This window comes from Enoplosus armatus, chromosome 7, assembly GCF_043641665.1.
Source record: "Enoplosus armatus isolate fEnoArm2 chromosome 7, fEnoArm2.hap1, whole genome shotgun sequence".
Lineage (NCBI taxonomy): Eukaryota > Metazoa > Chordata > Actinopteri > Centrarchiformes > Enoplosidae > Enoplosus > Enoplosus armatus.
This window is the reverse complement of record NC_092186.1, coordinates 22,815,288-22,886,098: the sequence shown is the minus strand read 5'-3', so window position 1 is coordinate 22,886,098 and position 70,811 is coordinate 22,815,288. Positions and strand designations below refer to the sequence as shown.

The 70,811-nt window shown below is 43.0% G+C and overlaps 4 protein-coding genes across 5 annotated transcripts; 3 read left to right on the top strand and 1 right to left on the bottom strand.

Moving 5' to 3' along the window:
• The first annotated feature begins 16,645 nt into the window (after positions 1-16,645).
• On the top strand, positions 16,646-21,770 carry LOC139288295 (alpha-2-HS-glycoprotein). The gene is made up of 7 exons (XM_070909577.1): positions 16,646-16,879; positions 17,974-18,084; positions 18,454-18,541; positions 19,200-19,366; positions 19,855-19,962; positions 20,513-20,599; positions 21,309-21,770. Exons 1-7 carry the CDS (start codon positions 16,646-16,648, stop codon positions 21,768-21,770), a joined length of 1,257 nt encoding a protein of 418 aa, XP_070765678.1.
• A 2,590-nt stretch (positions 21,771-24,360) lies between these two features.
• LOC139287304 (G-protein-signaling modulator 2-like) lies at positions 24,361-40,944 on the top strand. Of its 2 annotated transcripts, XM_070908275.1 has the most exons (15): positions 24,361-24,496; positions 31,404-31,625; positions 31,964-32,099; positions 32,431-32,570; positions 33,716-33,839; positions 34,108-34,223; positions 35,157-35,312; positions 36,181-36,289; positions 36,546-36,705; positions 36,811-36,908; positions 37,400-37,585; positions 38,041-38,203; positions 38,919-39,104; positions 39,193-39,302; positions 39,898-40,944. In XM_070908275.1, exons 2-15 carry the CDS (start codon positions 31,405-31,407, stop codon positions 40,063-40,065), a joined length of 2,073 nt encoding a protein of 690 aa, XP_070764376.1. In that variant the 5' UTR covers positions 24,361-24,496; position 31,404; the 3' UTR covers positions 40,066-40,944. The 2 variants fall into 2 exon arrangements, with proteins under 2 accessions (XP_070764376.1, XP_070764378.1); XM_070908277.1 differs by lacking the exon at positions 24,361-24,496 and having other exon boundaries at positions 31,398-31,625.
• On the bottom strand, positions 40,925-46,713 carry mcoln3b (mucolipin TRP cation channel 3b). The gene is made up of 14 exons (XM_070908278.1): positions 46,653-46,713; positions 45,801-46,024; positions 45,534-45,701; positions 44,969-45,122; positions 44,775-44,850; positions 44,576-44,672; positions 44,145-44,244; positions 43,859-43,971; positions 43,369-43,518; positions 43,126-43,227; positions 42,758-42,880; positions 42,385-42,591; positions 41,638-41,768; positions 40,925-41,381 (listed from the first exon to the last, which is right to left on the bottom strand). Exons 1-14 carry the CDS (start codon positions 46,711-46,713, stop codon positions 41,342-41,344), a joined length of 1,746 nt encoding a protein of 581 aa, XP_070764379.1. The 3' UTR covers positions 40,925-41,341.
• A 1,907-nt stretch (positions 46,714-48,620) lies between these two features.
• On the top strand, positions 48,621-67,239 carry dnai3 (dynein axonemal intermediate chain 3). Its single transcript, XM_070909474.1, has 22 exons — positions 48,621-48,675; positions 48,799-48,837; positions 51,151-51,335; positions 51,837-51,941; positions 52,431-52,559; positions 52,663-52,862; positions 53,173-53,289; positions 53,734-53,930; positions 54,618-54,736; positions 55,450-55,539; positions 55,757-55,846; positions 57,417-57,536; positions 58,673-58,746; positions 59,950-60,103; positions 60,735-60,834; positions 63,154-63,278; positions 63,734-63,794; positions 64,123-64,253; positions 64,626-64,833; positions 65,322-65,413; positions 65,860-65,976; positions 67,099-67,239. Exons 1-22 carry the CDS (start codon positions 48,621-48,623, stop codon positions 67,237-67,239), a joined length of 2,649 nt encoding a protein of 882 aa, XP_070765575.1.
• The last annotated feature ends 3,572 nt before the right edge of the window (positions 67,240-70,811 follow it).

The following is a 70,811-nucleotide window of genomic DNA, read 5'->3' as shown; positions in this document are numbered from 1 at the left end:
AGTCAGCAGACGAGAGTGGAACTGAATGTTAAAATGACTAAATGCTAAATGCCAGCTCAGTAATGAGAAACTGTCTGAAGCCGTCAGCGGCAGCCCGAGACCAAATGCTCCAGTTTGATTAAGACACCTATCGTCTGTGTCCCACAAACAGAAAACAAGACTGCGCTCCTAAAAAGGTCGAGCTTTCAGAAAGTGAGAAACATTTGTTCATTTACCCAGTGACACCTCCTGCATTTCACGCAAGCACCTTGATGTGTTTGCCAAGTTTGTGAAAGTTAGCCTGTGTGTGAGTTAAGCTGCCTCATTATGCAGAGGACATGAGGGCTTCTAAGCAGGTTTTTAAAACTGATCTTAACCGGTGGTAACAGCTAGCGTGGTTTCCTACAGCAAACACTCTTTGGGCAGCTACTTCTGTTTTGTAGCAGAGCGGCTGTATCCGTTTGCAGTGCAGCCAAACAAACTGGCGCTGGTTTAATAAAGAAGTCAGTCGATAATCGCAGCATGGGCCTGATTTTATGCTCTTGCAAATAGTTTTGCACACGACAGCTCGCTGTCTGGTCTGGTTCCCTAACCTTAACCACACGTTTATTATTGTAACCATGATAACGAAGGTCCCCCAACCTAAACAAAGTACTTGTTCAAGGCTAACCAGGCTGTGTTTCATATCTTTGTCTCACCAAAAGATATTGTGTTGTGAAGGTCTAACAAACGTGTTGAATGATTCCTTTACTCGTAACACAATTTACAAAAAAGGAGGTTGCCTTTGGTGGCGCATTGCTGCATTACTGTGTTACGTAGCTCTACTAGTGGCCCAAGCCTCTAAAACATAGGTCACTAACAGGCGGACCGCGGTCCGAGTCCGGACCCAGACGCCGTCCTATACAGACCCGGACCTATAATCAATAAATTATTAAGGGATTTTAAATTATGACGGGGTGCTTCTTTTTTAAACGGCGCAGCTTCTCTAGTCTTTGCGGCACTGGTTTTAGCGGATCAGGAAACTCACAGACCAGTTGCATACGAGTTACGCCAGCCCGCGTGATGCTACTAAGCCAATCAAATCTGTGCAATACAGGCGGACGAGAGAGGCGAGAGGAACGACACAGGGGGAGAAGACGGAGGGACGAGTGAGCGGGAGGGAGAGAAGACACATTATTTATTGTGAAATTGGTTGAGACTGTTAAGTCAAGATGTGAAACAGTTAACAGAGAAAAAGGGGAACTCGAGCTGCTGCTACACTTTATTTTGTTTTTCTAAAATTAAGCACTATATTTTAAGATGTACATTTTTTTCAAAAGCTATTTTATTTATTTTCTCTATTCCCTTATTTTTAAATGCAGCCCTTCTTTTTCTTAATGAGAGAGAAACATTATACACATCTACAGTATTATATATCTGTGTAGTTCAAAGTGACAATAAATATTGTCGAAATGTTTTTGAATTCTTTATTTGATTTGACAGTCAGTTGTTGATTACATGCAGACGTTGGCCACTTCAATACATATCACACTAAATCACAACGCAAGTTGGACGTTATGATGTACGGGACCTTCGCTTGAGGACGTTTTCTCCAACTGGACCGTCAACCTGCCGATGGAGGCATCAGATCACATGGACCAGCAACAGTTGTTGTTGTTTAATTTGGAGGGATGTCTCTTCCACGTACCATATTCTTTGTCTTGTGCTTTGTTTTGCCCCCCCCCCCATGCTGGTTTTGCACACTGTATTGCAACGTTTTGTTCTGTGATTGCCTATTGGTTACTTAGATGTACAAAAGCTCTTTCTCGCCACTGCGTTGCGATGACGGTCTTCATGAATAAATGATACTGAACTTGAACTGATTATGTTCAGTTCAGTTACGCTCCGCAGCCATATTTTATTCGGTTTGATAGTTTTGTACAGTACATTTCCAATCTTATTGTATTCTGTTTGATATCGCTTTGTTTCTCATCTGGCTTCCACCGGCAGTTCAGACCAGCTCTGCCATTTCTACATTTTTGCCCTTTCTTGTTTAATTTCAGTCGGACCAGAAAACAGACACGTCTTGGTTTATCATTAGACGATTCTCATCTGGGCAACCCAGCGGCAAAGTCCCACCCTGGTCGGCACCAGGCCCTTTTATCAAGGCCGGGGGAAGCTACTTTGATTTAGCAGACGACGCGCAGTCGGTAATGATGTTCTCAGTGGAGCAGACCCCTCCAGAGTGATTGCGGGCCATGTTTGTTGGTGTTGTTCAGATGCATCAGTCTCACCGCTGAATGGAGTGGACTCCTGCTGCCACCGTTCAGCATTCAGATGATCTTCCAGTCAATTAGTCACCAAGTTGAGAAAGAAAAACCGCAACTTTCCCCCTCCAGAATGACCCAAATCTGTTATTTCAAAGAAGTGACACGTAGTCTGTGACCAAAATGGCAGAAAGTCACGACCAGAGCAGACAGAGATCAAACTCCCCCCGCTGTCTTGCTAGGAATTGGAGTTTACTTTTCATTTCAGATGTGTGTGTGTGTGTGTGTGTGTGTGTGTGTGTGTTGGGGGGGTTATTTTTAGGGACTTAAAGAAAGTATGAACACACACGCACATGTACACGCTCTCTCACATATATACACATCCCCTCACCCACTGAAGAGTGTAGAAAAACCTCATTAAGATCAAAGACTTGTTTTGCTTAATTACTCTGTCACTGCAGCCCCATCCTGCCCTCACACACACACACACACACACACACACACACACACACACACACACAAAGCAAAGCAAAGCAGAAAACTAATTAGACTGTGATTATTTTTAAACAAGGATCGCTGTTTCTGAGAGAGTGTTTTCTGTGTGTGTGTGTGTGTGTGTGTGTGTGTGCGTGTGTGTTCAGGATTGGGCTACCCTTTAACCTTATATCACCATCATACAAGTCATCACTAGTCATATGTGTCATGTCTCGTCATTTACGTTAAGTTCAGTTACCGTTTTTGTCTTGTTTAGTCATGTTGTCTTGTCATTTCCTGTTTTATTTTGTAGTAACTGGGTTCCCTCTTTCAGACCCCTTGACTTCCTGCCCTCGTGTTTCCCGCCTTTGTGATTGTCAGCCCCGCCCTGACTGTTTCCACCTGTGTTCACTCACCTCATGTTTAAATAGTCTGCGTCTCCCTTTGTCTTGTGCCAGTTCGTCTTGTCCTCAGTGTCATGACAACCAGCCGTGATTCCACGTCAAGATTTCCTGTTAGTCCCTGTGTGAGTTGTTTCAGTGTTTTTGTTATTTTGTTCACTTTGCTGTCTTGGTTTTCCCAGTTTTGTTCCTCCACTTTTCAGGAGTGATTTTCTGTTAACTTTGTTAGTTTGGCTCCTTTTTGTTTTCTTGCATTTTCATGTTAGTGTTTTTTCCTCCGTTCCTTAGGAGTGATTTTGATTTGTTACTTTATAGGTATCTCTTCCCTTGTCAAGCATCATATTTATTTATAAATAAATAAATACTCTTAATTTGTACTTTGAGTTGTGCGTGTGGGTTTTTGCCTTGCCCAGTCGTGACAGTATGTCCTAAATGTGATTTGTGGACCTCTGCGCTGTGTTGAGAAGACGCTGTGACACCGGGATCTCCTTATGGTTGACCTCCTTTTATTCTGACGGGGGGGAAATGTACAAAAAGGGGCAGCATGGCAAAATATTTACCATGGAATTAAACCAAATATACGGTATGACAAACAAATAGGGGAAACAGAACCTCTGTTATCTGCTACGACCTGCTCCAGCTTCTATACAAGTAAAATAGATATACAATAAATGGGCAAAAGGAAATGACTCCCACCTCTCCCACAGGGGAACTGCACAAAAAGGAGAGGAGGGGAAGGGGCAAAAGGAATCTATGGTTACAGAAACATACTGTAACCAGATAGCTTTTGTGTCATAACAAAGAGAACAACAGAGAAGGTTAATAAAGGTGGATCATGCACAGTGGCAGAAAGTAACTCATTTCCTTGAGTACTGGACTTCATTTCCAAATGTATTTGCCAAAAAACGAGCGTGATTAGGACTCAGTAAGTTCAGTGACCTCCCATGGCTGAAAGTTAAAGTGAGGTTAAGATGTCTGGTAACGCTGTTGAAGAACATAATACTTCGAGCCCCCCTGGATGGAGACCAGCACCTTGCGTGGCAGCTCGGTCGCCATCGGTGTGTGAATGCATGCGTGAGTGAATGGGTGAATGTGACCCTGATCTGTGAAGCGCTTTGGGCACCGCGAAGGCTGAAAAACGCAATATAAGTGAAGACCATTTTCCATTTAATAATGTGGTTATTTTCTGAAATACACACATATATTAAAACCCGCAGGAGAGGAGGGGTCACATTACGCTACCCCCAACCAAAGGCCAATGCTATGAAGAAGACAGTAATGTGTAGAGCCATATCTCTGCCTTGTAACTCAAGAATCTACAAAAAAAAAGTTTTAAGAAGCAGCTAAAGCCCCCAAACAATTAGCAAAGTAGGTTTTCCTTTGATGTCCTTGCGATATGGATGTTTAAATGAACTGAGATTATGTTAATGTTGTTTTGGATGTAACTTGATTGTTGGATGCAATGGTAATGTTGTCACTAGGCTGGCTTAGTTGGCTGTTAACTATTGATTACTGTATAGTAGTGTGCAAGTGCAGACCTTGTAGATATGTATTTCATTTGAATATGGGCCCCCGGAAAGAGTAGTGGGGTAGCAGTGGCAGTGGAGTGATGGGAATCCCAATGAACAATTGTACTCCACTAGCTTTCAGAGGGAAATATTGCACTTTTTACTCCAATACATCTATTTTACAGCTGTAGTTACTTTTCAGATCAAGATCTTACATTAGAGGAAAAGCACACACACATGTGACCTCTTACCAAAGAGACATTTCCCCTCTAAACGGCCCAGATTGTCTCATGTCAATAACCAAAGAGGTAAAACTCAAAAGAAGGCAAAAAACCCCAAAAACAAATACGGATTTGTTTCGCCGCACCTTTTTTTTGTTCTTTAATTAACTCATGACCCCTCAGATTCCCCCTTGGAGGGGGTCTAACTGTCCTGTAGATAGACTTTTAAATGCAGGGGTGTTTTTACTTTGTGCTATTGTACTTTTACGTACTCATATAACAAACAAAAATGATTTCGGATGAAGATGTTGTTTTGCTCTGTTGTGTTATTTTGCTTCTCCGTGTCCCTGCGGCGCAAAATAAACTGGGGGTTAAAACACAACACACGCCGCTGGGGGGAAAAATCGCCATATTTTTAACAGCTTTTGGGGGGGTGGATCACATTTCTGCGTCCCAAAGAGAAGGAGAAAATACTTGTTTTGCCCGGTGGTTTCGTCAAACTTCTTGGCTCGCCGCGGCCTCTGAAAAACGAGAGCCCATGTGGAATAGCGACGCCAGACAACTGACAGTGACTTCTCTGCAATTCTTTGACTTCCTCTCTACCGCGGCTCGGGCTCACCGGCATCATCATCATTTCAAGGCACTTTTGCACGCGTGTGGGTGTGCGCCCGTGTGTGTGAAATACAATGAGAGAGACTCAAGTCAAGTCAACGCTCATCCCGGGTGACTTACGCCTGACAGCCATGTGGGTTTTAAGCCTGTTTTCTTTTGTTCATTAAAGCCTCGGTAACCTAAGATGTGTGAATCTGATTATGCTGTATCAAAAACAGTCCCTGAACACCAAAACGACAATGTGTATGTTCTTTGTACTTGCCAGCAAAGGGCTATGTCTCTCCCTCATATGTGTGTGTGTGTGTGTGTGTGTGTGTGTGTGTGTGTGTCGCATGTAGATGGCACACCTGCCACTTCAAAGCTCTAGCCAGATGTGAAAGCTCAGGGACTGGCTGCACAGGGACCCACAGTGGGAGGTACCCACGCAGTTCAGTAGCATTATCCACACATGCTAATTGCACATGCAGAAACATGATGTCTGGAGCTCGTTGCAGTGCTGTAAATCCTGCACCAGCCCCGTGTCTTCACCTGTGGTCACACTTTGACGGTCCAGCCCGCAGCAGCCATTCTGCGTCTCTCTCCAAAACAGCGATCGTTTTACAACGAGACTCCAAGCGGTGTCTTTTTAGCACTGCTGTCACAAATCGGTGTGTCTGGTTTGAATACTCGCTGAAGTACGTGAGACGTGCGCTCAGTTGAAGTGCTCAGGCTGGCGGATGAAAGATCAGTGTGTAATGCCTGAGTCTCTTTCTTGCTGCCTTGGGGGGGAAATATAAAGAAATTAAAATCATATTTCACTTTGCTAGACTACTTCGTACAGGAGGTCAATACCTGGCCTCTTGCACTTGAGTCCATTCGTTTTTACGACAAGGACCAAACATTGAATTTCACAGTTTCTTCTGAAGAGGAAAGTCCATTTTATACTGTTTTCTTCATAGATTTGTGAAGTACCATAGGTTTGTCCCGTAGACAATGTTATGTGACTCACAGTTGAGGCACTTGTACAGTTTGAATGGGCAGGAAACTCTCACAGTTGTATCATCAGTGCAAAAAAAAAAAAAAATAACATCAGAAGATATTTGGTTCTTCCGTAAGAGGTCGAAGGTACAAGCCTTTGCAGATAAAAATGTCGGGGGAGAAGTTAATCATGACTCACTCATGGTGCATTATGGTAAGAAACATCCAAACATGGAGCTTAAAATCCTGCCAATTTTGGATTAATCCAGCAACAATGGTACTTCGTTCCCAAATTCAACAACGAAGCGTTCTGAATTAACTTCTGATTCGCACCCCTGACCGGCTTCTTCTCCATGGCAACCCTGGCCCAGTCTCACGGGTATTGTGGAATTTCGAGCCGTCTGCCAAACATAACGTACAAAACATAATTTCTCAGGATAATCAAAACTGGTCGTCACAACGTAAACCTTTATGGGCAAGAGTCCCGGGGGAGTCCTGCACTTCTGTGGTTAGTGACATATTGTTTAAAGAAAAAAAGTGAAATGGAAAGGGAATGGGGTAGGGGGAGAACTTCCAGAACCAGCTGCACCTCCCGCTGTCCCCACACAGCTCCATTGTCATTGTTTGCACTGATTAAGATAGAGGAGCAAAACGGAGTTGTTTCAGGTGTCCAGGGGCTCCAGAGGTAAAAGCCTCCCTTTTGGAGCTCTTCAAAGACTTGAAATGGTATGAAATATATGTATAGGGGGGAAAAAAAGGTGAAAGGTACAAGGCAGTGTACATTAAAATGTAGGAGGAGAAGTTAACTACACATCCCAAGAAGCATTTTGGCATAAGACATCCTATTCCCAAGTTTAAAATGAATACAGTGCAGCTGAAGCTTTGTCGAAATCTGACTCACTGCTTTATTCAGCAGTTCATATCGGTTCGCTTGCAGCTTCAGTATCAGATGAATTCAGCCCCTGTGTTTCGTCCCCCAACTGCGACAATGTCGCTGTTCTTCCGAATTTGCCGCAGCTCTGATTAGAGCCTCCGACTGGCTTCCTCTCCATAGCAACGGCAGCTGAGACTCATGGCGTTGCGCAGTATTTAGAGCCGTCCACCAAACAGAAAAACCTGGACTGTGTCCGAAATCACTCTCCATGAACTACAGTATATAGTGCACCATATTCACTCTACGGGTTTTTAGATGTCACTTAACTGCTCCACTACAGTATAATCTAGTGTCTATTGCAATATAAAAAAAATGGACGCCGAGATGTCGACTTCAGCAGCATTTTTATTATTTGGCTGACGTGAGGTACCTGATTTATGCAGCAAATTAAATGTACATTGAAACAGTCTCCTGGTTTGCTCGTGTGCATTTTGCTCATTGCGTGTCACAATTTATATTTCCTCTTATACATTCCAGCGAGCCCGCTCCTTTCCTCATCTCTGGACCAGGATCCTGTTACACGGGAGGGGTTAATTAGGATTACAGGGACCCCGTTTGACCGTTTATTGGACCATCCTGTCCTCTCTCGTCCTCCTGACCAACACACTACCCACCTCCGCTTGCTTGCCACAGTCACGTATTCCTTTTTAATACCACAAACCACTTCCCATTTCAGGGTTGATAAAGCCGCAGAACTGTTCCTCTCAGGAGCCACTGAAGTGTGTGCATGTGTGTGTGTGTGTGTGTGTGTGTGTGTGGAGTGTTTTTCTTATCCATTAATGCTTAATATCATTCACAGAGGGCACAGCTCTCCATTTCGTCTCCTACAGCATTTAAGTGTTGAAACATCTATGATTAAAGTGTTGAAATGACTACATCCTCATGTTCCCTGCATGCCGCTCATGTGCATCCCGACTTGGGACAACCACTTCAGTGATATCATGCTAGGTGCGCACACACCGCCTTAAAATGGATTTCGTGTTTGGCTCTGAGACGTCGCGTGCAACACTTAAATGTAAATGTGCTCTATATTTGGAGGGCGTGAGCTCGTGCATTTTGATGGGGGTTGTTGCATATTTATGGAAGTCCCACTTTGGCTAAAACAACAAGGTTTTGATATTCGGAAGTTCATGGCATGCATTATAACACTGTCAGGCCGGCCGTCTTATCCATTCAGGTGAAGAGAATCAGACAGGCAGAAAACTGGGGAGAGACGGGAATGACACGTAACACACGTGCACATAGGCAACTGCACACAAACAACTGTGCGCGCGCTCACACACGATCAGTCACACACACACACACACACACACACACACACACTGACGCGCGCTGACACCCTTTCCTTGTTTCAGTCATTCTTAAGCTGGCATTTCCTGGGGTTGCTCTCTCTGCATGAGCTTTTCACACCTCCTCTCTCCTGGGCTGTGAGCAACACTGATCTGATGGGCAGAGAGAGAGACAGAGAGACACAGAGAGACAGAGAGAGAGAGAGAAAGAGAGAGAGAGAGAGAGAGTGTGCAATCAGGCAGATAGTTGGTCAGAGGCAGCCAAGCAAAGAGTGGTAGTCAGACAAAGAGGACAGACTGTGTGGGAGTGATGCCGGGTCCTGAATTTTTATTTCGCCCTAACCAGACGTCTTCATTCAAACATCAAACCAGGACCAATCCGGCCGAAGTGAAGGAAAGGGGAAGTTCAGGCGAAGGGAGCGAGCGTTCTCGATTGCCGCTGACCTGCTCTGACCGGCCATGATCTTTGACTCATCACTTTCCTCCAGTTAGAATGAAATGATATGATTTGAAGAGCAAGTCAACACCAGGGCACTGTCTGAAAACGCATGTACTCGGTGACATCGCTATTAGGCGTAGACCCAAGGATAAGTAGTCCCGATCCAGCCTGACGCTCCGCCCCTTAAAGAACGGCAGCTGTTGGGAATAAAAAGCAGCAGTGTCATATCATAATATTCGTTTGTTTCTCCTGCTCCTCATCACACATTTCGTTCAGCCTCAAACCACGTTTTATTCTCTTGGGATGGTTATGACACGTTACGTGATCAGAGCAGATACCGAGTCGTTCCACTTGAGTATTTCACATATTGGCGCACAGGCCGAAGATGTGCAGGAATACAACTGGACCCCAGCCCGACCCGATTAGCCCGCATCGTTTCCATCCATGTTTGCCAGCTTGCTGTCCTCTTCTTCCCGGCATTTTCGTGGCGCTTTGCTGCTTTTGCTTAGGAGCATCATCCACCACCTGTTGAGTCGGAGAAAAGGTGAGAGCATGAGCCATGTGTGCCGCGTGAGCCACGTGCACATGCACATGCACATGCACATGCACATCCCAAAAATTGAATGGGAACCCAGAAATGAAAACATTGCTCTATAGTGCCACTGGTGGTCATTATTATTCCAGAAAAATGTAAAATATATCACTTGTAAGTAGCAAGAGATTTCATTTCAAGAAGACACCAAGCACTCAGAAGAGAAGATGTGCAGGCTTTCATGAACCCGGTATAAATCGAATCACTGTTGTGTTATATCAATCAGAGATAATAAACAGGAAAATTGATTTTTTTTATTCTTTATTAAAATGTCACAATATTACTGCGGAGCATGCAACAGGCCTCTGCACAGCAGGAGGCCGCTGCAAGACATGCAAACAGAATGAAAACAGAGGGGGAAAAAAAAAGATTTAATATTTGATGGACATTAAAGAGAAAGAGAGAGAGAAAAAAAATTTGCTAAGTGATTTTCAAAGACCGGGCTGAGGCTGAGGTGGATAGCAGTAAGATTAAAAGATTACTCTAGAGAAAGTGAAAGCGAAAGATAATTGAAATGGCGTGCTGCCAAGGACATTCCAAGTCTGTGGTATATAAGGCAGTTTGAGGAATACAATGTAGGCTCGCAGATCAGCGGCTTGTTGACAGAGAAGACACAGGCGCAACACATCCACTCAACAAAAGTACAGCCCAGGTTTGGACTTAGACTAAAGGGAAATTATGCGGGGGGAAAACTTATTAAAACATCTCACCCCAAAACAAAGACTGCACCTCAGACGTTGGGAGCAGATGGACATGAAAGGGATGAGAGGTGTAAAGTCTAGAAATATGAAAGTTTAAAAAAAATGGTTAGTCATCATCAAGCTAAACACGGACGGCGAGCACACACACGCACTCATACATACCCAGACGTACACACACACACACACGCACGCACACACACACACAGGCTGAGACATCCAGAGCATCCTCTGTGTGCCAGGCTCTTCCTCCAGGGTGAGTTAGTGGTGCTTTTAAGTGCCGACATCAAAGAGGCCTGTATGGGTGTATAAATAGGCTTTAGGGCTGGAAAAGTTTTAGTTGTCACGAGTTTGATACCCAGTCGGTTAGACAAGGTCATGCATTGACTCAGTGACTTCTCCCTAACCCCTCTCACACATACAAAAACACATGAGCACACACACACACACACACACAAGAGAAGAGTACATAGATAAATCGGAGGCAGACAACCACCTGCTCAAAGGCTTTTAAACACAGTACGTGCAAATAAACACATGCATCCACACGCATTTGAGCATATTCAGCATGCACGTGTGCGCACGCGGGCGGCAGAAATGTAAATAGCAAACTGAGGTCAAAAGAGCCACAGTATTACCGCCAAATAATTCTTTTTCGTTAGCGTGGCTGGCACTGACGTCCAGCTGGGTAGCGGGTAGCAGGTGACTGGTCGCGATACATCTTAGAGTTGGCCGAGGAGGTAAAACGAGGAGTGGGCAATGCATCACGAGGGCCAGAGTTTGGAGTACCACACATGGCACTTCAATCACATTCAGTGATTGAGCCAGTCTCTCATACTGTGCGTCATCATCCCAGCTCTGGGTTTCTATAATACACCCTGCCATGACTATGCTCCTCTGCATTTTCTCTCCGCGACTCAAACCGCCGCTGCGGTGCAGCTCGTCTGTGTCACATGATGTCTTTAAATCTGTTTTGCCGAGTCTGCTGTTCTCACGCACTCTAATTTGTACCACAGTGAATCAGAGGAATACGTGTGTGGAGGAAGGGAAGAGAACAATCTCCCAGCTCAGTTCTACGGAGCTTTATAGCCTCTTTTAGCTCCTTGTTTTGGTTTCACAGCACATTTATGCCTCACTGCTCCCAACAACCCAATTTCCTTGTTCTCAGCTCAGTATCCATAGCGGTTACTTCCATATTGGATGATTCTAGGTGGATTTAGTGATGGGAAGACCGGTTCTTTGAAGTAACCCGGTTCGTGCCACTCACCCGCCACTAGTGAACGACTCCTTTGGTTCTTCATTTTATTATTTTATGAGTCTGAGTCGCGGCTCTCACTCGTTCTTTGGTTCAGTGGTTCAATAGTTCAGTGCTGGGTCGCGGCTCTCACTCTTTGGTTCTTTGGTTCAGTTCAGCGCTGACTTCTTCGGCTCAAGGGTTGTGTGCAGAACGAACAACTTAACTCAGAGAGGCTCTCAGAGTCAGAAGTTAACCTGGCTCTTGATTCACCCCCGCTTGCGACTCGAGTTCCTCTTTAGAGTCGTTCAAAGAGATTTCAGTTTGTTCGTGAGGGTTAGGGTTATATACTTTAGCACTTTAACCACAGCCTTTCCCGAACCTTGAGCAAACCATAGTATGTTGGGCACAAGAAAGCAAGAATAAAAAATTAAAAAAAACAACATTTGCAGATATTGAACATAATCCAGGGTTTTACGGATTCGTTGTTAGCGTTTTTCTCAGGAGTTGGTGGAGAACAAAACAGTCATAAAACACGAGTAAATATTCACTGACTTTGACATTCATTAGGAGTTTGTCAACACAGTCACGACAGCTTTGTGACGTGATGACAGCATGAATGTTCTTCTGCCTCCTAGTGGCTGGAAATCATTTAATGCTGCTTTAAAATTAGACCCCGTGTCTCTTTAATGCAGGGACGTTTCAAGACAATCAGAGGAAAGAAAACCAGCAGCCTATAGATGTAAAATATGCAAGATTTTGTACATTCATGGGTAGGCATAACATCTGGGCTTCCTATTTACTGTAAGTGTAGAATCACATGTTATATAGCACATATAAAACTATTTACAGTGGGAAAAAGTAGATAAATATCATAATGTGATCAAACACAGGAACAGGATCTTCTATTATGTAAGGTAATATAAGAAACTGTGCTGTATTTTTAACTTGCATATGAAAGTGCCAAAGGTTTACAATTCAAGAGAGTTTTCTTCTTTCTCTCCTCTTAATTAGAGTACAGGCATCTTCCACTCACGGCGGGCATAAAAACATTAAACTTTGCATATTAAATGTTTCAGTTCTGGTGTCCTGCTCTCATTTACTTCCCGTGGCTGCAGAGAGAGGAGGGGAAATGAAGAGACTTGAGTCTGACCGCTTTATCCAAGTCAAATGACAGGGCTTTGTGACCACTGCTGCAGAGGATGCCAATCTGGTGCGAAAGCTTTGTTAACGTGAGCTCATAGCTTGACAAATTACAGTGGAATTTGATGGGTTTAGCGTCAGTGTCCGTGTTTTCTGGCCACAACAGCACAGGAAGCCAGTCTACCAGGCGAGAAAAAAGAAGTTTGAAACCAATTAAATGAGGGAATTATCCGTCTTCCGGGTTCTCTCTCTCTCTCTCTCTCTCTCTCTCTCTCTCTCTCTCTCTCTCTCTCTCTCCACCCTAATGTCTTCCCTCCTCTGTGCAGACTGTGACCAATGAGATAAGAAAAAAAAAATCCCAGCAGCATCTTGTGAAAGACAAAAAAAAAAAAGACAGAGAGAGAGAAGACAAAAGCAAAGATAGTGTGTGCGTGTGTGTGTGTGTGTGTGTGTGTGTGTGTGTGAATGAAAGCACGGGAGATGGAGATAAAGGGGATGATTTGCAAAAGATAACGGCTGGCTGTCATCCTGTAATTTTGTTCTATTCATTCACACGTATCTGTGAGAGACGGACAAAGTCATGATAAAAGACAAAATGTAAATACTCTGTGACTGTGTCACACAAATCCCAGGCAGAATGTGGTTAGAAAGGGAGAGAGGTGAAACAGCACTGGCCTTATTTTTTCTTAAATGTGCTGTGCAGTAAAGAAACCAATTCTTTTCCTCTCCTACTGGCAGGAAATGTGACACAGGAGGAGATCCCCCCCCCCCCCCCAGAAATGTGTTCTTGGCAAGGTGGAACGGTCTGTGAAACAGCATTTAGACCATGCCACGCCGAAATTCTCTGCTGAAAACAACACTAATGAACTTCCCTGAAATGCCATTCATACCATGTCAGAGTAGAACTTTCCACCGCAAGTGACTCCAGTGAAACCTTTCAAAACAGTATTTAGACCGCATCGAACTGAAATTTCCCCTTCTCTTCTCCTCTCCATCTCCCCTTACCCCCGGCCCATCGCTGTACAAAGCGAACAGCAGGAGGCCCGGTGGCAGCAGCCCCATCCTATCTGGGCCTGGGCATCACTACAGCGTGGCATCTCTCCGCAGCCAGCAGAAGGGGAGATTACTCTGTGCTCACATCAAAGGAGGTTTGTCTAACTTGGGTCTGGCGTTGTGCTGGTAGAGCGAGTCCTTGGAGCAGCCTCGCCGTTCTTATCTCTCCCCCACAGACTCTCTCTCTCTCTCTCCCTCTCTCTCTCTGCTTCTTTCTGCTGCAACACAACTAGCTGCCGGTAACACTGGGCGCATGCAATCATGGCTCGGCACGGTCAAATGTGCGCGCGCACACAAACACACGCATACGCCGAGACACACACACAACATTGAGGCAGCTCTTTTTTTTTCTTCTTCTGATATTAGCAGAATTTGTTCTGCTGAGTCTCTCTCTCTCTCTCCACCAGCCTCTGCTGAGAGCTGAACCTGGATCAGTGAATATGTGAAGGGGGTTAAATGATTATCCCTGGACAGATGCTCGCGAAAAAAAGAACCCACTGCACTTGAATTTGATGTTAAATATTTTAACCACTCAAAGTGTACTCATCGCGACAAGTGAACAAAGCACTTTCGTGAGACATATAAGCATAACAACCGTGGCCCTTATGCTAAGTGGCTGCGCAAATGATTTAAACCTGGAAACGAACAGCAATTTGGAACAAGAAAAGTTTAGAGCCATGCCAGCGACTCCGTGAGGCTGGACTTAGGCACAGTGGTGATTTGAGCTAAACGCTAATTGCAGCACGCTAACATGCTGATGTTTGGCAGGTGCAGCGTTTACCATGTTCATCATCTTAGTTTTAGCATGTCAGCATGCTGGCGTGTGGGTGACGTTCCGCCCCGAAGGTGGTGCTATGTGAAAGGTCAGGGGAGCGCCAAAGTTTTCACGATTCATCCCTCAGGGGACATGAAATGTTTGCACCAAATCTCATGGCGGTCCTTCCAACAGTTTTACCCGTGGAGGAAAAGCAGGAATACCACCATTATAAAAACACTCCATTCGAAGTAAAAGTCATGCATTCAAAGTGATGCAATAACAGGTAAGAAGCCTTTGAATGTTGTCACGGTGGAGATTATTTTAACAATTTTTCATACTGTCGGGTAGTTTCCTGTATCAATGCATCATATTTTATGGCTGAGTAACTATGGCTGTAACCATAAAATAAATGCAGTGAAGCAAAAAGTACAATATTTCCCTCTGAACTGTAGTGGAGTAGAAGTGTAAAGTAGCATTAAATCATATTATATCGTCAAGTAAAATACAAGCATTATATATATTATATAGTTAAGTAAAGTACAAGTAGGTCAAATATGAAGTACAGCACTTGAGTATATGCACTTAGTTATATTCCGACAATGCATTTCACACTGAACCAAAAACGTCAACCTGCTGGTGGCGCTAGAGGAAAAGTCAGGGGGAAGTCATTAGGATGCATCATCTGGGAACCATGAATGTGCGCACACAATTTTGTGCCAGTTCATCGAGTGGATACTGAGATATTTCTTATTAAACTCTGACCTGCTGGTGGCGCTACAGGAAAAGTAAGGGGATCACCAAAGTCATCCAAATTCATCCTGCAGGAAACAAAAACATCTGTAGCCATTTTCACGACGAATCCATCCGGCAGACGTTGAGATATGTCAGTCTGGATCAAAGAGGTGGACTGAGCAAGCGAGCGAGCGACCGGCGTCGGAGCCGTCCCTGGAGCCACTGCTGCTAGCGTGGCTGATAAAAAAAATTCAATTTTCTTATTTCCTTCAAGTGTCCACAGACAAGATCTTTGAACCATTCGCGCATTTTGTTTCGCACTCGCAAAAATGCGTGTAAAAACTCTGATAAATCAAATATGTGTTCGGCAGACAGAGATGTAGAGAGTGTGTGTGTGTGTGTGTGTGTGTGCTCGCCTGTGTCCTACTCTGCACACGACTGCAGACATTAATCGGTGTCGTTGTGCACAATGGAACCAATCTGACTGCTCCAAAAGTGTGAACCCCACCCATAACACACAGTGCAGCTCGGTTAAACTGTTTACTGCCCTGAAATAGAAAAAAATAAAAAAATAAATATATATATATATATATATATATATATATATATACTGTACATCCCCTTCATAAGAATACATATGAATGGTTGTAAATGATCTGGAACAGCTGAATTAATAATTACCACTACTCATTTACCATAATGAAGTAAAGTCAGTCAGATTAAGAGTCAGTGGGTTTTTCAGTAAAATCGAGACGGCAAACACAAATATCATGAGTTACGAGGTTTCTAATACAACAGCGTGTCTAATTAACTTGGTATCAGTGAATCATTAACCCAGTTCTGCCTGCTGGACCAACAGTTTAACCAGACTTCCCCTCCAGTACAGTACACCAACTCACAGTGACCCCTCCTGGTGAGGCCTTCATATTACAGCCACATTATGAGACATAACAACGTAGTTCTTTGGTGCAAGTTATAATGGAGACAGGGACTCTTCCATTAAATCAGTCCTCTTGAATGCATGCATCTTTTGATCAGGATAAAACAAACAAACAAACACACCAAAAAAAAGCCTTAAATCTTATTTGTGCACGCACATAAATGTTTGAGTATTATGAACTGAGTGTCATTCACTCTATTTGTCTCATGGGAATGAGTGTTCTGCAGGTTAAACGGATCACTGGGACAGTCATTCACAAATATCAGCCCCCCCACCCCCTTGCCATCGAATAAACTTTGTCCTTGGCATCATTTCAACATCTCCGTCCCTGTTTTGATTCCAAAAGTCACTGCAGAGCCCGAACGCAAACACAAGAGGAACAAACTTCACTTTAAACCAGCTGTGTCTTTTAGCTCCCGCCTGCACCGCTGCTACCATGGGCCAGTCCATCCGCACGTTATTACTGCTGTTATCCCTGCTATCCATCCACACTCTGTGTGCGTACGCCGAGGGTTTTGCACTGGGGCCTATCGAACTTGCTCCCATCCCCTGTAATGACAAAGCAGTGGAGAAGCTGTCTCGTCTGGCGACCACTTACATCAATGAGGATCGCGCCGACGGCTATAAGTTTGCCCTCAACCGCATTGCAAATGTCCACCTGCACGCTCAGGTCAGTACTAAGACAACTGCCCAGTGGGGGGAAAAAAGCTGCCTGGGGTTGTTGCAATACTTTGTCAGTAGGAGATTTGTTCATGTTTAACAAGGGAAAGTGGGGTGGAAAGGTTATTTTTCCCCTGCTGTTGTTGCTGAAACATCAAAACATCCTCTGTGAGAAATGGAAGCCGCACATTGATGGATTTAACCAGCCGTGGCCAATCCTCATGTCAGCGGGATCCCATTTGAGAAGATTTGTGTTTTGTTGTTAGAAACGACAGTGCACATTCAAATACTCACTAATCAGAAATCATCCTCTCGCGTTGTCACAATGTGCTGCCTCTCACTCCCGGGGAAATGATAAAGACATTAAACTCTGTTTCTCAAGGACTTATTGTCGTCCCCGGACCCTAGTTTGGGAACCACTGGACCACATCAAGGACGTGACAAATAGCCGCAATTACATCAGTGTGCAACCGCTAAAGACTAAAAACAACCATAAATATTTGTTGTTTGCACTTTGCTGTGAATGACCGCCATCAGCGCCTGTCGCTTATAATGAATGTAGCATTAAAATAGAAGTGCAGGTTTCTGCGTCATGAAATGAGAAGTCATCCTCCTTTTCACGCCTCATGAAAGAGGACCTTTAGGACTGCAGTGACTGTTCATAAAGTCCAGGTCATTTCAGGTGCAGGACCACTGGGACGAACCTTACACGACAGGCTGTCGTGAGCTCCATGCTGTCAGCCGCCGAGGGCCGTTGCAGGCCGACCGCGGGATAGATCCGGTTTTTAAGAGGCTCAGCTCAACTTCACTGCCGGAAAAGGCTTCCATTACACCTGCCCAGAGTGCTGACGTTTGTTTTCGGTGCAACCGCTCAAATCAATATTGTCCAAAGTGTTATAGGGAGTGTTACACAGAGCACCTCCTAAATGGCTCCTTAAAGATGTGACTGGACAAGCGGAGGTACTTGACAGGAGACCTCTCGTAAATTTGAGCCTCAGGTGCAGGCGAGGATAAACACAAACGCTGGTGCGCGCGACATCATCGTCATCGAGTCATCGTTTGTGCCTCCTCTCTCTCTTAACACTTGTGTTTGCATTGTGTCAGGGCCCAGCGGGCAACGTGTACTACCTGGACCTGGATGTCCTGGAGACCAAGTGTCACATAGGCAGCCCAAAACCATGGAAACGCTGTGACGTCAGACCATTCATGGAAACAGTAGGACACACACACACATACGCACACACACACACACACACATCTACAAATAAACACGTGTTTGCACTTGTGCTATACTTGGGGGGGACTCTCACTGGCATAATGCGCTGCCTGCACTGCAAAAAAAAAAAGAAAAGGGCTGTTTAAGAAAGTCACAGTGTCTTAATTGAAAACACTGCAGCAGCGTGTCACGGCTAGTTTAAGAAATCTTATGATGGCGTTTTTGCTTATGCCAGATTCTCGCAAAATGTCCACATTCTTTATGATATTTGGCTCATTTGCGGAAGAGGAGTCGCTGCAGCGTAGCCCCCAAATCTTAAACGTCCACCCTTACGCTGGCCTAAACATTTTCTATTTTATTCTTTTCAGCAAATCTCTGGCAACTGTAACACCACCATTCTCCACACACCGGACGGATACTCCTACCTGTACAGCTACGACTGCGCTCTTGTCCCAGGTGACATCAACATGTCATTAGATTGGCTGGTTTGGCTGTCCATTACTTCTGTACTACATTGCACAGAATGGCAGCTGAATACACTGGTTTGCTTAAGAAGCTATTCGTGCCCATTTCAGTTTCCTAATGATAATAATTTGTGTAAACTGGAGCACTGAGGGGGTGTAATTTCACCCTCCTGTATCGTACTTCACTACTGCATGTGAGGAGAAAGACAATAAATCCTCCCTAAACCCTGGACCTCGAAAATACCTGAAAAATTCGACAATTCCCACTATGACATATCAAAATGTCGGCCGTGAGCAACGCCTACTGGCCTCACCCTAATCTCAGACTGAGATGTAATTACTTGTTTTGTTTGTATATCTTGTATCTTCATGAGGAATCTTGAAGCCGTGAATTGTTCTTTCCTGACGACCAACAATGTCAATCAAGCGCGGTCAACACACACCAGCATAGCTTGAGAACAAGTGCAATCAGCCAAAAAGTGAATGAAAACACCCGTGTGTCAAATTAACAGGAGGTGTTCCAAAACATATCGCGGATTGCAGACTTTTATGTAACGCCCATTCTGCATGCAGCGTTTCGTTAGTTGCAATTCTCAGTGCAAATGTGTACGTCACCGTCTATATCATCCCCGTCTGGTCCCTGCACATAGATGCCCCAGAGAAGCTGCAGCAGACCTGTCCAACCTGCCCCCTCCTGCTGCATGTGGAAAGCCAGCAGGCCGTGACCGCCGCCCAGGTGACTCTGGCGGCCTACAAGAGACAGTTCACACTGGCTGCAGCGCTCGGAGTGAAGGAGATCACTAGAGCCGCGGCGCAGGTACGACTGGATATATACAGTTATTAACTGTGAATGGGCAAACAACGACCCCCAGGCCTGATGTCTCTGGGTGGGTGCACGTGAGCAGACAGCACAGTGCACCTTTGAGCCTCCGCGTGCCAGATGAGTACCGTTACTGCTCCGCAATAACCATAATGATACAAGAGTCTGGCAAGGTTGCAAAGGATTACGGGAGGCACTTTAGACCGTACTGTCTGGCCAGGCTTTTGTTTGGGGAGCAAATGAGAAATTGAGTAGTTCACTTGGGGGTGGGGGGGGGGGCGGGGGTGAAAGCTCAGTATATTGCACCTCTTTGCATACATTAATTCACCTCAGGTAACACATTTTGTGCTCCTCTAAAAGCAAGATGATAGCAATTACATCGCAGCAACAATGCCACCTCTCTGCATGCCTGTACAATACGCGTCTATTTGTGCAATTTGCAGTTTTCTTTTCTTTTCTTTTTTTGCTCATTTATATATTTTCAGGTTGTGCCGGTGAAAGCCAGCTTTGTGGAGTACACAGTCCAAGAGTGTCCAGAGGGAGTGACAGAAAGAGGCACCTGCCAGCGGCTGACGCTCGGATCTGACACGGAGGTACTCGACAGAGAGTCAACAGAGTCAGAATTAGATGTCACCTCTGCACAATAAACACACCACATCAGACAAGTTTGCATATCAATCTTGATTTTTTTTTAGGACAAAAAAGAAAGAAAGGGATACCTATAATTGAACACCGTCTGAAAATGCTCCATTAATTCCCCAAAAAAAAAGGATTCCTATGTTGACAATCTGACACTGTTATGACGCTAATTAATGTTGTTCAGAGAACTCAAATAAACATCAATCAGCCAGCATGTTGTTTACTATCAGCTGGAGCAGTTCCTGGGAGTGTTACTTGATGACATGACAGATTAATTTCCAGTTTTAAAGCTAACGCCACTAAAAGGCTGCAGCCATTGATTCTTTTATTAAAGAAGCCTGACAGGTCCTCTCCTGCTTTTCATTCGTCATTGCGTTACTTATTATATTTATATGTTTATTTTACCCTCCCTGCTTTCTGTTGCTTTCTTTTCTTTCTTTCTTTCTTGTAGTGACCCAGTATCCTTAAAAGAAATGAATAAAACGTCTCACCTTCTCCTCTCAGACTGCAGGTTTCTGCACGGGATCAGTGCATGGAGACTTGAACGTCCATCCTGATGTTCAGGTGTCCTGTGAGATGTTCAAAGTACAGGTACAGGAAGCGGGCTAATAAACACTCACCAGCAGAATCAGAGACTATTGAATAAGTAGGTTTTTTCGCCCTGGTGCTGTGGCGCATGACGGCCCGAAATATGTTAGGAACAAATACGTACACGTTACAACAAATATATATATACACGTGTGTCTGAAAATGAAGGTAAAACAATCGCAGCTCCATTCTGCAGTTTGCATGTTCTTGTTTTGACAAACATGGGAATTAACCACAACCACTACTACTACAAAATAAAATGCACTCAAAGAACATTTGAGTGCATTAAAAGTAAGTCAGCAGGTGAGCAAAGTGTAATATGAAGTGCCAATCACTTGGCGCTGTGGGACTGCAGCTGCGAGTGTAATAACCCACTGCCTGACGGAGACTTGATGAATGTTTTATGCCCTGTTTTGTTTCAGATTTTACTAAAGCAACCTTTAAAATGATAATTTCACTTTCTGAATGAACGCTACTGGCCATGTAATCATTCTGTCATATCGTGTGTGTTGTGGACGCTTGGTGCTTGTGTGTGTGTGTGTTTTAAACATATGTGTGAGATTTCAAATTGCACGCTTCTGTGCCGTAATTATGTTGTCTTCTCAATCCTTTTTAGAGCCGTGGTGTGTAATGTAATATTGCGTGACTGAGACTCAGTGAGAGTGAGTTTGTGAACCGTCGGTTTGGTGTGATCTTGTCTGTTCGTCTGCAGAACGTGGACATCCTCAGACCGGCGCAGCCTCAGGGTCACGACCTCCCCGAACACCCGGCGATCCCGACCCTGCCACCCCTGATCGACGATCCGCGAAACGATCCGCAGCCCGTTCCCTCGGACCCCACACTTCCCCCTGCTGTTCAACCGGCACCGTTTGACCCCACGCCCATTCACCCTGTGCCCTTTGACCCCTCCAACCCCCTCGCCTCATCTTCCAGTGAGTCCGGCGAAGATCTAGTGAGCCAGCAAGATCCTTTTGATTCATCCTCTGAGGAGATAGGAGGCCCCGTGGCACTGCGACCACCCTTTAACTTCCGCTACCAGAGGCGTGACCGCAAGAAACGGCAGGCCTTGACGGAGACCTCGCCCCCTCACAACGTCGTCTTCCTGTCCGATTTCCCCAGTGGGTCCTCTCCTTTCCGCTCCTGTCCTGGTCCTTCCCGATACACCACCGTTTAACCGGCGCGGCTCAGGAGTCCATTTGCTCACGTTTGATTTATCCAGTGAGGGGGGTGGACTGACAAACTGCTCCGCTCGCTGTCACCAGAGGCTTGTAATAAGTTGTGCTAATGAGAGGAGTGTTATCTCTTCCCACTGTCCCTGAAATGACCTCTCTGCTGCTACTGTAACACTGCTCCCAAGGCAGCCAACGCTTAAACCAAATGTATTTGAAAATGATATTTGAACAGTTTGAATAAATCTTGGTTTGAATCCCCTGTCAACTACTTGAAGGACTTATATATTTAAGCTAATAATCTGACAACACTTTTGGTGGAATAAAGCAATGCAGTTTTGATTCTAGAGCCGAATATTTAAGAGCTGAAACAATTAGCCGATGACTGCGTCTGTGACAAAGATGCCAAAAAATCTGCTAATTCTAACTTAACCTCTAACATTTGAGGCCTTTCTGCTTTGTGCCATGTGTGTTTTTTGTCTTTCTTCATGGAATTTCTTCGGATTTTGGAGGGTTGGTCAGACAAAACAGGACATGCAAATTCATCATTCGGGCTCTAGGAAACTGTGACAGTCATTTTTTAGCAAATTTCCGACAACAATTAATCGATTCTTCCAGAAAAAAAACAAAAAACGTCAGACACAGCCCTTGAATATTTAGCAGCAATGTTTTCTTATACCCCCTGCATTGAAATCCCCTGTAACACATTACACCATGATAATGGTAAATCAATTATAGATTATTTCAATGTTTCTTTGAACTTGCCCCAAAATGTTTTAAGGGAACGCAAGAGGTAAATTGAGTGAACACAACATGAAAAGAACACAAAAGGTACCATTTGTGGGTTTTAGCGGGGGCAAAATTACTGTGCGATTAGCGAAAAGTAGTGTGAAGGGGTGCATTAGTATGGCGAGGGGGCACAAACAGAGTCAAGTGGTCACTGAACGTGGCCACTTGACTAGAGACAGCTTTACAGCGACGCCCAGTGAGGCAGAGGAAAAGCCAGGGTCTATTAGACTCAGGAAAGCTTTAAAAGCTTGCAGCCACCCAAAAGTGGGCTTTTGTCAACGCAGAAACTGGAGCTATTAGAAAGAACAGACCGAGGCGGAGGAGAGAAGCGGTGGAGATGGCTGGAGTGTCACTCTCTCATCTGATCTTCAATAAAAACAGCATCCAAACCCAGCTAGTCAGAGACTTGCCCTCTACTGCATAAAAAAAAACACTCAGCAAACGTGAGCAGAGCCATGTGAGGTCCAAAGCAATGACAAATACGGAAACCTATACCTATACATCAGGAGATGAAACAAAACCAAGGTAGAGCAAAGCCCGCAGGTCAAGACGCAGCAGTCTGTCTTCATTTAAAGGACAGTGGAAACTCCTTTGGGGGAGCAAAGTACACATTTTTGACCACCGAGAGGACAGGTGGTTTGAAAGATGAGCGAGAAAGGCTGAAATAGCCGTGAGTGGGAGAGGCTGCGACACGGTTTATGCTGCAACTCGTATGACGGCCACGTCACCTAGTTAGCGACTTACATGTGGTATCATTCCAGACCCCTTGTGTGATTAATGTCAATTTAAACGGACTTTTTCAGCTTTCTGCACTAGAAGAAATCACCAATGAGATGGGAGAAGGAAAGTTCAGGTGCAAAGTGAACCCCCTGATCCCTTCTACCCTGTGGAACTGAGAGCAAATCCTTTATTTATTTATTTTTTTGTACAGCTTATCCCAGTCTAGATCCAACTCCCAGGCCCAGGTTCTACACTGACTGTGTGATACACTGAGTTCAGTCCATTGTCAGGGCATTGACCTGTTTCGCTTGTATATTTTTTGTAAAAGTAAAGGAGTGTATGTGGCTGGTAGATGGTGGTAATTTCAGTATTTGGATGTGAACAGTTGTGAGATAGGACATCTTCAAATGTGCTTCGCTGAACTGATGGTGGTAAAAAAAAAAAAAAAATGCATTTAATTGAAAACAAAGAAGACACTTTGAGATTGAAAGTATGTTCTTGTCCTGAAGTCTCAAATCAAATCAGTTGTGTTTTGACATAGTTCAGGCATCAACGGATCCTGTTCTCGACCCCCCTTCCTATTTGTAAATATATTTGTCAGACTTTGCTTTTGTTTGTTAAGTTTAAAAAACAAAACTAACGCATGCCAACGGTTGTGTCGATTGGGAGGCTGTTGTGTAGAAATCGTGTAGCGCAGACACACTTTGTGCGGCAGGGGGCGGGAGAGACCTTGCAACGTCAACTCTCACATCACCAGGGACTGCGATCATTTGTCGCAGAAAAAAAATAAAAATAAATAAATAAATAAAAAAAGACGTGAATCCATCAGTAAGTGCCTTCAACTTCCCACCGCCCGCTCAATGCCACATATAAAGCCTATTTTCTTGTTTGTTTGTTTGTTTGTTTACAGGTTTGATGGGATTAACTTTTAAGCAGCGACGGCAAACGTTTCCGATGGCACGTGAAGGCAGCAACCGTGGAATCCTAATTGGAGGGAATTTTCAGCGCGAGGAGTGGCCTCTTCAGCGTCTGCTTCCCGAGTCATCTTCCTCCCAGATGGAAGGGGGGACTGCTCTTGTAAACAACTGGGTGAGAGGATTCGTTGGGACGATTTAGAGTTGGTTAAACAAAAAAAAAAACAAAACAAAACAAAAAGCAACCCAAAACGACTTTCTGAAGCTGAGAGCCATGTCTGTGGTGTATTCGCGTGCTTCAGTTTGAGGTAGGTGAAAAGAGTATCCACCCGAAAAAGTTTTGGTGTTGGCGTGCTAGCATGTCTGGGGAAAGCGGGCGCCTCTGTTAACGGTCGCCTCTGACTTCCGGCGTTGATTTGATCTCGCTCACGCTGAAACCTGCCTTAAAAGTTCGCGACGTTGACGCGGCTCGGTCTCCGTGTTAACGTTAACGGACTGAGACGTCTCCCCGCTCCCATTGTCCGCCGTCCAGTCAGGCGAGACAGCGAGCGTGTGATGGCATGTCCACACTGAGCTGACTCACCTCCAGCTCCTCTCCCCAAACACGAGATGCTGTGTCATCACGAGACTTTGTACAGCCGAAAATAAGTGGCCCCTGAGCTGAGAGAATGACTTTTATTCCTTTTTAAAGAAAGAAACGCAAGGACAGGGTCTGATGCATCAATTGCCGGAATTATGACATTATTCAATTATTAATTGAATCTGCTCTCATCACAGTAATCTTACTGGTAATGTAAAGTTCATGGTTCAGAACAACAGTGATGGTGTTGCAGCTCAGGTTTCCATATTTGCTTGTGACCTCTGCTCCCATGCGGCTGTGTGTGTGTGTGTGTGTGTGTGTGTGTGTGTGTGTGTGTGTGTGTATCCACATTGAAATGGTTACGGTTTAGGATGCCACATTTGGGCCTTTTTTTTTTTTATCATGACCTCTTTTGTGACTAAACGACTGCTAGTCAGAGCGAAGGGCTGTTTTTATGCTTTTTATTTGTAGCTTTTCCACTCAAGTAATCATTCTTCTGCTAGAGGAAGTCAAAAGTCAATATATGATGTTGCAGGTGGTGGAAAAGAAAGATTTTTATGACTCTCAACTCTCAAACTGTCATGGCCGTCACGCACACACTCCTGTGTGGCCTGGAGGAATAATGAATTACAACTGATTGGTCTGACTTTATTCGCAAAGTTCCCACACACACACCGATCCTCCCAGCAATTCAGCGGTCTGCACTAGCAACAGTTAAACTAGACAGAAGGTATTTGCGTTACATTTACATCAATTTAAAAGTATTTTATATGTTTAAGTGTTTGGTACGCTCTGCCTAGTTTTGCTTGTGTTTCTTCATATTGATAAGCTATTGCACAATGCAACATGTTAAATGTTTGGCCCAGTGTTATTGGTATTCTCCTTTGTTTATCAGTCATCTTTCAGTGATCTGCAGCTTTTCACTGGGGATTGTTAAAGAAATGTGCCAGTATTTCTCAATTGCACATGCTGCTTTTCTTTTTCTTCACCCTTGATAGCTGCGACACAGGTTACAAACACCACTGGGGGGGGGTGATGTAAAACACGCAGACAGTTCAAAAAGTGACGTTACCGTTTGACAAATATTACAAGGAGCTGAAGTGACATTGAACGTGGTTTGAATGCTGCCGGACGCCGTGGTCCCTGCATCAGACACCGCTGCACCGTTGGGATTTCTGTGCACCACACTGTCTATAGTTAACAGAGGATGATGCAATCCCAAAAAAATAATAATAATAATTCACGCAGTCAGCTGGAGCTCTTTGGGTGAAAACACTTCAGCCAGTGAATGAGGTCATAGGATAACAGACTCATTGAAGCCAACAGGGAGGCAAACAAGTCCAGTCCGAGCTCCATGCCGCAGTACGTGCTGAGGAGATCAAAACAAAAGGCTCACAGTGGGCACCATGATCACCAAAATGGGAGGGTCGCCAGGTGTGTTGAATGTCAAGTTTCTGTTTTGACATGGTCTTGAAGAAAGTTGGCGACTGACCAGGGCTGCAACGAACCACTGTTTTCGTACTCGATCAGTCTGCCAATGGTTTTCTCGATCAACCTTTTAATCGTTTGGTCTGATATGGTTTGTCAGATATCTTATAAAAGTCAATAAAATGTTGGTCTTTGAAATAGTACTTTTTAAAAGTGTGTGTGTATCCAAAACCCCCAAGCATTCAGTTTACGCTCATAGGGGACAAAGAAAACCAGTGAATGCTGACATTTTAGAAACTGATGAGAATTGTTGCAGATTAATTTTCTGTTAATCGACTGATCGTCTCTGGCTTGAGGCTCTGGAGCCTGCTCGTCTTCTACAAAATTCATGGCAACTCAAGCACCAACGAACATATTTCAGCTGTAGAGCATCGCAGATTCAAGTGCCTTCCCATCTCCTGTCAAAAGGACTTGTGTTTGAATGAATAAATGAATGAAATTGTGTTTACTCCTGCTTCCCAGCTCCAGTCTCAAGATAAAGAGGTGGGACAGAGATAGTATGACGGCTGAATTCTTGCATTGCCCGACAGAAACCATGCCTTCCCCCGACGACGTCCCCCGGTTGTAGTGTGTGGTCTCCCGGCTGTCCGGGATCCATCCACCGTGCGAGTCTCTGGCTGCGTTCGCCCTCGGGCTCTGGTCTGTACTGCTAGGCTGACCGTCATGTATGGCAGCGTTCCAGGGAGTGTTCGCCAGAGGTCGGCGGTGTGTTCAGTGTGTGTGTTCAGTGTGTCACATTAACTGTGATGTAGTCTCTTTTGATACTTCTGTTTTCATTGCTCAGTATCCGAAGAAAGTTGACGGACTTGTGTGCTTCATATATTTTGATTTAACTTTCATCATGGATTTGCCTCATGATATCTGATATGGATTAAAGGTGAAACAGAACTAATCGGTTAGTCCATCAACGAAAGAATTAATAACAATTTAGATGATAATCAATTAATAGTCTAAATTATTTTTTTACGCAAAGATGCCACAATCCTATGGTCGCAGCTACGTCCATGTGAACGTCTGCTGGTTTACATAATAGTTAACTGAATATCTGTTGGATTTTGAACGTCTGGACAAAAGCAATTTGAATATTGACTTTAGGAAATTGCGATTTTGTTTATGGACTTTTAACAGATCAGTGAATTTATTGAGAAAGGTGTTGGTTGCGGCCCTAATGTCGAGTTTTATATGATTTGGGAAACGTGTTTTTATGATTTCCCTAAAGGGAATATCAGTTAAATCGGTTAAATATCTAAAGATCATTCAGTATTTTGTTATTGTATTCCAGTTTCATGGTAGTAAAACCTGCCTGTGCTTGATTTTTGAGTATATGTACAGAATTGTGTGGATGTACAGGTGTGAGGATGTGAGGAAGTTTGCAGGAGGTCCTTTTTAACCACCGTGTAAATATTTCACGGCACGACTGAAACAATCGTGAGACTATGCTAACCTGATTGCAGGTTATGTTGTCATTGCACGGTAGAGTTGACGTGGTGTTGCATCACCTCCCATTTTAATTGGGTTCTGCGCACAAGCCTCATCATGTTTGTGTACCACATTTTTCGCCTGACTGAATTCCCCTCTCTGTGTTGAGTGGCGGGCGACGGACTAGCCTGCAGGTTACTGACGCGATCTGATAAACAGATACTTGCTGGTCTGGTCTCGAGCACTAACAGCAATATCTTTTCCAGAGAGGAGGCAGCTGTAAGACGGAAGGCGTGTTTTTAAAATGTTGGTGCCCGTCCAAAGGCAACAAGGGCAAACTGCACCAGAGCAGCTGCACTAAAGGTGGCTCTGTGCTCAGAGTTGCTGGTAGAGAAAAGGCCTTTAGGAAGAATCATCATCAGATTTTTACGAGTCTAAACCATTTCCACATGCACTAAGGGCTATTCCCAACATTCGCCCTGATTATATAATGATTGAGCTGGCTTTTTGGTCAACTGAGGTGGCAGCTTTAATGTCACATGGCTTGTTCCAGTGCTTGTGGTCAACCTAATGGTGAGGCGGCATATTGTTTCCTCCCCTAGAGGGCATGTTGCTCTAGACTTCTTAGTTAATTCGGGCAAGTGGATTTCTCCGGATCGGCTACAGCTCAGTTACCAGAAGTTTTGGAGAAGGGAGGGATTGTGATGTGGTGTAAATGTATTTCTGGCTTTCCTTCTCTAATGCATTATTATGCCGCCACTGTGGGATTTGCCCCGAGAAATCATTGAGAATTATGCAGATTCAACAATGAATAACCCATCTCATTAAAATGAATATTATCATGCAGGTAAATTATTTTTGAGGGGTCAATAGAAGAATTCCTACCCATCCAGGCAGCCTGCTGCTGATTGATTTTTTTTTTTTTTCTTCATGGAGTGTCAAGCAAATAGCCTTAGGCTTCACTGGAGCCACTTAAAGTGCCTATAATTACCACTGAGGTCTGGCCTAATTGGAAGTGACAGAAACCATCGGGTGGTTCAGAGATGCAGGTTAGCAATGGCTAAGTGATAGAGAAATACGATAATCAGCTAGACATGGCAACCTAGCTCGCTGCTCTCATTTCTGCTCGGTAACAAGCTGGTGTTAATCTGTATTCCTCCAAAGAAGAAAAGGTCTGACCGTTCAAATCGACGGGAGCGCTGAGCGGATTAAGTCCTTTTGTTTTGCTGTTGCCACAGGTTAGCAGAGCGCTAACCCTGACCCTGGGAGACAGGCAGCAGATCCAAGGGAGCCCTGCATGTCTTTCTTTTGAATGAAATTGGGACGCTGTGGCTGCGTGCGTTATGTGTACGCACGTGGAGGAAGCGAAGGTAAAGGGTGTTGCGCAGAAAGAGCTGCGTTTGCTCCGGAAAGTGGCCGAGAAGCTCAAAATGTCCGTCGTGTCAAACTGTCTCGAGTGCATCAGAATGGGAGGGGGCAACAGGTATGTGAGCCCGGGCGTCGGTATGTCACTTCACATTGACTGCGAGGTAAAGAATTGTTCTGTTTGATGTCGGGAGGCATGTTAATCCAGGCAAAGAAACAATTCAGCTCTGATTTTTTTAAATTATTTTTTATAATGGAAAACCTGTCCAAACAACAACATTATGCAACAAGAGCAAGCATGTCTATTTTTTTTAAATTGTGTAGAGCTATAAAAAGAAAAAAAAAAGGTGTGTGTGATGTGTTGCAATGTAAGTTTCTGAAGTCTCTACATCAACTTTCACTTTTGAAAGAAGGTCCCTGCTGCCCAGATGAGATTAAATACTTCTGTCCTTGTGCTGACGCAGAAGCTTCTGAGTTTAAAAAGGCTGCATCGACAGCACGCGACAATTTTTGTTTTCTTTGTTTTGTTTTTGGAATATGTGAATTGTATGAAACCACGTGTGGTTATTAGCCATTTCTCAACACAGGGAGCGGACAGGATAACACACAAATGAGTCCTGAGTCCCAGCAAAGACAAACTATGTTGTCTTTGCTGGGACTGGCAGACTTTAACCTTAACATTAACCATTAATTTCCTGAAGCATTGGTAGAGTTTGTTTGGGGGGAGGGGGGGGTACTGGTTTTCTCAGGGCCTCAAAAGTCAGCTTAGAAGGGAGCGCTGAGGCAACACCATCTACTAGTTTTCGTGGGTGACACTGACCAAGTCATAAACCTGTGATTATTCAAACGGAAATCCCTGCTGGTGAATGTGTTCTCATGCGCTAAAATCATGATGCAATTCAAATGTGTATTTCAAAAGCCCTGTTTTTTTGTTTCTGCAAGTTTAGAAGAACAGGCATTCAGTCTGTAAACATAACCTCTTTCTAGGTCTGGACACAGAGAAGTAGAGTGCTGTTTGGTCCAAATTTAGGATCAGTCAGCTGGAATAAAGCACATTCAGCAGACATTAAACTGCATCCTACAAATATAATGGAGTAAATGGTGGAAGTCCTTATTCTTCGCAGTCCTGCAGATGGAAAACCTGTGCATCCACGCATGACGAATTTGTTTTACAGTCTTGTGATGTAATCCCATGGATTCACTCGTGTGTGTGTGTGTGTGTGTGTGTGTGTGTTTTCATTTTATTTTTTTTTTCATTACTGGCGGTTTGAAGTCGACAAAAAGAGATGGTCTTATTTTGAAGGAAGGGTGTGGAGGTTGTAAAATGGTAGTCCTCACCACAGACACATCTGAGTTTACTTTGACTTCGTGGTTAAATGCAAGGCACACACATTTCCATCCCAGGGTAATTTTTTTGGGAGTTTTCAGGCTCACGACAGACAGGAAATGCGCCGTCCTATTCTGGATTTACACTTCTGGTCTCTGGCTTCACATGGTCCGGACTTCTCTCTGCTTGTTTTCTGAATGTGTTGTATGTGAATGCTGCCGGTGTGAGAGAAAGGAGCCCCACATTGAGGCGCGAGAGGAGCTCGCGTAATCGTTCGTTCATTATTTCAGGACAAATCAAGGACATCACTTTGGGCTCTTTTTCTATATTTTCTGACATTTTATAGACTAAACGTTTAATCAGTTGATCGAAAATAAAATCACAAATGAAGTGATTACGAAAATAATGATTAGTTGTAGCTCGTTTCAAATATTTTTGACCAAAGTTCACCTTTCATAAGTTACTTGATCCTCTCGATGTGACGGCGTATCAAATGACTTTTTTTCTAAAAAGCTCCACCAGCTCTACCTTTTTTCTTCTGTTCCCACAGTTATGAGAGCGTTCTCAGGAAGTGACAATCAGTCGTAAGAAGAATTCAGAGCTGAAGTGGCGCGCATTCTCGAGTTACAGCTTCTCAAATGTGGATATTTCTGCTTTTTCTCTGTTTCATGTCATTGTAAACTGAATATCTTCTTGGTTTTGTGTGAGTGTTGGTCAGATAAAACAAGACATTTGGGTTAAGATTATTATCGTATTGAAGCTGTTTTGGCTCAAGTATTGTATCTATGTCCAGACTAACCACTATAGTAAGCCCTTCCTCTGGGTGTACTGATAGTAGGAGTATAATTGAGCTCCTTTTGATCCTTCGTTTTGCCTCTTTTATTTACTGTATCCTGCTCAGTGTTTGTTTTGTTGTAAATCTGGAGTGAGGAGGCTTTGGAATGCTCCGGATATAGTAAAGCAATTTCAACAATATCATGACTTTCGGACACAGAGTTCACTGTCACATCTCACGGTGATCCCACCTCTCTGGCAGGATGGAGTCTTCCTGTCTGGACCTGGCTCTGGAAGGCGAGCGGCTCTGTAAGGCCGGTGACTATCGTGCCGGTGTGTCCTCCTTTGAGTCTGCCATCCAGGTTGGAACAGAGGACCTCCAAATCCTCAGCGCCATCTACAGCCAGCTGGGCAATGCCTACTTTCACCTACAAGAGTATAACAAAGCCCTGGAGTACCATCGGCATGATCTCACACTTACCAGGTAAACAGGCTCACAGCCTTAATATTAGTTAGTTCTAAAACCATATCCTCCTTTGAACCCTGTTCATTTTTTTTTTTTAGTTTTATAGTATAATAATAATCTAGGATTAAACTGTAAACTCTATGCTAAAACTTTTTTTTAATCACCATTTCCTCTCCTATAATTAAAGCGCTAGACTCGACTCCACTGTATTGCTGCTCGCGGCTGTAAATTACTTTCTTGCCTCTTGTGTTTTCGTACTAATACACTTCAGTAATCCACTGATATTCCAGTCTAATTATTTCCTAATGTTTTTTTTTTGTTTTTTTTCTCTCTCTCTCCTCCTTTTGAAATCCCAGAACAATTGGAGATGAGCTTGGTGAGGCAAAAGCCAGTGGCAACCTTGGGAACACCTTGAAGCTTTTGGGACGGTATGATGAAGCTGTGGTTTGTTGCCAAAGGCATTTGGATATCACCAGGTCCATGTATGATAAGGTGGGTCATATTTGTTTTGTTTCAGGTGAAGGTGAAACATTCCTTCAGTTTTATATTTTAAGTTTTATTCCTCCCTTCAGAGGTTTTATCTTAGCAAATGGATGACTTTGCACTGTTCACTTTAGTTGCCTAAAAGGCCCTCTTGCTTTAAATTGGAAGAAAGGCATCCAGATTTGTTTTCAGTCACACCACATGACATGCTCTGCAGCCAGAGAGCGTCGACGCACCAACATCTAGAATAGCGGGTCTGGTGTCAGTGTATTTTAAGTATATAATTACAGCGATGGTCACTCTGGTTTCCGTCTGTGAAAATCTGGTGTGCGTGCCGTAGGTTGGGCAGGCCCGAGCGCTGTATAATTTCGGGAACGTTTACCACGCCAAGGGCAAGGGCATCTGCTGGACTGGAGCCGAGCCAGGAGAGTTCTCAGAGGAGGCCAGGATAGCCCTGAGGAAAGCTGCACAGTACTATGAGTGAGTTCGTGTCACTGTTTACTTCTAAACGGGGACTACCTGTTGTTTTGCATTTATTTGGAAAGCCCTGCGGAATGATACAAGAGACCTGATTGTTAAATTGCCAGTATCTCGACCGAAGAGTGAGAGATTGAACCCTGCAATAACCTTTTCTTTCTGTGTCATGCCAAACATCTGGCCCATCACAGGAAAGGCACCGCTATTTTAAAAAACGTGCATCTTCTCCATATACAAAAACAAAACATGTGGGAAACACATGTACAGTACCGTTTTTATAAAAACAACAATAGAAAACAAACTAGAACTCCATTTTTGACATTACTCATACAGCGTATTGAACTAATCTGCTTAGCACCAGATCTCAGCTGGGCAAATAAAGACCTTTTGCTTCAGATGAATTATGTACAACAGAATTCTCAGTACCGTATTCATATTTTATCATCCTATGTGTACGCAGCTTTCACTTAGTGCATATATGATCAGCCCACTGCTCTACCTTGTGTCAAAGTATCCTCTGGTAAGACGCTGAACTCCTGATGTGGTTACTTTTTGTGTTGAGTTTGCCAGCCAAATGTCTCGGATATAAAATGTAACATACTCTTAAGCTTGGTGGATGAACAAAATAGTTTTGCTCCACGTCTCTAAAGCACACCATGGCTGCCTCAGCTTTTGTGCTCTTTGGCCCGTGTTTCTGAGTTGCTGAGTTGTGCTCCCGCTTGTCTGTTCAAACTCTGTTCTGTTAAAGAAAATACTGCCACTGACATTCTCCCCGACTGGCACTGACCTGTTGCCATGGTGGTATTACATAGTATATATTATAATGTTGAGTGGGAAGGTTCAGTCTTGACCTTGGAAATAGTATTAAAAGTCACATGCCAACACTTGCTAGCTGCCAAATTCGCAAAAACGCATGGGCTCAAGATTATTTTGTCAAAGTGTGTGTGTGTGTGTATATAATATTTAGTCCAGTTAATGAATCCCAAGGAAATAAAAGGAGAGGATTGTTCTCGCTGGGTGTTATGAGTTCTCACATGACCTGAAATATCATCCTTAAAGAAGTCTCGTTTTTGTGTGTGTGTGAAAATTAAGCAATTAATGTTTATATGTACCAAAACGTGTAAATGTGTTTTCTTTTTTAAACAAAGAGCTAACCTGTGCATGGTGAAGGAGTTAGGTGATAAAGCAGCCCAGGGTCGTACCTATGGTAACCTTGGCAACACTTACTACCTGCTGGGTGACTTTGAAACTGCAGTAGCTGCTCATGAAAAGGTAGGTGGCAAATGTCAAATGTATTTATTTATGCTGTATTTCTAAGGCCTTTTGATAGAAAAGTCACAATATTAGTTGACACTTGACAGATTTGTGAAGATTTAGAAGGTTTTTTTTCCTTTTTTCTATCCAGTTAAATTTTCATTTTGTGATTTATTTATTATTTTTTTAATATCTGTGAAGGCTGTGTCTCTCTCGATTATCTCTAAATGTTTCCCGTTAATCCTGACCTTAATGGCAGCCTAATGTGCACCCTACTGTTTGGCAGCGGCTGCTCATCGCTAAAGAGTTTGGAGATAAGTCCGCTGAGAGGAGGGCCCACTGTAACCTTGGCAACGCTTACATATTCCTCAGCCAGTTTGAAGTGGCGGCCGGTCATTACAAGTGAGTAAACAAGTGAGGCTCGGGGCCCTTTTCTCAACTCCCGATGGCCATTGGCGGACATCTCCGCATGTCATCGTCACACTTACACACGCCAAACGAGCATGCTGGTGTCATTTTGGCACAGTTTTAACATTGATCCAGAAACACTATTATTATTATTTCTGTTTTCTACTTTTTGTGCTCTGAAAGCTGAAGCAACAGATTGCGAGAGGATGCACGAATGAATACACAACCGTAAATCACTTAGATAAGGAAAAATCAGATCGCACTCCAATGATCCCCAAGGGGAAATTGGTTCGTCACACCAGCTGAGATTGACTTTTGTTGGCAACATTAGACATTGTCCCCCTATTTAGAATTCATAAGCATTATATAAACATTAAAGAAATGGTTTATAATGCACTATAATGTAGATGTAACCAGATGTAACTGTTTATTAATGTATTTATCAGCAACTATAACTCCTCCTGTGGGCGTTCATAAGTGGAGGCCAGGGCATAAACAGAAAATGAATGACATAATATAAAATGTCTTCATAGAAGTTATTATTGCTGACAAATGCTGTACATTAATAAACACGTCCTTAAATCTGCTCACAAGTGCATTACAGTGTGGTGTTTAAACCATTTAGTAAATGTTTGTCTGCTGCTTATAAATGCTAAATAGAGGGACTTGAAGTAAAGTGTCACCGTTTTGATTATATAAAGAAGACAAACAAAGTTCTGAATGCAATACAGTCATTCATGACAACCACAGATATGGGCACAGATATGTAGTTGTTCTAAATTCAAAAGTGTTTAATCCCTTACTCCAGCATTTTCTTGGAAAATGTCAACAAAGGAAGAAAAGAAAGGGAGCAGATAACTATCATTCTGCTGCTCCCACCCTAGACATTCTTTGACCTTCTTCCTCCTCCTCTGTTTTCGCCCTCAGGAGGACTCTGCAGCTGGCCAGGCTTTTGAAGGACAAAGCAGTGGAGGCCCAGGCCTGTTACAGTCTGGGCAACACCTACACACTACTTCAGGACTATGAGAGAGCCATTGATTACCATCTCAAACATCTGGTCATTGCTCAGAACCTCAACGACAGGTATCGGCCGTAAAAGCCATTTGCTGTCAGGTTTCCGCCAAACCGTCTTCTGAAGTATAATGAGCACGTGCAGTGCGAATGTGGGTGGCCCCTGAACTAATTACCTTTAATCTGGTGTTGTTACTGCTCACACCCATGAAGCCACAGTAAACTGCAGAAACACTGAAAACCAGACAAAGTCACAAGGAAGCCGCAGTCGGCGGGAGTTTAATGTCATTAACGCAGAACACCAGCCAAGAGAGGCCACTATGAAGACTACCTAAAAGGATCCAACAGCGAAGATGTTCAAACAGGTCTTTATTAGGCAGGCAGAAAGAAAAATAGACTTTCTATTCACAAAAGACACATTTTATGCAAAATATATAATCAGTTTTACACAAGAAGGCCAATCAAAAGATGTGTCAGCCTGAAAACATTTTTTGGTTCATTTTACAGATAAAGTCCTTCTGTATAGGCTTCTCCTCTACTATATCTCTGCTAACAAGGCACGCTGCAATTCCTAGTGTGGGAGTACCTCTTTATTTTTATAGTCTTAGGAAAAGGAACCAAGATCTCTGGTAGTATAAGCTTGCCACAGCCATATTAAGCCATTTAAGACACTTAAAAGGTATAAAATGGGACATTATAGTTGCTCACACAGATATTCTCCCTATGAGCAGAACCTACGGTATTCTTACGTTCTTTAAAATGTGTACACGGATGTGAGATTTTCACGATAAACGTGGAATTGCTGCGTAATGAGCGCAAGCGCATGTTAGGATCAGGTTGTTGCGATTGTGCTGCGTGATAGTTTGATGAATGCCCCTACCGGCCTTGCATAATCTCGACTGAAGTTGCTCAGCCTGTTTCCCTCTGTGTCTCGCTGCAGAGTCGGTGAAGGAAGAGCGTACTGGAGTCTAGGAAATGCCCACACCGCCCTGGGGAATCATCAGCAAGCCATGTACTTTGCGGAGAAACATCTGGAAATTGCCAAAGAGGTGACTGTTCATGGTCTACTACCTCCTCCCTCAGAGACCAATCTGTAGCTGCTATCAGGCAACACCCCCCTCTACTGGTTGTATTGGGAACAGCAGGGAATAATAGCTTCTTTGTACTGAATGCATCATTAAGAATTCTTATGGAAAGTCAGTGTAAAAATAAATCCAGCAAAAGTAGATTTTGTCTATTCTTTGGAGTCATATGCTCCCATTAAGCCTTGTTCACATTACACCTTTGATGCTGCTGGTGTTGCAGACTGGAGACAAAAGCGGTGAGGTGACAGCCAGGATGAACTTGTCAGACCTTCGGCTGGTCGTAGGCCTGAAGTCCAACTCCAACCTCCACCCCAACATCTTCCGCAACGCCAACAGCTCTGCTCTGTCGGCAAGCTTCCAGGGTTACCCCAACCTCGCAGGTAAAGCTGCACCCCTCAGAAAAGCTGTCAAGACACTACGTTTTTTTTTCAGCAGCATGTTTGCCAGGAGGTGATCTTGATCTGAACTTTGTATTTTTGTTTCAGTGGTCAGTTCTCCATCAAGGAGAAGAGGCAGCGCAGAGAACCTGGTGCTGAGTTCAAGTCCCGACAAAAATCAAACCGAAGACTCACCAGCACATCCGGTATGTATAAAAAATACTTACACAACGTGTAACTTACGATGGGAAGTACGCAGTGTGTGTTTAATGCAGTGCAACGCAGTGGAAGTTGCTCACTCTGATTTCAAAACCTGTCAAACAAATGAAACGGTTCAACTGTTTAGATTCCATACATATACGTTCCCGGTTGGTATTTTACATAAAAAAAATGTAACTTCCAACTGTAAGCACTGTTCTACTTGACTTGTCTTATTTTTTGGATAATTCATTTAAGAGGCAAATGATATGGTTAATTTCTTTTGACAAACTGCTGTTCTGACGATTGAAGTGCTAAATGACGCATGTTAAATTGTGGGTTCGGTTTCCCTGAATTTGGTGCGTGGCAGATGTCTTGATCAGTCATGTGTTAACAGCTTCAGGAACACGTAGGCCAAAGTTAGCGGAGTTCACTCCTAACCTACAGTCAGTAATGCTGAATTAAAAGGATCGATCTGTATGCACCTTCGACTGCACAGGACTGGGAGGAGGATGTATTCCCCGGGTCTTCAAAAAACAACACAATCAAGGCGTCGACTAAGCTCTTCCTCTTCCACCGGCTGAGGAGCAAGAAGCAGAAGAACAACAAATCCTCTCCTAAAGACCAGAATGAAACCCGCGGCGAGCACTCCGCTCCTGAGCCGGACTCGCCACTGTCATCTAAGGTATTTCTAAATGATAAAATACAGTAGATTGTCCCGCCCACTCACGACCTCCTTGGAACCCACTGGAGGCTTATGGTCTGCTATGATCCAGCCTCAACAAAAGGTGAAAACATGCATCCTTATGACACAGACTCAGACCGTGGGAGGAAACGTGTCGGTTTGTTTTGAGACACGCGAGTCAGAAACGCCGATTCCCACATTATCGATGTCAGACTCCGGTTCGTTGTGAAAGAACAGTTCAGCTTCAAAATGAATAGTTTAATTAATTTGTATCAAGTGAAACTCCATCGTTTTAGTCCTAAACTCAAAATTACTTTTGTAAACAGGAGAGTTGAACATGCTGTTTTCCCTTTTTTCTTTCCTGTATTTCATTAAAAGCCTAATTATCTGGAGCCCTTTTCTCATGTTATTAAGTCTATTTGTTATCTCCTCTCTCCTCTTTTTAAACACCGTAGCCGGGATCACGGGACACTATCGGAGAGGATGGCTTTTTCGACCTCCTCTCTCGTTTCCAGGGCAACAGAATGGACGACCAAAGGTGCTCCCTACTGGATGGCCAGAGCCATCCCCCTGCTCCTTCCTCCCCCTCCTCCACCCCACCTGTAGCTGAAAGGAAATGTGAGTCAGCCCCCTCGTGTTTTCACGTGTTCACACCATATTTAATAGGACGATTCTCCAACTTCGTCTTTCAAGGAGAAGTACGGGTGGAAATGTTCTTGATGAAGGTCTTTTCTTATTTAGCTACACGTTCTTCCTAATGATGACTTATAATATTCAGAGTCTGCTGTGTGATACCACCTCTGCTCCTATATGGTGTGAATGCAGCATGTCCACAAATGTGTCCTTTTACATGTTAAATGTTGTGTGATTAATCCTTGTGGGGGGAGGGGGTTTTGTGTCAAAGATGACTTAAAGTGATTCGGGTATCAAACGCTTCCATCCTTGACTTGTGGTTCAATGGACCTTTTTTTTTTTCTTTCCCATCCTGAAAACTGGTTCCTATTGCTCTCCTCTGTAATGTTCACAAATGCAAACGTATTACAGCATGAAGGCTGTGATAACGCATGAAGGATGAAACTACATTCTTTTATAGCCAACATTCAAGTCTATGGGGAGCGTTTGATGCTCAAAAGATAGATTTTTAGTGGAGTGTTGCTTTAAATTTGATAGAGATAGAGATAACTGTAACCAGGGCTCATGCCATCCTCCTTTTTGTGCTCTTTCTTCCTGTATTCACCTTCTACAAAGTCAGAATGAAACGCTGGGCAGAGGAGTAAAAGGCCCAACTCGCTGTGACACACCATACTATATTCATTGCGATCTCTGTTTCTAGCTATTTTGGAGTGCGAAACACCATTGCAGGATCCTGGTCATTTCCTGGAGCTGCTGGCCAGCTCCCAGGCCCGTCGTCTGGACGACCAACGAGTAAGCCTGAGCCATTTTCCTGGCTTACGTCTCAGCACCTCCAACCCGCCTCGTACACCCTCCACCTCCAGCACAGATCAAGTCCACCCACAAGGTAAAGCAACGCTGGTCGTCATCGCCCTCCGTATCTGCTACTGCTGCTGCTACTCGCATCGTGACTAATACTAAGGTCTTCCTCCCAGCCCCGATCCCCAGTACAGATCACACACCCTCCCTGTACAGTCGCCTCGAGGAAAGCGCTGAGCCGCCGGAGGGGGATGATGTCTTCTTCGACATGCTGGTAAAGTGCCAGGTGAGAGGAGGAAATCTGGAATATTGCATATTTTATTTTCCACATTATAGATATACACTTCATTCTACTAGTCTGTAGTTTCTGAATTATTTCATAATACATTTCAAGAAGACATCGTTAGTTGTTCATTCTGGGGAGAAAAACAACTTTCCTTCAAGAGCTGATGCATTAAAAGCCAAATAGATATTCATTCAGCTGGTGCGCTATTTTGTTTCTGACCTGAGCCCGACTCAACTCTTTTCTGTGTGTGTTTTGGTTCCTGAGTGGTTGCCAGGAGATCACTGAAAACTACATGACTTCAGACGCCCAACGTGTCACTGGTATATCATGTCAAAGCAGTCGGGTGGTTGCTGTGCAGAAGACGGGCTTGATTTTAATATTTCTTTCCTGCCATTACTCAGGAACATTGAATTGATCACATCCAAATAAGCAGAATTATTCTAGATATCTCAAATACAAAGTGTACAACATCTAACAGATCTCATTTAATAAGGTTTTCTTGGTAGTGATGCATACATACATGACTACTCGTGCCAAACTGTTTGTAAGCGTCAGCCAATAGAACTGCACTCTTTGTCTCTCATCAATGTTTTAGGGCTCCCGACTGAACGACCAGAGGTGCGCTGCTCCACCTTCTAAAACTAAGGGACCAACTGTTCCAGATGAGGATTTTTTCAGTCTCATCCTGCGTTCCCAGTCCAACAGGATGGAAGAGCAGCGAGTCCTGCCGCCCCCCGCTGTCACCCAATCCAAACCAGACTGACTCCATGGGTGACTTTTTCATATCGTCTCAGGATAACACTTTTTTAATATTTATCAAGAGGGTTTTTTTGTTTTTTTGTAGCCCACAATGCTCTTGATGCCTTTTTGGATTGTCCTGACAACGTTCCTGTGAGACTGCCAAGAACACAAGGGACACTATAAGGAATCAAGGTCTCAGACAGCACAGAGCTGGCCATTGCAACTGTAAATCCTGGGAAATGTTGGTTTTCAAGACGTTTTCACGTTTTCTTCTGGACTTGTTTTTTTTAGATGACGTCTGCCAACTCTGGAGGCTTGCATCAAGCCACTCCTACAAACTGTGGGTTATGGTGGTTCGTGTTTGGACTAAAAAAGTACTGCGTTCTAAATACAGGCCAAACCGAAGGGATTTCTGCTTCCTGATGACGGACATAAGGGTTATTAGAGCGCGTCTCGGGCGTTTTGCAGTTAAGCTAATTGGAACATTTCACAGCCTGTTTTGCCCAATGCGTGATTAAATCTTTCAGAGTGGTACATCTTGGTTTGAATTCATCTCAGACCCCTCCAACAATAACTCAGAGGTTCAACTGATAATTCTTCTCTGGGGAAATAAGGTCCACATCTACCGCTACTGCTGCACTGTTGACTGGTGGAGTCATTTATAGAACCTGCTTCCCGATATTGCTTTGGAAGACTTAAAGACGGTTTTACATTGTTATAGGTTGTTTGCGTGGAGTTATTGCCATGAACTGAAATGGGATTTTTTTGTTGTTGTTGTAACAAGATTTTACAAGGGATTAGCTAGTGTGAGGGGGAAAAAAAAAAGAGAAAAGAAACGTTATTTTAGTTTTTATATTGATACCTTCTCCTGAGAATGGAGAAATAAAATCATGAATTTACATGACCGCTTATTTATTTAACCTTGATTCATCATCTTCAGTGTACAACATTGGGATCTATCCTAGCAACAGGCTTTGGGAAAAAAACAATTAATTAAAACACCCCCCCCCATCTACATATCAGTATAAATATTAGTATTTACAAAGTCTTCTCCGCATCAGTGCATCATATTGACACCAGATTTAAGTGTCTCGGCTCTTTCATTTCTAACCCCCAACGTCCACTGGGGTTTGGTCTTGTCAGCACTGAAATACTCCTTCACGTTAAAATCAAATCACCTGAGCAAACCTGTGGCCTAATAATAAACTAAAATAAAGTTTGATTTTCGCTGAATATATCAGTTAATTGGCTATAGTTAATACAGCGTGGCCTTTCAATATCTCCACATTAAAGTCCTGCTATGCCTCTGAAGTCAGCCTCTCTTGATGCTCCCTGTACCTGAAAGGAGAAAATGGCTCAGCTTAGATTCTATGACAGATGTTATGTCTTGCGTCTGCACTGCGCTTGCACCCCCAGTTTAAGTAGTGCTATTAAGGGGCGCCCAAAATGGCTTACGTTACAACATAAAAAGCAAAAGGTTGCCAAGATACCGCTGATATCAGACTCCCGGCACGATAAAATGACCAGCCAGCATGGGCCAATTCATTTTTTTTTTTTTTTTTTTTTTTAGTGGAGTCTGCTGCATCTGACCTACCTGGCGATGCAGCAGCTCAAGAGGCAGCTGCTGTTCTCGTCGAGTCTGTACACTCCCGAGTTTGGCAGATCTTTACACGCCGACAAGAATTTCTGCAGCTCTGATGTCGGGGTTCCACTCTGCTGCTGCTGCTACAGGATACAAGGCAGAGAGTGACAGTTTTACACTGAGTGTGGCACAGTTTCGTACTCTCCGCCACTGGAGAAGAGTAATGTTTCATTTGCAGTCTTTACAGCAAAGTACTCTCCAATTTTCTGCTACTTTACACTTCTGCTCCACTCTATATATTTAACTCCACTACATTTATTTGATAACTTTAGTTACTTTGTAGATTCAAGTTAATAATACAAAATATTATCAATAAATAAATGTTATTATGGGTTCAGATAAGACCCCCCCCCCCCTCCCCAGCCACCTTTAACAGCTGCAGCATTAACGTGATGTACACATTAATGGATCAACAGCTACAATCCAATATTATAAATATACATTATTCCGATATGGGCCATACTACATGATGAGTACTTTTACTTTTGGTATTTTAACTTATGTAAAGATTTGAATGCATGGCTTACTTGTAACAGAGTATTTCTACACTATAGTACTACTACTGCTGTGCTACTTTTACCGAAGTAGAAGATCTGAATACTTCACCCCGCCACTCAAATCTTTCCTCAAAAGTAGGTCGGGAACACATCCATACAGGATGATGGGTTACAAATATCGAAAAACAAGAGCCAACATCACCTTGATGGTGTCATAGGTGTCGGTGATGATTGTGATGAACAGGCTGAGGATCATGTAGATGAAAAGCGAGACAAAAGAGTAGAGGTACACCCTGCTGAAAAACCACACCAGGCTGCTCTTCTGCGTCATGTTCTTAAAGGTGGGAAACATGTCGTCTCCGTTGATCAGGGAGAACAGACACTCCGACACCGTGTTCAAGGTCCGAAACTAAAACAAAACACCAAAAAAAAAGGTCAAAGAGAAGAAAGGTTACCGTTTGTCTCCATCTTTCATGATTAATTACAGGAACTAGCAGAACCTGATTAGAATTGACAATACGTTCTGGTTCGGGTTTGGCTTTTGTGGGAATCCAGCAGACGTTGCTTTGCGTTACCTTCTCGTGATACGGGCCGAGGACGATCCAGCCGCACAAACAGTAACTCAGGTAGATGATTCCAGCGCAGCAGATGAAACGGATAACGTTTGGGAAAGCTGCCCTGAGTGTCAGGATGAGAATCTGAAAATAGCCACAGAAACGTATGTGTGTGGGGGGGGTGTATGTACGCCGAAGACAAGCATCTGGGAAACTACTCGCTGAACAGGTAAAAGAGCAAAAATGATGAGTGCTACTGTTGTGTTTGCTTTGAGCGGGATCTCTATCGCAGACAGTATGGCAATGCCATTGTCAGATAATTGCACTACATGTGACACTCATAGAAACTAATGGGCATGTTCTGTATTTGATAAATGACCTGGTCTTACATTATACTTCCTAAAGTAGCCCATGTAGCGGATGACCCCAATCCAGACAAACATGGTGCCTGTCCCGAGGAAGATGCTGCAGACGTCATAACTTGTGAGGACCTAAAAGAAACCGTGGATGGGGAAAAATGTGACCAAATGGACTGAAGGAACACCCCCAAAGTGCATTCACCCTGCAGACAGCAGCTAACATTGACAGACATTGCGGTTTACATGGATCAGCCTCAGCAAATCCCCCATTACCTTAGTCTGGATCTCTATCTTGAGAATGGAGCCAATGATGCTCAATGAGTCGCTAACAATGATCAGGATGTACCAACCATTGACAAACTCCAACTTGTCTGACCATGGGACGTCCTTGCTGCAGTGGTTCCTGCAGTAGAGCGTGTACTCCTGTTCACAGCAGAGGGAAAGTTGCACTGTAAATCTCTGTAAGGAAGTTTTTTTTTTTTTTTTTTAAACTTGCATTAACTACAGAGGCCCATGTAAGCAATCCACACAACAAGCAAAGGCAAACCTACAAAAATCAGCACCAACAAGAAATAAAGAGTACCAGCCTAGGAAGAATCAAATCAAATAATAGTAATGGTGAACTAATGGCAAAATAAAAAGGAAAAGGGAAGTACAGACAAGGTATCTAGTTGCAAATACATAAATACAGCACCACAATGAACAGGTGTACGTCACACAATCATACCTCTACTTCCCTCCGAGAAAATAAACGAATACTTACTAACTGTAGCTGAACCCCGTTGATGACTGAGCGCATGCAGAGGGCAAAGGAGGTGATGCAGGTTATAATGATGAGGCAGTCAAACAGCACAGTCAGGTATATGTTTCTGGCGGCTGAGGGAGCACAGGAATTGAAAAAGAATCTCATTGTAAATAGATTTCACGCGCGGCAAAGTCTCGAGCTTAAGAGAGCAGCCTTAATGAATCCCAGGGGGATCCTGGACGTGGGCTTGAAACAATACAGATGAATCCTTTGTACATACCAACTTCAGCTCGGAAAAACTTACATGCCCCAGTTACTTTCCAGTCTCTGCATTCATTGATGTCTACATCATTTTCCAGGTCAACCTTTATCCTGCCGCTGTGAGCTTGGTTGTTGAAAGTGATCTGTTAACCAGACAGCCGTGTTTAAATAAAAAAAAAAAGGGACGACATCTTTGCAGCCAAACATTCACGCGTGAGGCCCTGAAGCTAACATTTGACTATGTAAATGGCTGTGTGTGCAAACGGGATTACTTTTGACTGCTCAGATTTGAGTCAAAGTAAGCTTCATTAAATGAACACAGGACTGACACCGATTCCTTCCATTTCAACTCCTGTCTGTGCTGTGTGAACAGGTGCAGCGTCACAAGGGACCGCCGAGGCAGCAGTGAAGTGATCAGATGTGTCGTGTCCCTGCTTTTGAAAGACAAAGAAAACAAGACACGTGGAGACGTACAATGACGGTGAAGTCGTAGCAGTCTGGCAGCTCTCGGTGTCTCACCGTCTGCAAGTTTATGGCCTTGAGGGCGAACGTGACCTTGACGGAGAGCATCCTGGAAGACAGAGCGTCATGAACAAAGAGGGGAGGAGAGGAAAATGATTTTGCCTTATGAAAAAAAAAAAAAGAAGACTATAATTAAACGTTAGGCACAAACCTTTTGAAATGCAATTCAAAATGCGGAAGTGCCTCCCGCAGTGACGGGTGATACATCGGATAAACTCTGAGGCACTCTGTTCAATACAAGCCACAACAAAAAGACACAAAACAAGCAATGTCAAATGTTTTGCTGAATAAACCCGGTTAGGTTGTCCGTTTTTCCTTTAGCTCTAAACAATCATGCTTACATACCGGTTTCCACTTGCGCGTCTATTTCAAAAGTCTCATTTCCAGGGAAGATGGTACCGTTTCTGTAGAACTTCTGACACAGTGACAGGGGGGTGTAGATGGCGCCAGTTTTCTCATATTCGTGATTGCCTACTGTGATGTTGTGCAGAAGTCCATACTAGAAAATGAACAAGTGAAATCCCAGGTATAATAAAGTCAGGTTTGTTGACACTTTGACAGTGCTGGGGTTGCCGCAGTCTGGGTGAACTGTAATTTTACAGCACGTTTGTGCAGTCAAACAGTACAAACCAAAATGACAGATTTAAACAACATGAACAAAGTCCAATCCCATGACAAGTGACATCTTGTAAACCTGTTAAGCTTTGCATGCAGAGTTATAAAAGTCATAAAATTCCAACAATGATTCACAGTAACACAAAAGCAAAAGGAAAACTCTACTGCTTCACATGATCAAAATAAACAATTTCCAGCAAATAATAATAATAATAAAAAACATTTAAAAAAAACTCCTTCCTGGTGTTCCGTGCAAAAAAGAGGAAATAAAAAGAAAATGATTGCATTCAGTTACCTGTTCAATGATGTAATCGATGTGATCATAAACATCAGTCTGTCTGTATACTGCATACGTAGCCATGCCCCCATCGACGTAATCCTTCAAGAAGAGGTGCTTGAATGTCATCAGGTTCTCCTCCTTGAATGTGACAACCATCTGGTTGCTCAGCCCAAAAGACACCAACTGAGATGGGACCAAAAAAAAAAAAAAAGAAGACATTTATTACCAGAATGGTGAAACAACACACTCAACATCTGTTCAGGTCACGTCTGAGATTACTACCTGGACAGTAATGATGGCAATTTTGATGATCTGCAGTATGAGTTTCCATGGTTTTCGGCCGCGAGCGTGGTACTTCTCGCAGGGGTTCATGAAGTAATATTTGATCTTCCTTCTGAGACACTCCACATTGTCCAGATCCTCCAGGCACTGATGGCGGTGGTCGGCCCAGGGAGGGGGGCCATTTGTCTCATACACGTCATACAAGTCACCGGACTCCTCCATATCTACGATCAATTGAATATGGGAGACTGAAGTGCAATAATAATGACATTACATCGTTACTGTTATTGATCTCGCAAGTGTAGCCTTGGTGGCGCCCATAGAGCAGAGCAACAGTGGGTCACACAACCAGTACAGTACCATGTACAGCCGTAAAATGTAATACAACTGTCAAGCAATAAATCCTTTATTTTTGTAGCTTATCATGTTCTTTTTTTTCTTTATTTTTTGGTCAAGCTTTTTGAGACCTTAGTGGGGGTGTTATAGTATTGGACTTCATTATAATGAATGCTGTTTCTAATATTATTTCCAGCCAATTCTTATTCGAGAAGAAGAGGTAGAACGGAAACACTTATTACTATAATGAAATCCAATGCACTTGCCTTTCAAACTATGGCCTCAAAAGGTTGAACAAACACTTAACAGTATCAACAGAAACGGAACATTATTGGATTGCATTAGACTGTACAATTTCAGTCATTTGGCACAGGGTCTGTATGAAGCTCTAACGGGCTGTAGGGCCACTTTGACTGTCTTTACCATAGACACATGTCCAAGGTCTTTACCCCCATAACTAATGGTTGACTGATCAGCAACTGTCTGTGAAGAAGAAGGAAATGAAGTCAGGTGTACCTGAGCATTGTTGAATAATACACAGCAGCTCACATTCTGAAACCTGACCAGCTCCCACCATTGCGGCAAACCATCTAAATATTCATTATTTGTCGTGTAAGAGTTTAACCTGTCGATCGCGGCCAGTGAACAGGAATGACAAAGTGAAAAGATGCAATTAGCCAATGGGCTACTTACCGATGTCCGAGGTTAATCAACTTCTGGTTGCGTCCACCTGTCGTCTGCGGCGCGCGCGTTGTGTCCAGATTACCTGGTCTAATTAAAATTCATAATTTACTCATATTGTTTTTTCCCCTCGTGAGAGTCAGGACTGGAGTAATAGAACTCGACTAAACTTCCGGAGTGTGTGTTGTCTCCTGTGAGCGAACTCCTCAAGCTGCGCGTGAATGGCACAGGTAACTTTTTTTTTTACAATGATTAACGTCATTTCACTGCTGGGCTCTGATTGGCTCTTGGATCTGTCAGTCAATGTTTTACCCCCCCCCCCCTCCTGTAACCCCTGGCAACCAAACAGTCCCACTGATGAGCGAGGAGCAAAAAGTGTAACGTTAGAGAGGAGTTCAAGCTAACGGCTATGGTTTAACTACCGGTAAACTTTATTTACTATCTATAAACTGTAGCTGTAACATCTCTAGTGGGATTTATGTTACCGTTGACTGCACCATCGATGAAACTGACTTGTAATAACAAGTGTCTTTTTTTTTTATCACTGTTACTCCTCCTAGTTAGCTAGCAAGTAAATTATGCCATGCTAAATTAACATTAGCTTAGCTAGTCTAAGTCTTCTTATTGTGAGGTTAGCAAAAAAACAGCGCGTCGAGTTCATACCAAGGTCGCATCTACTGTGTCTGTAACTTACTTTTAAGCTTGCTAATAGCGAACAAACGGCTCAACTGAATGGTAGATATATTGTATTGTGTTGTATATGAACCGTTGCATTATGATACTGTGACGTTATTATGTCCAACATTTGACATAGGGTTAATCAGTAGTTGAAAGTAACTAGGTTAAGTACAAGAACTACTAAGTAGGATTTTTTTTTCCCTACAGTTTATTGTACACATTAAAAATGTCACCCAAAATATATTATAAAACGTGATGCATAGATAGATAGATAGATAGATAGATAGATAGATTCATTTACCCAGTGGTATATAAAGTAGTAAAATGAATTGCACCTCAAGCAAATATAACATAAAATTGCTGCTCACACTTAATGCAGTAATAAAAACTAATGTAACATAATACGAGTGGGGCCATTTTGCATGATTGGTACTTTATTCATATAGCAACTTTCAATGGCAAGGTAATTCAAAGGGCTTTACATAGGACATTTAAAGACATTAACAATAGATGTAAGATAAGGTGTATAAAAGAAACACAATGCAAAATAGAAAGGAAGGCAAATCTTTATATGGGCTTTAGAAATAATAGAACAAGATTGAAAATAAGCCAAAATCGAATGAGATAGTATAAACAGAAGAATAAAAAAAAACAACTAATGTGTATGTGTTCTATGCAATTTCTTTCAGTTTTTATTATATTTTCATTTATTACATTCATTTATTATATTGTCATTAGTTATAACCTTGGCAAGTATGAACTTCAGTGCACCATAAAAATGTATGACAGCCTGAGGACATGGCTTCATTTTGTTTTTACAGACTAGGTAAATTTAGGTAGGCTTCTCTTGCTCTAGGGGCCCTCTTACAAAGCAATGCGAAAACAACAGGACATTTCTCTTATCCTCCACAAGATGTCGCCATCTGCATTCACAATGATTTTATTCGAGCACTATTGCCAGACACCGCTCTGCCACTGTGTGTAGCCTCTGTACGAATTAAACAGGGTGGTCAATGAAATGATAATATGTAGGTTGGTGTTTTGCTAGGAGAAACCTAACTTATGTTGTTGAATTTGTACATAAACTGTCTCCCTCTCATTAGTGAAGCTATCCTAAGAGCTGAGATGCCACCTAAGAGGCCAAAAAGTGCAACAAGCAGCGCAGGCAGTAAGGGGAAAGGTAAAGGTGAGTGTCTGGATACTAGTATAGTGTAAATGTGTGTAAGTGCGTGTATGTTTGTCTAAGGAAGATCAAACGGAGACATGCAGTAAATAAAATGGTGACTGTCACTTCCCTTTTTAGGCAAAAAGACTTGGTCACCTGCACATGTGGAAAAGCCTGGTAAGAGAAAATTATTCACTTATTTTTTTACTTATTTATGTACCCATCCTAAACTATGGTGTAGAATAGACCATTAAAAAAGTACTTACTTTGAGCTCAGCGTAAATAGGGAGACAATTTAATTAAAAGTGGTGAGTAAACTGTCCATGTGTTTTTGATTCATAAGTTCATTAGATTAGATAAGTTAATTTATTTGATAGGACAGGATCCTTTTAATGAAAGCCATATAGCATTTATCCTAAATCCCAAGAACTGTCTTACTTTGACAAGGGAGATGTAACAAGCATGGCTGAAACTAATAGTCAGACGTGTCTTTGAGGAGTCGGAGAAACGACATGCATTCCTCTGATGTGATCTTGAGTGTACTGTTGCATGGCCTTTGGACATGCTCTCTACTCAGCTGGCTCAATCCCCATTGTCAGGATCTGTTTTACTGTCAACATACTAGCTCTGAAACCATGCTTTCGGCCACGAGCAGTGTATCTTACTGTAGATGAGGTCATCGGCTCTTGCTGGCGTTTAAAGTAATGGTGTTAAGAGCCCTCAGATTCAGATTGGCTCTGTTTTGTAAATGTACTCATTAGTTTCACCCATTTTCAGCTTATACACGCATCAGTATAAGTGCACGTTTATTAGCTGTCCTAAATGAACATATCCTAAATATATTTACCCTAACCTTGAACTTAGCCTGGCCCTAAACCTAACCTAAAACCTAAAAACTAAGTCTTATCCCAAAAAGTAATGCTTAACTTTTTGTTAGTCCCCATCGTGTGACAATGACTATATGGTTGCCCACAAATATTATTAATATTAAAATCCTGGACAGGTTCCTCAAGGATATCAATGATATAAGTGATAGGTAATCTTATCAGCTGATAAAGGCCTATTGTTCAGGCTTACATTCTTCACTGGTATCAACAGAGATTAAAACAAACAGCCATTATTACAATGTACTGTGGTATAGTATGAATATCTTACAGTATGCAGTTGCAATGCTAGCCTTGAGTGGATTAAGCAAGAGGAAAGAGGCCCGACAAATTTAAAATATCTCCTCAGCGCAGCCTACAAGTGCAGTTTAATTGCATTCTTTAGGGTTATGGAACATTGCACATCACACTCTCTTTGTCTCTCAAGCAAATATTTCCCATGAATACAAATGCCATACTTGACACATAACTCTGTGAAATGAGGGGTGTGAGTTTCCACTACAATGATTTGGCATGAGGCCTAAGTGGTGTGAGTGGGAAAGGTTGACACACCCAGCTGGGAAGTGGTTACTTAAGCTGTACTTTAGCATTCCCCGGGTCCCCTCAGCAACCTTGTGGAGAGACTTTGAAGAGAGAGACCGCAAGCAGGATGAAAACTATCATTATGCAGAGCTCTGTTTACTGTAGTGGGCCTGGACTGAGCCTGGCCTTACAGTCGACATGGAGGAGTCTGCATGGATTGTTTAATAAGACAAACTTTGTTGTGGTGATGGTGCAGTACTGCGGTTTTATATAGTAACAGTCATGACTCGATGACTGTAACGGAGCAGTTTATGTCTTGAATTTCTGCATTATTGATCTGCCTCTCACATGCCGGTATAGTAGAAAATACAGCAGCAAGCGCCATTCACAAGGATTGCATTTCATCCTGTGATATTGTAGGGTGGTCCATCCTGCAGGGAGGGGCAGGTGAAGGATCAGAGGCGTTGTTGTGCGTTTGATCACAAAAGTAGGGCCAAGAATCTGTGTCAAAGTCCGTAGGCAATGGTGACTTGTCTGTCACCTGTCCATTGTGTGAATATGACTTGACAAGTGAGGTTTAGGCTCTTAGTTGTGGTATCTCTACAGTCCTACTGCTTGCGTCTCTGTTTTCAGCGCTGTTTAATCTATTTCTACAACCATTTCTGCTTTCTGTAGTGCAGTCCCTTATGTCTGTCCGTCTTGTCTCGCTCCGTGATGGAAAAACACAGATTTTATATGCAGGACATAATCAGAAATAAATATTTTCACATGATATTTGTACATTCCATTCCAAGATATTTTTTTAGCTGCACAGGCGATTTGGGATTTGCTTTGTACAGTCTGCGGGAGAGACAGAACACATAGGCTCCTTGCTGTTGGATTATCTGTTACAACATTACAATGTTATTCTCATGGTAGAATTACTTTCATTCAATGATTTTGTATTCAGAAACATCTTGAAAAGTGCTTTGCCCAAATACTAATCAAATCCAAAAGCAGTTTGTGATTTCGTATTAGATGTATATCATTTTCTCTGTCAACCATCTTTCTTGTCTATATTGATCGTGAACTCTCTCTCTCCAAGGTCATCCTGATGATATCTTCCCCATGGTCCTGACATCAGCCACCCAGGAGCTCTTTGGCTGCTGCGCTGATGAGGACGTCACAGGGGAGAACCCTTACAAGCTGCTGAAAAAAGACCACATCATACAGGACATGAAGACAAGAGCCGCAGTGTCCGATTTCAGCCCTGTGAAGCAGATCGTGCTGGTGAGGCTGATCCATTGTCATAGAGATCACTCATACAATACCCCCAAGACACCATGATGATACACAGACCCCAAGTTAAGGGGCTGTGGGAACAAACCAGTAACCAGTTTAACCTCACTTCCCCTCTGTCTAGATTAAATACATGGTAACCACCACTCTTACTTTATGCTTTCATGCCCTTTCTACTACAATACATTACTCTAATAAGACCAGAGAGCGTCCTAAGGGACCCATACAGACTCATCTGTTTTTTGGTCGTGTGTGTGTGTGTGTGTGTGGTTGTCTGTCTTTTTCTGTGTCTCTAAACCCCCACCACCTCAGTCTTCATGTCTGAAATCCACATCTCACTCTGCTGTCCACTCTCTCAACCAAATTACTGCTGTAATAAGTTTCCTTCTGGTTGTCGGAATCAATTCAAATACACCACGTTAATTACGTCTGAAGAAAAGTTGTCATGAAAATAGCTGAATGTTGTGAATCCCAATTTCCTTTATCTGACAGGACTACCCCGAGGATGAGATCTTGCTGGTTTTTGACAGGGACTTCAGCTATGGTCAGAGCTTCTACCTGGTTCTGACACCTGAAGCTAAGGACAGAATTCTCAACGTAAGCAGACAGTAGTTTTGGTTATGGTAACGAGGTTCACTGTTTCATAAATTGCTTTTGTTCTTACTAATACCCTGTGTTTGAAAGGTTGTGCAATAGGTTGATAAATACCTTTTAGCATGGGCCACAATTTTGTTTCACTTTTATTCTGGTAAACAGTTATGTAGGCAGGAGTGTTTTATATGGTTTACTTTCCTTTTATACTGGAGGTATGTACACTGTTTTATCAACAGTAATGGCTGGTATCAGAGGTTATACATTTGGAGGGCCCATTTGGCTTCGCTAGCTGGCATATTTCCAATGACTGATTAAAATGAGACTTCTAAAGCTACTTCACTATCTTGCTGTAGCTCAAACATATTGTGGCAAGTGTTACAATGTAGGAAGATTTCAAGTTTATCAAACGAATCTCACTAGCTCATTTTCCACTTCAGTGGGTTTACTGTTGTTTATACTGTATATTCTCGTAATTCGTTCTGTGCTCTGCAGCCCCCAAAGCCTGAGACACCAGAAGTGTTTGAGAATGAAGTCAATAAAACCTCAGAGCCAAAGCAATGGATATCTCTTGGCAGTGAGCAGGAAATAGACAAAGAATCTACGAAGGAGACCAGTGAAAAGGTACTGCAGTGTATAAGAAAACGCATTAAATATGCATATTAAATCTGATATCACTCACCCTTGTCCTTCCATTGCACCTCTCTATTCGCCTTTTTGTCATCAGGTGTGCTTCAAGTTCTCCAGAGGGCGGAGGAAGTTTGGAGCACCAGTCTGTTTTTCCGACCGCAACGCTGCAGATGCAAAGGATGGCTACCTGGAGTGTGCTTCCTATCAAGACAGCAGATTCAGCATCAAGCAGATGCAGAGGGACTGCGGGATACAGGCTGTTCCCAGACTGCAGAGCAGCAGTGCTCAGACACAGTGGTACACCAGCAAATCACTACACATAAAATCGAATTGTTCTTCAGGGGAGAGAAAGCACGTACAGGTTCTGCCAACACCTGCCAGTCTGGTGTAATAATGAAAGATGAAGCAATATTAAATCGCTTTGAGAGAAAAGTGTTTTTCTGCAATTCATGCTAACTATGCTTAGGTGGTGCAGGTTATATAGCCATACATTATGGACATATTCATGAAATAGCATTCAGCATTTACCATTTTTCTCTCTTTATTGTTTTATAGTCACCCAAGCACCACAAATGTATTGCATAATTATGTTCTGCTCATTTAACAGGAAGTTTCAGAGGAATGCCTGTACTCAGTACATGCCAAGAGAGTTAACTGATGAAGAAAAAGAGAACATCCTCCAGTCTGAGAGTCTGAAGAATTTTTGTATCTCAGTGACCCCCAGGTAAAATGAAATATTCCAGTGATCCATGTTCTGCTTCCTGGGAGAGTATATATTGTAAAGGTGGTCAACCCAATCTCATACATTACTGTATCAGCCTCTGGGTACTTAAACCACTGTAGGAGCATCAGAATATTCAAAAGGTATACGTATGTAGGACACTGATGGACTCTTTCACCTTCCCAGTGTAATAGATTTTGTGTTGTTATAGTTGCCTTCACAGTTCAGACTTTGGGGTTTAAGCAAAAGTTTCAACAGTGCATTTTAATCTTGCACTTTCCCACAACCCCAACCTTCCTTTGTATTCAAGTAAGCGATAAGAGAACATCTGTATTATAAAACTTTGTACTGCAGCTGTGGAGTGATACGATGGAGGAAAACAAAAAATGGTGCACACTTTTATAAATGTTAAGAAGTTTTCCCTTTAAAGGTTGTATTTCTTTGCAGGGCTTTACATGCCCTACAGCAGGAAGAGATCATGAATGTGTTCGTTGATGACTGGAAGGCACTGGGGACAGCAGCCGAAGACGGTGACTGGTCTAGGAAGGTTTCCGAAGGTTTGATGCTTTATCAGGCCTTCGCAGACCAGAAGTACACCAAGGACAAGAAAATCAGCAGCGTCAATTGGCATCCTACCATCTACGGTAAAGTGCAGAATTACAGTCAGGCAACACGTGTGTGGCAGATTTGAACAGTGGAAATGTTCTTATACATTTGTAGTACAATAATATTATTGTATAATATAGAATAATATTGAACAAAATGCTTCAGAACACTAATCCCTCAATACTTTCAGGTCATCATCCAACTCCATGATGTCAGCTATGAGTGAAAAAATGTATTATGCGGATCAGATGATTAGTTAGTGTGTTTTTTTAAGACCTTTTCAAAGTCAAAGCAAATTAGCCCAATACTGATACCTTGTGTGACTTGGGGAGGGTGCGGCTTTTGTCTATAATAGCATTTGCTTGGAAAGTGTTGACAAGGATAGTTTTGATGGACAATGCTGGCATAATAAACAAAATAAATGTCATTCATTCTCCCTGTAGTCTCACTGTCAAGTATCAGAATTTCAAATCCTCATCTAACAGCATTATTGTTCTTCAGTGCTGCTTTGTAATGTTTCCCAGCTGTCATCACCCATAGAGTAGGCTTCCAGTGAAATCCAGAATAATAACATCAGTGTCAAAACACGTGATCAGCGTGAATATATGGTAAATTGAGCCACCGATTTCTCAATTAGTGAAGTTAAAAAGTCTCTGTAAACACGTTGAACATCTGATTTCCTGCTGCTGTGTAGTTGATACACTGTATGATATGTTTTTGACTAGGTGTGATAGCTGTGGCTCTGACAGATAAAAAGGAGGAGCGGTTGCACGAGTTCACAACGCTCATCGTCAGACCCTCTCTCATTCTCTTCTATAGCTTCTCCGACCCCTCCAATCCCCAGGTATGGAAAGTATATGAGAGGGACCCCCTGAGTGAAACTGGAGAGGGTAGAAGTTGGAAAAGAGGTTGAAGAGACCATATTTCTCTCTCCCATCGACAGTTTACAATCAAAGTTCTCTCCCCTCTCACCTCATATCTCTGATAAGAAATGGCTGGAAGGATTCACTTTGTGCTGTCGTTCAAGACAGTCATGGGCTTTGGCAGAATCTGATAGGCTTTATTGATTTAACCCAGGCTCTCAATCAATAAAACTGAGCTGCTAAATCACTCAAAAGTAATATGAGTTCTGGGTGACGTATGCCTTCACTGGTGCACATGTCATGCTTTGGTTTCACTGTCTGCTGGAAAGGAGAGGGGAAACCAGATGCATTATATAGTGGAAATAAATATGTTTATGTGGTGTGGGGAGGAAAGTGCTGTAGTTCAGTCTCACTGCTAATTTTAAACCCCAGCAGATTTAAACGTGATGCAAAAAAATGACTTCTCTGTAATACCATCCTGCCCCTCCTGAGTCTTTTTTTTTTTTTACCCCTTATGCCTGATGAAATGGAATCTACTGTGTGCATTTGGTTTTGTGGATTAAAAGCTGAACTTTTTATGGAGAAACTAGAATAAATAAATACTCAGGATGGCAAGCACCCAATACGTGGAAATGTCTACTTTGAAATGTAATATTTCTGCCCCGTGAATGTGGGTTTTCTGTGTTGTTTGCAGTTGCTGCTGGAGTGCCCAGATGACATTTTTGCCTTCGAGTTCTGCCCCTCTGATCCAAATATTATCGTTGGCGGCTGCATAAATGGCCAGGTGCTGACTCTGCTCTGCATCTCTGCTTTGCTTCATCTGCTGCCTTTTCTGCCTCATAGTACTTTTTGTACCTCACCACTTTCCCTATTATAAGGGAAAACGATGACAGATAAATGTGATTTATCAAATAGACCTTGTTAGTCATATCCTGTACAGTCCATATGTATTGTTTCCCTGTTGATCTCCAGTAACTGATTTTGTGTCGCTGCCGTCTCAGGTTGTGCTGTGGGACATTTCTGCTCACGTCACGCACTTACAGGCTACGCAGCCTGGTGGTAAAAAGGTCTCTGTCAACACTGACACATTCGTAAGTACCCGCACAATGTTGATACAATAATACATGGTGTTCTGTATCTGTGTTGGTGTATTACATGTGGTGTCAGTTACCGTAATCCTAGTGATGATGTCAGCTTGGTTTATTCAAGTATGTGTCCTCGGTTTATCAAAGCATGCAGCATATTTGCTGTAAAAGACAGGCATTACTCTTCGGTGGTGCTGTATGACAGAGTGAGATGATGATACGTTGACTACTGAGTTCTCTCCTCATCCTCACCCTTTCATTAGATGGGAATGCAGTGGCCTAATGGTCCTTTTCAAGCCAGCCACAGCTGTCAAAACTAGTTCCACAAACGTACTAATGCCAGGAGCAAATCTCAAAGCAAGTTTATATCATTACATGACCCCACTGCTAAACGAAAGCAGCCAATTAGGCCTCACACAAACGCCCCAGTCAGACTGAATTTGTCTTACTAACTCTTGACTGAAGGCTGAAACTTCAAAGAGGGTTTTTCTTTTGGCTTAACATCACAGTAGACTAATATTTTCATGGCATGTCGGCCCTGTTTACATGGTATTAAGTAATAAAGGAGAGGTAGGGGAAGAGAGAGCTAATGATACATGACAAAAAAACAGGGCTCAGATTTAAACCCACCCTGTTGAGACATCCAGACACCAAATACTAAACCAGTTCTGTCCCTTGAAGCCTGACCTCCACTTCCACTCGGCTGCCGTACTGAAAGAGACACATATGCCCCCATCATGCAGTCTCCATTTGCTTTGTGTGTTTTTATTGCCTCTACAGTGGAACAGCTGTCTCCATCCCTGTCTCCCCCACCGTCCCCACCTCCCTCTATTCTCTCCATCCTTGTTTGCTCTTCATTCCCCCGAGTCAACAGCATCAGCTCGCATACTCCAGCTGTTACACAGGCCTTCCATCTTCCACCATAGTTTGTCCGCATAGAAGGTAACACACAGGCAAATCAGATCTCTGTGTTGTGTTTGCAGTGTAAACAGTGGCGGTTGTATCTGCTAAAAGGCTTTATGTCCATGTGAAAGCTGCACAACACCAGCACCTGTTGCTAGCTTATCAGATAAAGGAAGAATTCAAATCCTCCTGTATAGATTTGTGTTCTGTTCACACCACTTAAATCCAACTGCACCGCACAATCAAACCAGTATGTGCACCCAGCGTATGAGTAGCTGTTTTAAACCAGTGATCTACTTTTAATAGACAGAAAAGATAAAGATAAGATGCATGTGTGTCATGCAAACTGGTGCAATAATCAGCACTGCAGAAGTTTGGTACATGTTGAGCTGTTATTATACCTCGTTGCCAGGTATGTTATCTTGTATAGCAATAAGTGTGCTGTATGATACAGTGATACTGAAAAAATCCTCTGTCATTCTGTTTCAGGATCGAAGGCACAGTCTTTGGAGTTTTGTGTTGCAATATACATAAGATGTTAAGCATACTATATTTGAATATCCTGCTGGACCATTTTAGGTTGGATGTATAAAGATTAGACACCACTGTATAAAGACTGAATTGTCAGAGCTCACTGTACATGCCATACCTTCTGTGTCTGACCTCCCTCCAGGACCTTGAAGACAAAAAAAAGAACAAGACTCCAGTCGTGCGTTACTGTGCAGTGTCTGCCTTAGAGAGCAGCCACAAAGCACCAATTACTGATGTCCAGTGGCTGCCACCAACATTTGAGGTACACAAAGCTGAAGGGCAGAGGGGTTGGAGGGAGCAACAACTGCAAATCTGACATTAGATAGGCAGAGCACTGATCACGTAGAGAGTTATTTGTTGACAGTGCATTGGGTAGGTGCTGGAACATTCCACAAGGTTAATCAGTATTTTATTTGGCCTATCTTGATTAGTAAAAAGTGCTTTCAGCAAAACATTCTTTAATGTTCTTTTATCATATCAAATGTAAACACTGTTGCAGAGTCTCCAACATACCGGAGGCAACTAGAGTACATTTGAATCCTTCACACCTAAGTCTCTAATTGATAACAAAACATGAAACACTTAAAGGGCCAGGTTTCTTATTGCTCTAATGCTCTCTATATCTAATTTTGGAATATTGACAGAGTTACATCTGACTAAGTCAGGGCAGAGAAAAGGCTATGAAGGTTAGCATGCAACATATTGAGAGTATGATGATAGGAAGGTATGGAAGGATGACACTGCTGGAGAGAATAAAAATAATGTAAAAGCACAGTTGGTCATAGCTAACTTCACAACATTAACTCCACAGCGCCACTGCTGCAAAAGATCCAGATCAAGATGGGGGGGGGGGGGGGGGGGGGGGGTTGACAGAGTTTCCTGTTCCTAAGATAATAATGTCTGCCTTCCAGTTTTTGTCCCGTAATAGTGGCCCAGCATAAAAGAAAAATGTGCTGTACAGTAAATCTAAAAACGTATTGACCTGTAGTGATATTTCCTGCGGTGGCACTATGGTGTTTAGGCTGTAACTCAGCACAAACCAGCATAATAATAACTGTGAACGCAAGTGTTAGCAGCCATACAGCTGTGTGGTCTCACACAGATTCAATACACTATCACATTCCACAGAATCTAAGCTTGTTGCTTAGTGTTTCCAAAGTCTTCTTCTTCATGAAACAATGGTTTCCCATCGGTGCCTATCCCTCGTGTCTGTATAGCCAACTGTAATAAATCATGACAACCACTGACACTCATCTGGATAAGTAAGGCAATCATCAAAGTGCCCCCGGGACTACATTAACCTCCCATATATCTTCAGGAACCTTGTTCACTTCTGTCAGTGCTTTACAACACTAAGCCTGACATTTGTCTATTTTGTAACTCTCTCTCTCTGATTAGGTGACCAGGACGGGCTTACCAGTGGAGAACAAGTGTAACATTGCTGTCCAGGTTGTCACCTGCTCCCCTGACTGGTAGGTAGAAAAATGTTCAATGTAAGCGCTGCATTTATGAAATGCTATCAGCATGTAGCCATTACGACCAAGTGATATATGATTTTGACAAGTGTGCCTGTTTGTTTCAGAATCAGAATCAGAAACTGTTTATTGCCAAGTAACATACATTACAAGGAATTTGCCGTGGTCTGATGGTGTTGACAACAAACATGTAAAAATATAAAGGTAAAAAAATAAGATGAATAACAAACAGTGCAGTGACCAAATAAAGTGTCCAGTAGGGGGTGGGTGCGTTAATGTAACGCAGGGGGGACAGGGGCGGTGTACGTTAATATAACGTATAACTTGTGTTTGTGTTGGGGGCGGGTCAGTGCAAGTCTTTGGCCATGTTCGTCATTTACCTGTATGTCTGCCTCTCCACTGATTCAAAAAAGTATGGCTGGCAGCTACTGCCGGGTACAGAACATCTGTCTCTCTTAGCTACACAGGTTCTCCATGGACCAAAGACAATACTAGTCCGGCTTTGTCACTGCTGAACATACTGCGCTGAACCGGTTAGATATTTCAGGCCTGTGCAGTCAATGAGGGTATTGTCTTTTGTAGCCAAATTACAGGTCCCACTTGAACCAGTGTTTGTCTCTGGTTTACTAGCTATCATTATTTGCATAGCTCACACACAAACATGATGTGTGACAAGTGAATTCTTGTCACATATTCTGAAAGCCTGGTATGTGTGAGTGTATGTAGCACGACGTGGCAGAGTTGTTTCTGTGATTGAATTGTGGAAAAAAAGTAATTGTGGTGAGTTTTGTAACCTTTCAGCTAATGTATCAGATGTTGTCATTGCTAATGAGAGCAGTTTGTCTTTATTTGTTTTGGGAGTGGAGTATACTTGTGACTACAGTCTGCAGTCATGTTATGAAGTATCAGCCTCTGGCAGATGCTTGTAGCTTTGGCATAAATAAAGGCTGCTTGTTATACATAGGTAAGTCTGGGTAATGTCCATAGGTTGGTGATGAAGGTGTTGCAGATGACAGAGGGATGCCTAAATACTGCTGACTCTCTGCAGTTACCGGCAGTCACCAGATTGCTGCTTTTTGTACCATTAATTAGAGAATGACAAAGCCCACAGGCCCCCAAAAGAGTCTGTATAAGTCAATACTTTCTTGTTCATTTTCAGGTTGATGTTTATTTTTCATTCCACTGTGTCTCCCTCTAAAGCGCTATAATGTTCTGGGATGTGCGAGCATCAAAACTGTTGAGTCAGTCAGCGTCAGACAGGAAGCAGAATGTGGATCAGAAGACCCAGTTGACACCCTACATTGTCCCCGACACTTTCAAACACCTGGACCGGACGTGGAAACCTCTATTCAGGGTACTGCAGGGTTCAGGGGTGCAATACATCAGATATAATGTGAAAATTAAGCTACATACACATTGTGACACTGTACAGCAAACTGAATGGCTGAATTGTGTTCAGTAGAAAAACGTCCACCAATACTTGCTGAGAATGCCGCTGATTTGGCCTTCAGATAGAGCTTTGTGAAAACAACTGCTGCCTTCCACTGACAAATTTCATTTTGATGTTTAAACATCTAACAAAATTGATTTATGTAGATATATATCTATATATCTATATAGATATATAGATATATATATGAATGCACCTGCGTTTAATATAAAGGCTCAAGTAAAGCTAAAGCTTTCAACTGCACACATTTTTAGAGGAGAAATGGTATGGTATTTGGATGTATTCCACTTCCCTTCTTGACATTTTGACATTCCAGAAAGTATTTGGCTGATTTCCCACAGTACTAAGTTAAACCACAATGTGAATGTACCATTATTTACAACTTAAATGTACGTGTATGTGCACGTTTATGGATGTATTTCTACATATTCAAATGGGGCTCATTTAATGCCTTTCAGTGCAGTTGCTTGTGCATACTTGAATGATTTTGTCTCTGTCAGTGTCAAAAGTTGTCCTCTTCTCTGTCATGTGTCAGGTTTCCCTGCCAAAGATCGATAGCGGTGGAGAATACGCTCCTTTGAAGTTCAGCCTGGAACACTACACCTGTAATGGTACTAATACAGGTCGGACCACAGGTGAGGGGATTTTGCCCTTCAGGATTTTGCCCTTCAGGCTTGTGTCACCCTCTCTCCCTTTTCCTACAATCAGTCACACAGATGAGCATTACTCAATTACAATCATTTGTATAACATATACTGTCTGGTTTTATTGTTGGATGCAAAGCACCTCATTACTACTCACTCCCACGATCACTTTTAGAAAGCAGCAGATCCGAAAGAGACGGCCGTGTGGTGAATGTCGCAGAGGTGTCGCCTGGTTTTGCATGCATTGCATGAGTAGTCCCAGTTTTCGTTTTACTCCTGAAAACATCCCCGGTGAGAGGAAAGCTATATTTTGTGACGGCGAACAACTCATAACATTTCTGGATTCTGAATCTGAATGTGTTGACAACAAGCGAGGAGATCAAATAATGAACATTTCAAACGTAACAATCACATGCCTTGATAGTGCCCGAAAGTGTGTGCATGACTGCGAGTCTATTTTTGGGGGATCTTGGATTCTTTAATTCTGCTTTGGGTGGTTGAGCACAGTGATCAGTGGAGCAGGTACTCTCGTTCTCTGCCTGTCTCCCTCTTCTCTCCTCTGGTTTCATAGCGCCTTATTAAGCGATACTTCCAAAACAAGGCCCTCATAGTTGCGGAGCATTAGCCTTGCTGACTGTCAGCTCTTTGCAATATGCTGCTCAGGCTCCTCGAGGGCCAGAAGATGATCGTGTGTGTCCTGGCTGGTCAAGAAGAGACCTGTCTTTGTCTGGCTGAAGGTCTGCCTCTGTAAACACAGCTTTGGTGGCTGGCGGTTATAGAATTAATATGTTTTCTAACTGAGGCAATAAATCTGCTGCTTTTTTTTTTTCAGCAGCCCTCAGGCAGTCTGTTATTAAGGTTTTAATGAATCCCTGTGTGATTAATACTGCAGCGCTACTTAAGATGTTTGACTGATATTGATTGAGTCTACGCTGTCTGCCTCTGAGCTCTATATATAGCGTCTTGTTCCGTGCCTGTGGCCATTTCTCTTTTGTGATCAACTATTGAATCTGTGGCATGAAAATCAGAGTACACGAGGTACCATAAGACAAGGATTCTTGCACATACAAACAGCATTTAACAGACAATAGATAATGTGTGTGACACAATATGTCTGTGCAAGTAGATGTGGGTTCGAAAGGGAAACAATATATCCCAAGCCTTTACAGTGATGCCCACGCTTTACAGCTAATGATCTTTCTATGAGAGCAAAAAATGATTCCTTTTATCGATGGAGGCTCAGGGGAGTGTATTATGGTCTTCTTGGCAGCAGTTAAACCTGCAAATATGATTTTCCTAAGGCTTAAACCCTATTGCCATTTCTGATGCTGGACTCACTTGCATGTACAGAAGTAGCCGGTGCAGAAAAGCCCCACTCTGCCCCACATGATTTTCCACTTTTTTTGCGAGCAACCCCTCGTGGGGATTAAGCAACAGTTGAGCAGCAGTGCGGTGTGGTAAAAGTGAAACACTGTCTCCATCTGTAGCTGTTCTGTATCGACTGTCTCGTATCGTTACACACATCTTAACTGGGGGAAAGTGGATTTAGAAGACGTGTGATTGGGTAATCTGATCTGACCTTCAAGAGCTAATCTAACAGAGCGAGGCTGAGACTTGATTGGGAGCGGCCCGCTGATAAGGGGGTGTGAACGGATAGTCCTGTACTGTCCCTGACAGACAGTTGGGCTTTTGTGATGGAAAAGGCTTCTTCCATCACAACCAGTCCTGCCTATCTCAACCCTCCCACCCCTCTCCCTTACTGCACCCCCCCGCCCCTTCTCGCCACAATCCTCACTCCCACCTCTACCTCCACCTCCTTTTCTTTCCCACTCTGTGCCCCTCCCCACCTCCCTCTCTTTTGTCCTTCTGTCGCCTTGCTCATGGTCAGATTACAGAGCAGGCTGCATCAGTGCCACTGTTCAATCTCTCTCATTTCCTTTACTTTAAATGAACAGAAGATGTTTTAACATTTATTGTCTTTCTTTCCCAATAACTCACTAGTGTCATTTGAAATTCTTGCCAATTGTTCTCCCGTGATTGTTGTGTTTTCCTTTGGTTTAAATGCACGTTTGGGTTTTTTTTTCTTTGCAGTTAACTACTGCAAAAAAAAAAAGAAATGCTCTGTGATTTTGTGTAATTGCTGTCTAGAGAGTTTTCTACAGTCTATTACCAACATTTTTGTCCCTAATGTTGTCTTGAATGTCTTGACTGGCTGAAAATGGAATGTTAAAACAAAAAGTATGGGTTGAACTTTTAACCATATCTTTCTGTCCCACCCTCTGCACTCTCCCTTGCTGTGTCCCCTGACAGAGGAAGCTGATGAACTTGATGGTAGCTCAAAGGCCATCCCAGACTACGGCCAGCTCAGAGTGCCCTCAGCTAAAACACTCACAGCTCTGGACGATGTCAATACCAAGCTCTATATTGGATCAGAGGTAAAAAGTTCCTACCAATAATATCAACATCAAACAGTAAAACTGACCAAACTGCCCGGAAGAAATCATTCTTCACTGTGAGCCTTTAAAGGTTTTTTCTGCTTACAGATATTAATAATGGAACAAAGTCAGAGAATATGGGAAGAACCCACAAAATGATTGTTTTTCATCTACAAAACTGAGACTTTAATTTTACTGCAAATACTCTTTGTGCCAAACATTTAATATTGTCTTTGAGTTGAGATAAATATTTCACATTTTATTATATTCCAAGTGAGGAATTTGTCATCTAAAACAGCACAGGGAAATGAATGTGCTGGCAGATGTGCTCGCACATCTGTAACAGTTTTTCTTGACAGCGATGTTAACAGAAGTAAGACACAATATAAATGTGTGCAGGGTTTATTCCATGTTTCCTTGTAACATGTTCCATAATGTGTATACTTGACTGCCAGGATGGGGAGATTGTTTACAGTGACTGGAAACTGGGAAAGGACGACTCTGGACGGCTGCACAGTGAGTATTCTGGCTTGCCAAAGTGCGTTTAAAGGAACATAAGCCCATTAACTGCAAGTCGCGTAATCTTGACTGTTGACCATCCTCCAAAGCAGACCAGGATGCAGTTTGTTTTAGCCGTTTGATGTTATCCACAATAGTATCTCAAAGCCTTGAGACAGAAGAAGCCATTGGCAGTAATACATTTAAAACAATTCATAATCACAAATATATCCAAATGATTCAAATCATTTTAATAAGCACTATCACTGTAGGTCAACTCTTTGGTTTGGCACAGAGGGTTAATTGCTCCTTGTTTTTGCATTGCACTGTCTCTCCTCTCTCCCAGGTGCCAAGCCCCTCCACTGTTTCAGCATCCATCACTGGGTGGTGAACACGGTACAGCGGTCGCCCTTCTTCAAAGACATTATCTTGACAACGGGAGGCTGGAGCTTCGCCATCTGGAAGGAGGGAGTCATGGTAACAACATCCGCCGCTTCAACTGCAGTAGCAAAAGACATTAGAATCGTACCTCAGAATCAGAATCAGAATCAGAATAACATACATTACAAGGAATTGGTCTGAAGGTGCTATTGTTTTGACAACAAATATGTAGAATATAAAAGGTAAAATAAGAGTAAAAATAAAGATAAATAAATAAATAACCTACGTACTTGATTGAGTTAGGATAAAAATTGATAAACACAAAAGATCAAACTTATCCTAGACTTTTAACATAATCAATCATCCCATCCATCATGGCGAACACAACAAGACAAAGTGCATACTATTTAACTTATAACAGACCAGATTTATTGTATTTTAAATCCATCGACTCCATTTGACATCCAGGATGGCCCCATCGTCCAGTCACCAAGCTCTGAGCAGGTGTGCACCGTGGGATGCTGGTCTCTGTCCCGACCAGCTGTTTTCTTCATTGGGAAAGAGGATGGCAGCATTGAGGTGTGGAACCTGCTGGAGAAGAGCAGTGAGCCTGCACAGGTCCACGCACAAATCACCAATGCCAAGATCACCTGCATCACACCCTGGACCGCCTCCTGTGAGTTCTTGGCCTCTTTGGCGCGCAACACAGTACTAAAGCATATGTTTGGCTCCATTAAGAGAGCATTACTTGTTTTATTATGTTTTGTGCCTCACACCCAAATCACATTTCGATAACATGTTTACGCGCATGACAATAAATAGAGATAAGCCTGTGATCCAGCTTAGGCAGAAAACTTGAGTGCGCTGCTACAAACGCACAAGACATATCAATCTATCACTCAAACTTTATTTGTATAGCACCTTTTGTACAGGTTAGTGCTTTACAGACAGTACAACTAAACAGTAAAACAAGTTGAGACCAATGCACTCCAGAAATAAAAATGAAAATATAATCATAAAACCAATAAAACAGATAAAAGCAATAACATATGAAACAGGGATTTTAAAACATGAATACAATAAAATAAATGATTAAATAAAATAAACAGTGGCCATAAAATGAGCCATGAATCTCATTTACTGGATTTCATTTTGTACGTACAGCCAAGCAGCACTTCCTGGCTGTGACCGATGACCTCGGGATGGTCCGTGTTTTTGAAATCCCAAAGAGACTCTACGCTCCCTCCAGGAATGAGGTAAGACAGCCCAACCGCTTCACCTTCCCTTTACTGTCAGAATAATAAATCTTGCATCCCAAGATGTACACTGTTTCACACACACATAACACAACACAACATTTAACCAAAACAGCAAAACAAATAGACATACATTCCATCAGACATTACAAATACGTGGCTGCAGTGTAATAAGCATTCACTTTTAGATTTGGTGCTCAGTCTACACAGGAACACTGAGGCCTACTTAGAACCCAAACTCTGATTAACAGTTTGACAGACTGAGGATAGATAGAAGATAGTTCTGCAGTCTGCTCAGTCGAGCTTTTGGGACTCTAAATCTTCTGTCTGATAGAAAAAGCTGATTATTGTGTCAGTAGTCATGAGTTTATGTAATGGCTGCCTGAGCAGTATACATCATACATTAGAACTGCTAACCGGTGCCTTTATCTTTCATCTGCATGCAGAGTTTGAGTGTGAAGGAATACTTTGAGCTGGAGGAAGACAGGTTGAAGGATTTTCTGAGGAGGGAGGAACTGTGGGCTAAACAGAAGAAGGAAGCCGAAGAACTGAAGAAGAAGACGGTGAGTGGCAGGAAGACTGAGCAGGCTTTGTGTGGACAGTAGACCTAGAGCACAGAAGCAAGTTTGTTTATGGACGGTTGTTGGTTTGGATCCTCATGCAGACTCGAGACAGACTAAGTGCATGAGGACTGCTCTCCCAACCATCAATATTAAATTGGCTTTGAGCGAGACCTCGTGTCCTCAGCTACACTCTAACCTCACTGGGGTTGGCAGACAGTCCACTGAATACAGTGAGTCCTACAAATGTTTTTTTATTGGCCCAGTTAAAAGTGTGCACACCAGTTAAAGTTGACACTGGAAAAACTGGAGTAGGTCGTCCCTCGTTCTCTGTCTCCTCCGTCTCTCGTATTCTCTTCCCTCATGTTTAATTCATTCACATCATCATTTGGTCCTGGGCACCAGGGAGAGTATATTTAGAAGCTGAATCTTTTAGTGGCTAAATGTTTCAATCTGAGACTGGATGGCAGTTTTGAAGGCAGAGGGAGTTTTAGTTTTGTTGCAGTAATCTCACGTTTGTTTATGTGTTTATGGATATTCTCTTCTTGCTCCTCCAATCAGCCATAAACAACATATGCTGTTATGTTGACTTCCAGCCTTTGTCGTCACATGACAAGGACAAGATGCCTCAGGGGTTTTAATACAAGCAAAACTGTGTGATTACTGCTTTTCTACACTGTTAGTGTGAATGACTGTGTACAATGAGTGTGTGCGCAGGGTTTGTATTTGTCTCATCTGGTCATGATTAGAATGACATTAAAAGTGACCACAGAAAATGATCATGCAATAAACCTTTGGTGAAAGGAGATGATCGAGGGAACTTTTTGCAATATTAAAATACAATATTTTTTTAACGCAGCAAATTTGAAACTTCCAAAGAAGACGTGTAAGATTTCTACGTCAGGACTTCTGGATGATGTAGTCTTCTTAAAATGAGTGCTTTGCTTGAAATTGATGTTCAATATTTGAAAATTGAAGAAAGAAAATTTACCTCGATATCACCTTAACATTTCTGCTTCAAAGAGGGGAAAGTGTCAGCTCTTTGGTAAGGAGCAGTTTTACAGGGCCCTATCATTTGCTACATATTGTTTATGACTGAAATTCCTCTCTGGGTTTCGTCTTCAGGAGCCTGACAGGCCAGTCAAGTCCCTGGAGGAGAGCGAAGAGGTGAACATGAAGGAATACAGTGATTACCTGACGCTGGAGGAAAGCATCCTGAAGCGCCTGGGCCTGTGGCCAGCTGCTGCCGACACACAAGATACCTGATATCACACACACACACACACACAGACAAATTGCAAAACAGGTTTTCGCGTCATTTTTATTTATTTTGTTATAAATTTGATTGATTTGGTTCGTTGTTGTTGCAGTTTGCACAATATTTGTCATAACTACTTATGCGTTAACTGTTTTTATTGAAATGCGATCTATGTACTACTTCTATACAGTGAGCATTTTTGTAAAATGATTAGGCCATCAACATTCGGGCTTCAGGGTCACCGATGGATTCTTTTTCATCCAGCCATCTGAGATCTAGTTACTGGGTAATGCCATCCATTAGCGCCCTCTTCACCACCGCTCCCTGAGGATACAGTTTGGAATACCTCGAGGATCTGACCTTGGCAGGAAGTCATTTTAGTAAATAAATACATTTTGTATTTTGCCCATCTTGTGTGCTATTGATAAAGAAATGTTTTATTCAGAGAGCCACGGGCTCCAAAAAAACCCACTATTCACTACCTGCCCAGCACCAAACACCTCACAGACAACAAGCTGGTGAACACTGAGGAGCATCTAGCAGCTAAAGAGACAGATATTCCCCTCAGGAGTAGGTGGAGATTACATGTTGCCTCTAGATGTGAAGCAGCATCACCTGCCAATTGCCATATATAGTGCCGGCTAGCCGTTGTCGATTGTTGCCAATCCCTTGTGAGACATTGCAGGGGACTGCACTTGAACGAGGGGCCTCGAAACTTTGTCAGCAGGAACGAGAGAGCAGTGAAGTACTGTTCACGCCGACAAGTAGCTCTGCGGCTAAAAAAGTGTGGTTTCCTCAGTCATTTCAATCAGATTCTTTTGCCACAAGGGAAAGGTTTTTCTAAATTTTACCTCTATCGCATTGTTCACAGCATTTCTGAGGGTGCAGTTTGTTGCAACGAGTACCTCTCCAGCTCTCCGGACTCCATTAGTTTCGCTCCTTCACGGGGATAAAATAAGGACGCCTCAGAGTGCTGGGTCCACCTCAGGTCAAGAGCAGCCCAGCAAACCTATAGTCACAACTGACAGCCAGTATGGAGGGACAGAGGGAGGGAAGGGGGGGGGGGGTCGCTGCATAATATAGGGGCAGCTGTCTATTGCCACCCTGTGTCGGAGAAGCCTCAAAGGGGAAGAGAGAGTAGAGAGAGGGCTGGGAGAACAGATGATCAACAGCAATACAAGTACTTGAATATTAGCAGGCAGGAGATAGTGAGAGAGAAGAAAAAGATGCCGGAGAACAGAGTCGATTCCCCTCAACAGAAGAAAGCTGGCCACGACTCGAGCACGTGGACGTAGAGGGGGTGGAGGAGGGTGAAGAATGGGCTGATGTGAGGGTGCACAGAGGCAGGCGTCCATATGGCCCCTTAGGCACCAACAAGGCCCGGGTGACAAAAGGGGCCTCCGCTCTCCAGTCATCCCCTCCTCAACCTTTTCCGGGAATTCTGTTTTGCAGTCCCTCTCTCCTCTCCGGAGCCTCTCACTTTCTCGCAGGCCAGCTCAGGAATGTGCCTCCTGCAAACCAACACACACACACACACGCACACACGGGGAGTGCCTTTACCCTCGCTGGTTAGTTATTATTGTAATGGCTGATGCAAAGAATGTTGTGCAATTGAGTAAGCTTGCATGCAACGTAAACACTCGTGGCATTTGAAGTTCCACAGACATATTATGCAGAGACATAAGCCCTGCCGCTTAGCACTCACACTTCTTTAACACTTCTCTGGACAATGGGCAACAGCACAGCCATAAACCCAGTGACCCGCCTGGCATTACGGGTATTCATGATGTCAGAGTTTCCTCTGTTGATTTCTTCATCTAAGTCTGAGAGATTTCCCAAACATGAAAAGAAATCTTTAACCAAGGGGGGTGTCTGCATAGGATGGATTGCCCGCAGTCCAGTTTTTATCACCAATTCTTGAAAGTTTTCAAGCCAAATCCGGGGAAACAATGTGAGCAGGTGCTGGGCGGGAGGGGCTGTAAATCTGGCCTGGCGAATTAAGCCATTCCCTTGGCATTGTTCTGGCTGGCCTCTTAGCTGCTCCTGCTGGGGAGGGCGTTAGGTGGGGTGAGGTGGTGCGAGGGTCTGCTGCCTAAATCTCCCAACATGGGGGCACCCTGCACATTTCACACACAGTCATCCATGTTGGGCCCCAGCTGCAGACGGAGAGACAGCACAACACACAAGCGCAGCACAACGTCGCAGGTCCTGCAGGAGATGGAACTTGCTGCACGACAAGGGCAAGAACTGAGTCAAGTGGTCGCCTTCGAGAAGTTGTTCAGACTCTTTTCTCGGGCCATCAGAGCAGAACGTTTGCATCGAGTGAAAAAAACAAAAAAAGCATTTCTTCGTCTTCGGAAAGAACTCAATCAGCATCTTCCTTTAACCTCAACCGCAACCTGAGTTGCTAAAATTGTCCCCAGTTCAATCGTCAGGCTACGTTTCATCGCTGTAAACCGCAAAGCTGTTTCTCTTTTAAACCTCTGAGAGGCTGGTGGTAGGTTTCATTAGTTGACCCTTGACCTCATAAGAGATCAGGTGACCAGGGCACTGCTGAGGAATGTTCCCTCTTGACTCCTTTTCATTTTCTAATTTCAAAGCTCTCAACAGTTTGGATTCCTGTCATTTTACCAGCCCCTCCCAAAGTACCGTCCGTGTGTGTGGGGGGGGGGGGGTTACTACTATCATGCTACCATCATGTTGGTAGCTCACTCAATGCTAACACAGTGATGTTATGTAGGGATAATATTTACCATGCTCACCATCTTGGTGTAGCTTGTTAGCATGCTAGCACGTGCTAATTATCTCACTGAGGCGCTTGGGAATGTCATTATTTTTGCAAGTATCTGGTCAGAAACCAAAGTGTTGGTCAAACTGAGATTTGAAAGTCACAGGTCACCAGCGTTAATATAAGTCATCCGGAGGGGGACATGACCAATTCCATCCACTGATGGAAATCATGAGAGGTGGTTGAAAGCTCTTTTTTTTTTTAAAAACCTAGCAAGTAGACCTTTAGTCAACATTGTTTTGTCAAACCTTACTGTAGATGTGTGTATTCTTTCAAGGGATTGTTGCTTTGCACATGTTTTGCTCAGGAAGCAAACTTCATCTACTGATGACGACTGATATGCAATTGAGAGCTCTAGAAAAAAGCTAGTAAGTAAACCTTGAGTCAAGACTAATTAAAGATCTTTCAAGGTCATGAAATGAACTTTCAGGCTCATCTGCAGTATCAACTCTTTTGAATGTTTCAAAAGAATATGTCCTTTTGTAAAGTACTTCTTAAGCTCTTCTACAAAAATATACAGTGCATCCGGAAAGTATTCACAGCGCTTCACTTTTTCCACATTTTGTTATGTTGCAGCCTTATACCAAAATGGATTAAATTCATTTTTTTCCTCAAAATTCTACACACAACACCCCATAATGACAACGTGAAAAAAGTTTATTTGAGATTTTTGCAAATTTATTAAAAATAAAAAACCTGAGAAATCACATGTACATAAGTATTCACAGCCTTTGCTCAATACTTTGTTGATGCACCTTTGGCAGCAATTACAGCCTCAAGTCTTTTTGAATA

Coding starts and splice junctions, on each gene's coding strand:
- LOC139288295 (XM_070909577.1), top strand. CDS start 16,646: ATGGGCCAGTCCATCCGCACGTTATTACTGCTGTTATCCCTGCTATCC. Junction 18,085..18,453: donor TCAGACCATTCATGGAAACA/GTAGGACACACA, acceptor TATTCTTTTCAG/CAAATCTCTGGCAACTGTAA. Junction 18,542..19,199: donor CGACTGCGCTCTTGTCCCAG/GTGACATCAACA, acceptor CCCTGCACATAG/ATGCCCCAGAGAAGCTGCAG.
- LOC139287304 (XM_070908275.1), top strand. CDS start 31,405: ATGGAGTCTTCCTGTCTGGACCTGGCTCTGGAAGGCGAGCGGCTCTGT. Junction 31,626..31,963: donor CATGATCTCACACTTACCAG/GTAAACAGGCTC, acceptor TTGAAATCCCAG/AACAATTGGAGATGAGCTTG. Junction 35,313..36,180: donor GCTCAGAACCTCAACGACAG/GTATCGGCCGTA, acceptor GTCTCGCTGCAG/AGTCGGTGAAGGAAGAGCGT.
- mcoln3b (XM_070908278.1), bottom strand. CDS start 46,713: ATGGTGGGAGCTGGTCAGGTTTCAGAATGTGAGCTGCTGTGTATTATT. Junction 46,025..46,652: donor TATTATTCAACAATGCTCAG/GTACACCTGACT, acceptor AATTGATCGTAG/ATATGGAGGAGTCCGGTGAC. Junction 42,592..42,757: donor TCGGCCCGTATCACGAGAAG/GTAACGCAAAGC, acceptor GTTTTGTTTTAG/TTTCGGACCTTGAACACGGT.
- dnai3 (XM_070909474.1), top strand. CDS start 48,621: ATGCCACCTAAGAGGCCAAAAAGTGCAACAAGCAGCGCAGGCAGTAAG. Junction 53,290..53,733: donor TGTATCTCAGTGACCCCCAG/GTAAAATGAAAT, acceptor ATTTCTTTGCAG/GGCTTTACATGCCCTACAGC. Junction 64,834..65,321: donor CACACCCTGGACCGCCTCCT/GTGAGTTCTTGG, acceptor TTGTACGTACAG/CCAAGCAGCACTTCCTGGCT.